A 72,089-nucleotide genomic window follows, 5' to 3' on the forward strand; every position below is an offset into this window, starting at 1 on the left:
AAATACTGTATGTGCTAATTTTCACTTTGGATCGTTTGATTCACATTTACTACATAGCATCAAAGTTAATGCACCTCCTGCGTCCACATTGTGCCAGAAGTGTGACCGTACTCTGTGTGTGTGTGTGTGTGTGTGTGTTACCTTTGCGGTGTAAAATTAGGTCATTTGATTATCAGTTGCAAAGGGCATTTGTTTCTCGCCAACTCTGTATGTGGGCACTTTCATCTACCCAGTCACAAGTGAATTTACACCTTTTTTGTTTTCTTTATGTGGGCAACTGCTCTCTGATCTGATGGTGAGAGAAAAAGAGTCTGTGAGGCTGAGTCGGGGGCTAGGATGGATCTGATTGGCTGATACATGTGCAAGTTGTTTAGTTGTTCCATGTGAACTTGTATGCATGTGTGGATTTAATTTTCTACTGAGATTGTCTAATTACCAGTACAAATATTCTTATAGTGCACAGTATTTCCTGTAGTTAAATCTGTCGGTGTGGAACTAAGCAAACCATTCCAGAGTTTGCTTAGTAACACACCGACACCACCATTTCCAATATTTCTTGTAGTTAGGTGGGTCTTATGTCGGATCACCTTCATACCTCATGTGAACCTGTCCAGAGTTTGCTTAGTGCCACACCAAGACCACCATTTCCATTTTTTTGTGTAGTTACATTGGTCATGTGTTGGATCACATTCATACCTCACACCAGCCAGTCCAGAGTTCCCCTGATACCTCACAGAGACCGCCATTTCCAATATTTCCTGTCGTTAGATTGGTCATGTGTTGGGTCACATTCATACAGTAACTCATGTGAACCACTCCAGAATTCATTTAGTACCACACCGAGGCCACTATTTCTAATATTTTTTGTAGTTAAACGGATCTCATGTCAGATCATGTTCATCACTCACGTGAACTGCTCCAGAGTCTGCTTAGTACCACACAGAGGCCACCATTTCCAATATTTCCTGTAGTTAGTTCAATCGTATGTTGGATCACATTTGTAATTCATGCGAACTACTCCAGAGTTCTCTTAGTACCACACAAAAGCCACCGTTCTCATTATTTCTGGTAGTTAGATGGGTCTCATGTCGGATCAGATTCATACCTCACACAAACCGCTAAAGAGTTCACTTAGTACCACACCAAGACCACCATTTCTAATATTTTTTGCAGTTAGATGGGTCTTATGTCGGCTCACATTCATAAATCATGTGAACTACTCCAGAGTTCTCTTAATACCACACCAAGACCACCATTTCTAATATTTGCTGTAGTCAGATAGGTCTTATGTCGGATCACCTTCATACCTCATGTGAACCTGTCCAGAGTTTGCTTAGTGCCACACCAAGACCACCATTTCCAATTTTTTGTGTAGTTACATTGGTCATGTGTTGGATCACATTCATACCTCACACCAGCCAGTCCAGAGTTCCCCTGATACCTCACAGTGACCGCCATTTTCAATATTTCCTGTAGTTAGATTGGTCATGTGTTGGGTCACATTCATAACTCATGTGAACCACTCCAGAATTCGTTTAGTACCACACCGAGACCACTATTTCTAATATTTTTTGTAGTTAAACGGATCTCATATCAGATCATGTTCATAACTCAGGTGAACTGCTCCAGAGTCTGCTTAGTACCACACAGAGGCCACCATTTCCAATATTTCCTGTAGTTAGTTCAATCGTATGTTGGATCACATTTGTAATTCATGTGAACTACTCCAGAGTTCTCTTAGTACCACACAAAAGCCACCGTTCCCATTATTTCCTGTAGTCAGATGTGTCTCATGTCGGATCACATTCATACCTCACATAAACCGCTCAAGAGTTCATTTAGTGCCACACCAAGACCACCATTTCTAATATTTTTTGTAGTTAGATGGGTCTTATGTTAGATCACATTCATAAATCATGTGAACTAATCCAGAGTTCTCTTAATACCACACCAAGACCACCATTTCTAATATTTCCTGTAGTCAGATGGGTCTTATGTCGGATCACATTCATACCTCATGTGAACCGCTCCAGAAATGACTTAGTACCACATAGATGCGACAATTTCCAATATTTATTAGATGGGTCTTGTGTTGGATCTCATTCATACTATGGAGATTTTGGAAAAAATGCACCAAATGACCTGGGTGTGAGAATACCTTAAGAAACATACCATACATGCCAAACATGTTTTCATTTTTACCATTTCTTTGCATCGTTGCCATTTTTTTGCATTGTAAGTTCAAATTGTTAATTGCTTTATGTGTCATTTTGTGAGCGTTCACATAGGAGCTATATGAAATGCAATGTTGCACGTATAGTATATTCAATTGTGTTAATGGCCCTGCTATTGTTAATTCTTAATTTTATGTATTTATTTACTTACTGACTTTCTTTTTTGGCTTTGTTTTTTATTTTTTGTCCCAGCTGCAGCTGCTGCTCAAGGTGTAGACCACGACTCGTGTGAAAAACACAAAGCTATGCTGAAACTGCACAAGGAAGTCCTGGCCCTTCAGAAAGAGAAACTTATTTTAGAAAATGAAAAACTTCAACTGCAAATTGAAAAGATAAAACTAAGAAAGGAAAAAATTTGCAGTTAAACTGACCTCGGGAGGTAACGGTCGCCTAGACAAAGCAAGCAACCAACCAACCAAAGTTCTTTTAGAGTAGCTGAATGCACAACTGCTGCTGAGCAAGTGAGACGAGACGAGACGAGGCAGTTCGGCCCGCCAGGGTCCACTGGCCAGCGGGCTTGGTGAGGTTTCCTTGTCCCTAATATCCAGCCTCAAGAGTTCCTCTTTCAGGTTAATTGTAAAGCTTCAACAGAAGGAAAGAGCCAATACTTTGATTAAGTTTACAAATCTATTTATTTTAAAAGAAATACTAATATGCAGTCAATGACACTTTTTGTCTGTTTATAGCACATAGTGAGTATATTCTTATGAATACGCTAAATACACATATGCTTATGGTTGTAAATCTGTTTATTATGTTTTATGGGTCAAATAGGGTGAAATTTAAGACAATGTTCAAAATGTACTGATATTATGTGGTATGTGAAATAAAGGTTTATGAAGGCTATTTTTCTGATTATCATTTTGATTTCAATGTACCACAAAGTCTGACTTAGCGTAAGCCACCATAATTCAGGGTGTTCTTAGGAAATCTAATAATTTACTTTGTGAGCTATAAGTACCTAAAAAACAACAATAGTTGTTTCATATATTTGAAATATTATAATTTGTGCCTCAGTTTAAATGTTTAAAGTCTAAATATTCTTGATTGTAACAGACATTTGTCATTTTTTTTACTCGCTGATGGAGGTCCATAGAGGGCAAGAGCCATGCTAAAGGATCAAAAATAACATGAAATAGATGAAACGATACCCCACATGCCTAGGGTTGAAATTTTAACCCTCTAGGAGTGTCTCTTAGAGAAGGGGTCACCAAGTCTGGTCCTGGAGGACCACCGTGGCTGCAGGTTTTCATTCTAACCCTTTTTTTAAATGAGTGCCCTGTTTGTGCTGCTAATTAACTTCTTGTGAATTCATTTTAATTGAATTGCTTTTTAAAGATTTGCTCCCCTAAATTTCTTTATCGTTCCTCTGAATTGCTTCATTTCTTTCCTTAAATGGCACCCAAACAGAAATGAAATGTGAGGTGATGAAGCCAACAGAAGACCAACTAAGTGAGGGCCTCAAACTCCAACCAATTTCATTCCAACCAGCTGCTTAATGCGGTGCTGGTTCTTGTTGTTAATAAAACCCGTTCTTTAATTTCATGGCTTGTTGCTGCTCTCGTGGTGCATTAGCAGACATTTTCAAAATTGTTGATTTTCTCTTTCTAAGAGCGCTGATCAAATGTTTTGGGGACCTGAGAAGATTGACATTCCTGAGACCTTCACTCTTTCTTTATTTTCAGATATTGTATGATGGACACCAGTTGTTTTGGCTCAATTTGTATGTCATTATTGTTTGGCTGCTAATTAAGGAAAAAGAAACAATTAAAAAGTCTGAGTCTTCAAGAGCAAGTCAATTAAAATTAGTTCAAAAGAAGTTAATTAGCAGCAAAAACAGGTCACTCATTAAGAAAAGGGTTAGAATGAAAACCTGTAGCAACGGTGGTCCTCCAGGACTGGAGTTGGCGACCCCTGTCTTAGAGGGCTATTATCACCAGTAACGAATTAAATATCAAAAATAAAATATTCATGATCAGCAACCTCCATGTAGCATAAAAAGACAGTCTACATGTCTGTATTACCGATTCTCATTTTTTTGAGTTTTTGTGAAAAGGAGTAACTTTGACCCCACATACTCTAATAGGGGGTCAGCTTCAAGGCCTTCTGATCATTTTTGCTGCAGATACCTATTGGTTTACTCTTTATTATAAGGGTGTAATTTCCTGCACAATATATGGTCCACAAATGGCCTAAAACAAGAATTTTACAGGTCTAGAGGGCCAAAAATACGGGGACACCCCCACCCCCCAAGCCCAAAGTCTTCCACAACTAAACATCAAGACAAGTGAAACGGTATGTCATATGTGGGAGTTTTCTCTTAATGGACAGTTGGGAGGTACCAGACATAAAACAACCAAATAAATGATTTCAAAGCGTTCATAAGTAATTGTTTTGGACACAATACACCAATTCTGCTAGGTGACTGGAGGACACATTATGTGAGTGAAAAGAAAAACTGTCTTTTAAAAGGTATATAAACAGAATTTGGTGAAAGTAGTTCTGTATTTAACCCATGAGCATAAAAGGTGCCTACAGAGATGGTGATGGAATGTTCATAATCTTATCATGCAATCCTATACATCATACAGATAAAAATTGGATTAGGGTCTCTGAAACTAACTGATTATCCAATATAATAATACAATTCATTGAAACCAAAGTACAATAATTATCTTTAAACTTCTGCCCATGATTCATGTTTAGTGTTTTCTTGACAACATATGCAAATAATGCAATATCACCAGCCAATCAGTACACAGTGCCAGAACTTTTTTTCAGCAATTGGCCAGTTTTGGAGAACTTTTCTAGTGTGCCAGAAGAGTGAAGTCTATCATAAGTCATAGATGGTGCAGAACAGTGGAGGATGTTGTGTTGTGGAATTTTAACACAAGGTTTACCGCAAGCCCATTTGAGAGAAGTTTACTGTATACTTTAATTTAAATCCGCCTTTTGCAATGCAGTCCAAGCCTAGACCTGCAGTTCTGTTTCCCTGTTGATCGTTTCAGTTTATTTTCCCACATCTGTGTTTCTTATGATATGCCACTTTGATAATAAATATTGCTGTTGTTATTATTGCTAGATTACCCTCTGTGTTGTAGCTTATAATTTTTGCCCCCACAAAATGTTTTATGACGAGACACCACCAATGTCTGAATGTATACTTTCTAACTTTTACGAATATCTTAATTTATAAAATGCTAGTGTTCGGACTTTACCAGAGTGAGGCATGTCAGAGGCATTGTTTTACATTGTTTGAGCTCACAAGCTCATTCCCCCTTTACAAAAGCCTGGGCTTGAAGACAGGTTTGGGAAGGCAGTTTTATGACTTAATTACCCACATATCCTTTCTTTCCCATTTGTCTGAAACTACATTTTGTGCATCGTATGAAACTGGAGAAGATGACAGACAGGTAACAGAGTATGAGCTGGACTGGGTGGTTTGCATGAGTCTACATAAGGCCAAATCATTGCAAACCCCCTCGACTCTGCAAGAAGCATTTCAAGGACCATTAGAGTTGGATAATTGAGGCCTACAACACCATGTATGTCTCTTTCTCTCTCTTGACTGCTGCCTCTTTCTGCCATTTACAGTCCTCAGGAGACTGACTGTCTCTCATGGTGGCCATATTAATGCAGACCCTGCTGCCTGTTTCTGATGCTAATCAACATAATAAGACAGACAGCCACCTGGTAGCTTATTATCAGGTTGTACTACATTAACCAACACTCACTGCACTCTACTATTTTGGGCATATTATCTATAATGCATGAATAAACATGTAAATTTCCCTCCTGCCTGTTCTTGTGCTCTGTCTAATTGTATTTTTTCCAATGTGCTGAACAAATGATAGAGTGAATAGCTATGGATGCTACGATAGATGTATTGTTGATATTTTCAAATATGGAACTATGCTTGCAAAATTTAAAACAAGTTGTTTTGAAACTTTTCCTGCAAAACAGCAACAATAATCACAGATGTGTACTAAATCCTTTTTTAGAAAACTCCATAAAATTGGCCAACATTGTAACAACTGTGAAGGAAAAACTTCCTGAAACATCTGCAGATGGAGTGATGAAAATTGTAGACCAATTTTTGATTAAAACAGAGGCTATAAAACCATTTGCAACATTGTATTTATGTGAGCGACATTTTTCATCTACTGTATGGCTGCAATTAAAACAAAATTATTTGAATTTGGAAATCATTTCATCAAATACAGAGGATAGATTTGAGAAGAAGGTCCCCAAAAAACAAGCACATACATCACACTGGCATGTAGTAGTTTTTTTTTTTGTATTGTTATTTCTTTAAATAATCAAATATTTTTACCTTATATTGAAAGCCCTCTTGAATCCCTCTAGAACACTATAATGACCCGGGTTGGGGGCTACAATGAAACTTTGGTAAACACTGGTCTATATAATAAAGAGTATAGAAGGGAATAAGGTCACCATAAGACCTTACCGCGACACAACAAGGGGGACAACTAATCACATGGTATAGCCAGCAGCCGTACCACCTGCAGCTTGCATGTTTGGGCCTGGCCAGTCCATGGACAAGAGACCACCTAGTAAAAGCTTGGTTTGCAACTGGTAGAGGTGTTGGTGAGGCCATCAGGGGGTGCTTAAACTAAGTGGTCTGTGTCTGGCTCCCAATGCCCCAGTGCAGTGAAAGGGAGACCGTGTTGTAAAAATAGTGCTGTCCTTCAAATGAGATGTGAAGCCAAGGTCCTGATTCTCTGTGGCCATAAAAGATCCCTGGGTATCGTTTGAAAAAAGAAGGGCGTACCCTGATGTCCTGACCAAATTTCCCACCACGTCCTGGTCATTCTAGCCCGATAGTCATACTCTGTCCTTTACTAGTTAACCAGCTCTCTCTTGTCCTTCACCTTGTGTGGTGGGAGTACTAGAGCAAAAATGGTTGCCGTCGCAACATCCAGGTGGGTGCTGCACTTAGTGGTGGTTAAAGTGGCTCCCTGCTGTCACGAAAAACACTTTGAGTAGCTGGAAAAGCTCTATATAAGTGTAATTAATTATTAATATCATTATCACTGAACAGACAGAATAAATTCTTAAAAACTGTACAGCTGACAATTCAAGCTTTAACACTTAATTTTCTAAATGTTTATAACTGTATTTTTTGGGTGGCAGCACAGTAACAAAGAGTGTTTAATTTACAAATAAAAATTCCTAGTCAAGCTGATAAAAATTCCAGGTTATGACAAGGTTAGGAAATGATTAGTTTTTCAAAGCACTATATTTATATTTATCTCTCTATATATAAAGTCCAAAGTCTGTCTGTCTGTCTGTCCACGTTTCACACGAGAACTACTTAACGAATTTAGACCGGGTTTTTTTCTATAATTTGCTTGAACATTCCGGTTGATTTTCCGACTTCTCTCGTTTCGCTATGTATCATAGGTCACTTGCAGGACTGATTTATTTGTGCTAATCCGAGACAGAGGCTGCGGGCCGAGGTGAAGGGGAAGCGTGACGTCACAAGTGGGGAGCCGGGTGGGGCCATCCTCACTCATGCGCCATCCTCCGTTCAAGTCGCTCTACCTCTCGCCACGTGTTGGAGTGCACCTTGCCTATATATAGTCATGCAGAGGGACAGAGGGGACAGCTTAAGGACTCTGATGACTGTAATTCCCCGCCACTCCAGGGGTTGGTGCTATGTCCTAATGCCTTTGTCATCATCACTCGGCCGACTGGGTGATTGACAGCTATAACACCATTGATGGCATTTCCCGTGTCCATCCACCTGGACCTGCCTCTTCCTGCCAGATGGACTTAAGACCGGAAGATCTGCTATCAGAGTCCGTTCAATTGAGAATTTGCATCCGGACAGAAGTCTCTGCAATTGTTGCATTTTTTCTTTGTTTTTTTCAACTGCCATTGCCCCAGCTGTTTATCATGGTTCCTCTGATCTCTTATATATATATACATATATACAGTATATGGGCAAGCGTAAGGATCTGAGCAACTTTGACAAATTGTGATGGTTAGACAACTGGGTCAGAGCATCTCCAAAAATAGCAGATCTTGTGGGATGTTCCTGTTAATGCAGTGGTCAGTAACTTCCAAAAGTGGTCCAAGGAAGGACAACTGGTGAACTGGTGACAAGGTAATGGGGGATCAAGGCTCATTGATGTGCCATCTCACAAAAGAGCTACTGTAGACTGGTCAGAGAGCCCATGCTGATCCTATTGACCTGCCAAATGAGCCTACAATGGGTATGTGAGTGTCAGAACTGGACAATGAAGCACTAGAAGAAGGTGGCCTAGTTTGATAAGTCACATTTTCTTTTTAGATCCTGTGGACAGCCAGGTGTGCATGTGTCATTTACCTGGGGAAGAGAGGCAGTGTGATGCTCTGAAGGTAGACAACATTCTGCTGGGAAAACCTGGTTCCTGGCCTTCATGTAGATGTTACTTTCACACGTATCACCTACCTTAATATTGTTTCAGACCATACACATCCCTTTCGTATTTTTTTGGCGTACACATACTTTCACACTTGAATCTACTCAAAGTTTTATAAATGATTCCCCTAGTGTCTGAGTTTGAATCCCAGGCCTGGGACACTGTCTGTGTGGAGTCTATGTCATCCCACTGTGTTTACATGGACTTTACTCCAGTGTTCCCACCAAATGCATACACGTTAGGCAAATTGGCCCCTCACTTTCAGACCCAAGCAAGTGTGTGTGTGAGTGTGCCAGTCAATGAGATGGACGAGCAGAAATAACAGTTGTGGAGCTATTATTTTAAACGGGGTGGGACAAACTTGTTAGTGGGTCCCCAGGGGGCTTGCTCATGACTTTAAGTGTTTCAAGTTTGTGTGGCCTTTATGTCGACATGGATCCCCCTTCATTTTTTTTATACAGTGGATTCAGTAAGTCTTCAGACACCTTCACTTTTTTCACATTTTCTTATGTTGCAGCCTTGTGCTCAAATCGTTTAAATTCATTTTCCCCCCATTAAACAACACTCAACATCCCAGAATAACAAAGCAACTTTTAGAAGGTTTTTACAAATTTACCAAAAATAAAAAACTGAAATATGACACTGACACAAGTATTCAGACCCTTTGCTATGACACTTGATATCTGACTCAGGGGCATCCCATTCTGTTGATCATCAGTGAGATGTTTCTACACCTTGTGTGGAGTCCACCTATGGTTAATGGGATTGATTTGGACAGATTAGGAAGGGCACACACCTGTCTAAAGAAGGTTCTACAGTTGAGTAAAAACCAAGCCTTGAGGTCCAAGAAACTGCTTTCAGAGTTTAGAGACAGGATTGTGTCCTCAGGAGGCAACAAAACAATGTCCACAGCTTTAAAGATCACCTAGAGCACAGCTTCCTTAGTAAGTCTTAAATGAAAGAAGTATGGAACATTCAAGACTCTTTCTAGAGTTGGCCACCTTGCCAAATTGAGCAAATGGCTATGAAGGGCCTTGGTAAGAGAGGTGGCTAGGAATCCAATGGTCTCTCTGGATGAGTTCCAGAGAACTTATCTGGTGCTGGGAGAACCTTCCAGAAGGACAACCATCACTACAACACTCCATCAATCTGGGCTTGACAGAGTGGCCAGACAAAAACCTCTCCTCGGTAAAAGACACATGAAAGTTCACTTGGAGTTTGCAAAAAGGCACCTAAAGGGGTCTCAGACTGTGAGAAATAATATTCTCTGGTCTGACGAAACCAAAATTAGCGTCACATCTGGAAGAAACCAGGAATCAATCATCACCTGTGCAATACCATTCCAGTGATGAAGTATGGTGGTGACAACATCATGCTTTGGGATTGGTTGTCTTTAAGTGGCAAGAACGGTGGGACTACTCAGGGGTGTGGTTAAGCTCAACAGAGCAATGGAAGGAGATATCCCGCTCTGCACTACTCTGGACCTCAGAGTTGGTTCAAAATTCACCCTCCAGCAGGACAAAGACCCTCAGCACAAAGCAAAGACAACATGGGAATAGCTTAGGGAGAACTCTGAGTGTTCTTGAGCAGCCTAAACAAGAGCCTGGACTTGACACTACATGAACATCTCTGGAGAAGCCTGAGCATAGTTGTCCATCAATGGTCTCCATCCAACCTGACAGAGCTTGAGAGGATCTGCAAAGAACAATGGCAGGTAATCCTCAAATCACGAAATGTAATGGCTTGTTATGTAATATGCAAGGAGACTCCAGGCTGGACATGTCTCCCAAAGGGGCTTCAACTAAGGACCGAGGAAAGAGTTTGGATACTTGCGTCAATGGGATATTTCAGCTTTTTAATTTTAATAAATCTGCATAAATTTCCATGGTCCTGTTTTCACTTTATCATTCTGGGCAACTGAGTGTTGCTTGATGTGGTGTGAAAATAAATTCTAATGATTTTAGCGCAAGGCACCAACACAGCAAAATGTGAATAACATGAAGGGGTCTCAATACTTTCTGAATCCCTGTGTCCATTTTGTGTGCCCCTCAAGCATGTGAGGGACTTTTTCTTGGTGATGGCTGTGGGCCTCTCACTCAGATAGGGGCTAAGACAAAGTCACCAACCCCGCCCTACCCCCAAATCAGGTTACGGATCTGCACTGCTTCAAATCCCTATAACTGCCAAAGGGGATCCTACTCTGCTGGGCCCTTGAGCAAGGCTCTTAACCTGCAATTGCTCCAGGGGTGCCGTATAATGGCTGGCCATGCACTCTGACCCCAAGGGGTACACAATAACTACCCAATTCCTAATACAAGAAATTGTATAAAGTGAAATAAGGACCAAAAATCCCTGCTGGCTCTACCTCTAAGTAAGGATTGATTAGTAAATTGAGTTATTGATCAGGTCTGCTTAGAGGTAGGAAGCCACATGTTTACTCATTTCTAGTGTGTTAAACAGCTAGACTCACTTATTACAAAGTAATATGAAAAGCACCTTGCTGTTTGTTCTTCATCTCAGACAGCAACATTCTGGTAGTTCAAGATGAAAGAGTGTCAAAATGTTAGAAGTTGCAGCATTTTGAAAGTGTTGCAGTAGATAAAGGCAGGCACTATGTGACATAAAGACTGATTCGTTACTTGGACTGACTTCTTTAATCTAGACAGCATTACTCACATATCTGTTCTCCATGGGGTGCTACCCAAATGAACATCTGATGTCTAAATTTGAATTAAACGCTATTTTTGTAACTGGTTAGTATGGGTCAGAATTAATCACTTAATGAATTAAAACTGAACACTTCTTTCAGTTTCTGATTGGGGTGAGTGATGTCCTTATTCTACCCCCCATGGTCCTCTTGAGCTCTTATTCCACCTTAATTAAAGCATAAGCAGCTGCCTGTCATTCTCCGTCATTCCAACAGACGGCACATCACAAACATGAACCCTGCTTTTACAAATCCCATACTAAATGGCATATAACAGAGATATATGCATTGCATTCGTCATTCCAGCAGATGGCGCATCACAAACATTTGTAGTAAATCATTTTACTATTACAAATGTTTGCGATGTGGCATCGGTTGGAATGACAAATGCAAAGCATTTTATTACTACATGCATTATAAAATACATTCCATTAGATGGTGCACTGCAAACTTTAACGCTGAGCTCCACGTTGATTATTTAAATTTCAAGCTGTCTTCGACGGGTAGTTCAGCGTGTTGTGGCATAAAAACAAAGGGAGGGACAGAAAACGGGAATAAATAAAGCAACCAAGCAAATATGCGAAACGCCAGAAAAGTAAGCTACAAAGGCAGAGGATTTGTTGATTTGGATCCCCTATACGATGAAGTCTTGTAAATTAAAAACATGGAATTGAGCTTTGCTGTCGCCGCCTCACGCCGTGCTCAAGTCTGGAGAAAGAAATACGAGACGCGTAGCTTGGTCCTCCTGCAAGGCCGGCGCGAGCGGGGCTCCCTCGGGGCGGCGGAGTGGAGAAGCGAGGGGGTGTTAATGGGTGAGTGAAAATAAATAAATAAATAAATAAATAACAGAGTTCAACTAAGATCGACTTCTGCCAAAGAGCAAACAAGCTGTGGATAGCGAGGAGCTGCCACCCTTACCTGACTCGTGAGTTCTGACTGGTCAATGATCGTGATGGTGATCCTGGGCTCTCTTTCGGCTGCTGTGGAGGTGGCTGATACTGGACCATCGTAACCGCACTGACGACCGTCTACTGCAGATTGCTTGTACCTTTGCTAGGTGATCCGAAAACCGATCTGAATTGTCCTTGGCAGCTGCGATCCAGACCTCGAGGCTCGGAAGCACAGTCTTCACCTTTGGAATAAAAGAGACGTACAGCATCAAGTATGAATCAGGTTCACGTCCACCCGGCGTCTTTCGCAGACACTGTGAAATGATGAATGAACCGAGTCTTGCAGTTTCTACTACTGACAAGGTCTCCATGACAACGGCACAGGGCGCGCGCCAACACGTGACAGAGAGGACTGCGGCGCAGAAACTGTCATGCAAGTCGCGTCTTCTCCAGACTGCCCGATAGGACCGTCTCCTTAAAATGACACTTGAGTCAATAAGATATCGCTTAACAGCCTGACATTTCCGAATAGTGTACTAAAATGTCCAGACATGATCGAATTTAATTAAGTCATGCAAATAATCCGCGGCTTGTAAGGCGCAGATGTCACTACATGTAGTCCATCTTATTGATCTTTTTAATATACACACAATTACATGCATTATCTATCTATCTATCTATCTATCTATCTATCTATCTATCTATCTATCTATCTATCTATCTATCTATCTATCTATCTATACATGTAGTCCATCTTATTGATCTTTTTAATATACACACAATTACATGCATTATCTATCTATCTATCTATCTATCTATCTATCTATCTATCTATCTATCTATCTATCTATCTATCTATCTATCTATCTATCTATACATGTAGTCCATCTTATTGATCTTTTTAATATACACACAATTACATGCATTATCTATCTATCTATCTATCTATCTATCTATCTATCTATCTATCTATCTATCTATCTATCTATCTAGACAGACAGACAGACAGACAGACAGACAGACAGACAGACAGACAGATAGATAGATAGATAGATAGATTATGAAAGGCACTATATAACATAGAGATAGATAGATAGATAGATAGATAGATAGATAGATAGATAGATAGATAGATAGATAGATAGATAGATAGATAGATAGATAGATAGAGTGCCATAGTGGGGGGGCGATGTAGAAAAAGTGTTTTGTGCTTCTTTATGAAATGTATATAAATAGCCTTAAATGAAAGTCTGCAATGTGCCCTTTATTCATAACTGAATTGTCTGATTTGTCATTTTTAAACTGTGGAGCAAGAAAATCAAGAAAAATGTGTCTTTCTTCCAAAAATTAGCGGGGGAATTGTTTAAAGACGTGGCCAAATGTGTTAAGATCCTTACAGCTCATTCATTGAAAAGTGCTCTATGCCTCCTGAAAAGTGACGAAATAAGAAGTGATTGTCCCCTGTGTACCTGCACACCCTTGATATGTCATTGAGTAAAGCAAACCAAGTGGCACAAGAGATCAATTGTTGCATTTTCTACAAAGAGATTCTGAAATGGCCTGGACACATTTGTTATTACCCCTAGAAAAGATCCTAAATAACTGGATTTGAGTGATTTTTCAAACTCGCTGTTTTCTTTAATTCATATCACATATGTCTCCAGTCATCCAATCAGTCATTCAGCTGATTTAAACAGAGACACAATGTGACTTTGCTAATTGGTGTCATTGTGTGTCCCACTCTGAACATGGACCAGAGAAAGCAAAGCAGAGAGTTGTCTTAGGAGATTAGAAAGGAAATTCTAAATAAGCATGTTAAAGGCCAAGGCTAGAAGACCATCTCCAAGATGCTTGATGTTCCTGTGACAACAATTGCAAATATTATTAAAAAGTTTAAAGTCCTTGGGATTGTAACCAGCCTACCTGGATGTGGCTCAAAGAGGAAAATCAACTCCAGAATTGGCAGGAGGACAGTGAGAATGGTAGACAAAAAGCCACAGACAACTTCCAAAGAGATATAAGCTGAGCTCCAATGTCAAGCTCCAGCAGTGTCTGAATGCACCATCCATCACTTTTTGAGTGACAGTGGGCTCCATGGAGGAAGACCCAGGAGGACTGCACTGTTGAAAGAAAAACATAAAAAAAACCCAGACTGGAATTTACAGAAATGCATATTGACAAGCCACAGTGCTAAAGCTTTTTGTCAAGTCACATCAGCTCTTTGTCTACAGTCAATAAAATGAAGCTTTGAAAGAAACAACACCAGACTTACTGTGAAACATGGAGGAGGCTTGGTGATGTTTTGGGGCTGCTTTATTGTATCTGGCACAGGGTGCCTTGAGTCTGTGCAGGGAACAATGAAATCTCAAGACCATCAAGACATTCTGGAGCTAAAAGTCCTGCCCAGAGTCAGAAAGCTCTGTGTCAGTTGCTGGTCATGGATCTTCTAACAGGATAAGGAGCCAAAACACACAGCAAAAAGCACCCAAGAACAAAACATCAGATTTTTCTGAAGTGGCCTTCTATGATCTGAATCCTATCAAACATCTATGGAAAGAACTGAAAGATGCAGTCCGGAGAAGAGCCCCTTCAGACCTGACACAGCTGGAGCAGTTTACTCAGGACGAGTGGGCTGAACGACCTGTGGACAGGAGCAGACACCTCATGGAGAGCTCTGGGAATCGCTGATTTGCAGTGATTGAAAACTCCAAAGGTTGTGCAACAAAATATTACATTAAAGGTCCCATCATTTCTGTCCATGCCATTTTCATTTGTGTTGTTATGTGAAATATTCTGTTGAATCAAAACTCTAAAGCAAAGTCTGATTTTGTTAAAAAACTGAGTAAACAATGTTGAGGGCCAGTTACATTTGTCAGTTTCAATCTTTAATGTGATGCCTCTAAATCATCACTGGTGCAGCCAGTTGGCTCTAGATGTCCCATAATTAGTTCAATGGGGATCTTCCACCTGTCGGGGGTTCCAGCTAAATGTCTAAATACACCTGAATGGCAAAGGGCCAACATGTGGTGGACAAACCTACATAATGAAAACAAAAAAACACAATGAGCAACTCCATGAAAGCGCAAATCATGGAATGGAGACAAAAAAATGTCCACGTTTTTCAATTGAAATTCATGGGACCATAAAAATATTTTGTTTTAACGGAAATTTCATTATAACAGATACAGGGAAAATACATATAGTATTGTGACCGGCATGCCGGCGATTCAGCATCTCTAATGACAGTGGAACAAGGATAGCTCCGTAGCTGCTCTTCTGTATCCGGTAAACAGTAAGCCAAGGGCACAATAACTGGCTGTGCTCTGCTGGATCAGGCTTACCACGTAACAAGCTTATCACGCGATGTTTAGAACATTTACCACCAGGATTTGACCCGCTCTAGCTCGCACTCTCCTAATCTGCCACAGCAGTGATTCTGAGTCGCCAGTGTTCTTCTAATCTGAAGATGGAAGCTAAAGCAGGACGATTGCCCCCGTGTCACAGGTCCTATCTTTGGTGCTGAAGTAGCAGCTCCTATTTTGAGTGAAGTCTTGAGACTGTACCTGCCTTCTCTGTACAGTAATAAAGTACTTGTATTTTCCTTGAAAACCTGGACTCACAGTCCTGTCTCTTTTTCAACTCTGTGACCTCAGCTTGACAATACCTGTATAAAAAAGCAGAGCTTTTCAACTCCAAAAAATATTTTATTTGAAAATGAGACATTAGATGTAACATTTTTTTTGTAGAAATGTAGGTATGAATAGAGAATGAAAATGTTAGATGTAACGTTTTTAATTCAGCGTAAACTGATGCCATTTCTCACCTTTTTTGTTCATTGCAAGGAAAACTTTGAGAAGCACTATGAAACTTGAACAGTACAGTAACTGCACACAATATAACTACCTATGCGGTTGCTCTGTGGAGCACTGACTCTGAATTTGGCTACATGTATGATGTCGCACCTACACGCTTGCCAAGACTGCCCGAGGCTGGAAATTTTGCAACAGACTGTCACTTTCTTTTGGTCTAACAAAAAGGGAACGGCCTGTTGCTGAGTTTCCCAGACTTTCATTATACTGAAATGTGCATTTCATTAAAACAAAATCTGTTAAAAATGATGTTTCATGAACATTTGTCCGTGCCAACAAAAAGTATTTGTTATTTGTCCAGGCCAACAAAAAGTATTAGTTATTCTGAAAATTTTGTTACTTCAGTATTCGCAATAATGGTATTTGAACTGTATATATGCTGTCACAGCATGTCGGTTCATGACCTCAGTGGACATGCCCCCTAGCAATGCAGGTGGTGCCCTAACAATGGGAGTTCAAAATAGTGCTGTTGGTAAATTAATAAAATGCCAGTGGAAAAAGTACAAAAAATCTATAAAAACAAAACTAGGCCTAAAGCTGAAAAACAAATGTAACCACCAGAATCCTAGGAGTTGAAAATCCCTAAATATAGAAGGAAAATCAAAACAGGGTCTACTAGAATTTCCATAAAAAACTAACGAATAGGATCCTGACAGCAGGAGAAAGTTACAGATTTAATTATTTATCATAGATAATAGGCCCAAAAGAATACAATGAGTTTTGCTTAAATTAAAAAACAACCCGACAGGTTGTGGCTCACTGTTGGATTAGTCTTTGGTCTGGTCTGATCCTGCGTGGCTCTTGATTGGAGTAAGCAATGACTTGGCCTCCTCCATGGATGGAAAATGGCAGAGAAAGAGAGAGAGGCAGAGAGACCAAGCTTCTTAGAACATTAGATATGGAGCCTAAATCACTATGCCCTACACATTCACCTCGTAGCTGGGCGTCTTAATCCTCAATCATTAGCTGATAAGCACTGTACAGAATTTATATCCAAGCAAATTGATTGTTTTCTGGAGACAAGTGCATCCTCAGAGGTCTCTTCAGAAATACTCAGGCATTTTAAGAGGACGGATTATTTCATATCTCTTCCACAAAAATAAGTTAGGAACTAATAAGGTGTCTCAGTTAATCTATCTATCTATCTAAATTACCAGAATAGATCTACAATATGCCAGATCTCCAAATGAGGCACTTTATAGGAACCTCTTCACTATGACGGAAACAGAACAACTCATTTTTAAATCATCACATCATTACAATGAACATGGAGAGAAGATCAATACAATCTTAGCTCAACAAATCCACAAACAGGAAGTCTGCAATGCAATAACAGCAATTACCAACAGAGATGCAGATAAAATCACTGATCATAAAAATATAACCCACACATTTAGAGAGTACTGTAAGTCCTTATATTCCACTCAGTTTAAAGAAGATAAGACACAATCTAATGAGTTCTTGGACTCATTACAGCTAGATACTCTTAGTGCTGTGGATCTTAATAAACCTCTGGCACTCTCAGAATTACTAGATTCTATAAACACACTTCAAAGTGGGAAATCAGGTGGCCCTGATGGTTACCCAGAGGATATTAAAAAAAAAATTCAAATAATTTTTCTCCATTATTAATAGTAATGTTTGTAGAAGCTAGAGACAACATACAGTAATTCTATCTCAAACTTCTCGCCAAGCATTAATTACCAGTTTTCCTAAGAAAAATAAGGACTTACTACAATATGCATCATATAGACCAATCTCACTCCTGAATAATGACATTAAGATACTCTCCAAGGATCTAGCTAGAAGGGCTGAGAAAGTGCTTCCTTCTGTAATATCACAACACCAAACCAGATTTATTGAAGACAGACACTAAACTTCTAATCTTCTATGTTTTTTTTAAATATAATATATTCACCCATTAAATCTAACTATCTTTGGATGCAGGAAAGCACTTGACATGGTTGAATGGAACTACCTATACACCATATTGCACAAATTTAGGTTCAGCCCAAACATATGTGTATGGATCAAACTACTCTATACTAGTCCCGAAGCCTCAGTTTGTATTAACATTATTTCAGACTACTTCAAACTAGAATGTGGTACTTGACAAGAATATCCCATATCACCATTGCTCTTTCCAATCACCATTGAACCATTGGCTGTTCACTTTCAAAATGCATCAGCGATAAAGGGGATTTTTAGAGAAGAACTTGAACAGAAAATATCACTATATGCAGATGATATGGTACTGTATATATTTGACCCACAAAATTCCATGCCAGCAGTCCAAAAAGTATTAGCAGATTTTCAAAAGATATCTGGACTCAAAATCAATTTGAATAAAAGTGTGCTTTTTCCAATGAACTCTCTAACACATAATATTATCTTAGCAGATCAGTTTAAATAACTAGAGGTAAATATCACAGTAAATATAAAGCTCTTTTTAAACAACATTTTGCTGTCTGCATGGAAATAATTAAACAAGATAGATAGTTCACGCTACATCTTACATTAGCAGGGACAATCAACATTGTTAAGATGATCATCCCTCCCAAGCTTCTTTTCCTATTTCAAAGCATCCCCATATATATTAACATATCATTTAAAAAAATGACTCAACCATAACCTCCTTTATTTGGAATTCAAAACATACACACATCCAACAGGCAACTCTACAACAACCTAAAGCAAAAGGGGGCATGGCACTACCTTTCAGTTTTATTACTGGGCGGGAAATATGCAAGCCATAAAGACCTGGGGCCTCATGCATAACGTCATGCATAGAATTCACACTAAAACATTGCGTACGGGCAAAAGCGGAAATGTGTGTATGCACAAAAAAATTCAGATGCATAAATCTGTGCGTACGCCAACTTCCACGTTCTTCTGCTCCATAAATCCCGGTCAGTGTGAAAAGTAACACACGTGCATGCGCCTGCCACCACTCCCCAACTCCTCCCAGAATTATGCCTCTTTGAATATGCACATCAGTATAAATAGCCCTTAAGCTCAGCGTTCTGTGAAAAGACAATGGCAAAAGCATAGGGGAAAATAGAAGAATTTCAGTGAATACCAAGTGGAGGCAAGGAAAAATGTACTATTTGTTGGTCTAAACAGTGGTATAAACAACAAAAGGAAATTGATCGAGTGACATAGAGTGTTGGAGAAACTCGAAAGTTCAAGTTCACAAAGTCACACAGTGCCTGAAATAAAAAAGAAATTGTCAGATATCAAAGTCACCTTGAAAAGGCGAGTTGTAGCCCAACGTCTGAGTGTCATATGACAGCTTATTAGGGTACAGAGAAAAGAAAAAAAAATAGGGACACAGTGGGAAAAAAACTTGAAATGTCAACTTTAGTCTCGAAATTTCCACTGTAATCATCCATCCATCCATTTTCCAACCCGCTGAATCCGAACACAGGGTCACGGGGGTCTGCTGGAGCCAATCCCAGCCAACACAGGGCACAAGGCAGGAAACCAATCCCGGGCAGGGTGCCAACCCACCGCAGGACACACACACACAAACACACCCACACACCAAGCACACACTAGGGCCAATTTAGAAACACCAATCCACCTAACCTGCATGTCTTTGGACTGTGGGAGGAAACCGGAGCGCCCGGAGGAAACCCACGCAGACACGGGGAGAACATGCAAACTCCACGCAGGGTGGACCCGGGAAGCGAACCCGGGTCTCCTACCTGCGAAGCAGCAGCGCTACCACTGCGCCACCGTGCCGCCCCTCCACTGTAATCACATAGTTTATTTTGTCATTAAAGTAGAACGTCATAAACTTCATCTTAAAAACGTTTAATTTACTAGTTTCTCAAATCCCATCGTAACTAAAGTAGCACGTTAATTGCTTTGCATTTTATGTGTTCTTCTATGTGCTCTATGTGTGTGAATCACTACGTGCTTCTTAAATGGGCTTTCTCTTCCTCCGACAGGACACAGAATCCATTACCTTCGTGACATTACAGCTCGCTGAAAAATTTAAATACTGAGATGTGTACTTGATATTATTTTCATGATAATAGGAATTAAAGCATGTTCTTAAACAGCCATAGTGACGAACTGGCGTCCCCGTCGAGAGTTTATTCCTGCCTCACGCAAGATGCTTGCTGCACCGTGCACGACCTTTGATTAAATAATTTATTGCAGCAGTACTGTCTCTTTCAAACGTACTAACCTCCAATTCCTGTCCTTCCATTTCTTTCTCCAAATCAACCATCACACAATCAGCTCTGTAATAGGTGTAAAGCCATCTGTAGGCTGAGAACGCCGATTCTTCAAACCTTTTAAGGAACATTGTAATATCTTCATAGTACATGTTTAATTATTCTATCCATCTATCCATCCAGGGTCGCTCCAGTCCCAGCAAGTATACAGAACGAGACAGGAACAATCCATGAACGGAGGAAAAGATCGTCGCTAGCGCTGCAACACCGTGTCCTCACATCTTTAATTATTAACAATAGAGATAATTTAAATAATTTTAAAATTTTATCTGTATAATATAATAAACATATTTTGCTGCATTTCATCTTAAAAATGGTATCGTCATCATATGTAAATATGCGCCTTATAAAGTGTCTCAGGTTGTGCAATATTATAACTGTATCGCAAGTTTACAGTAAGGTAATTGTACTTAGAAGTACAAACAGTTCTACAAGGAGCACTTGATGGACTGATTGAGTGCGTTTATAGTTCTTGGGATGAAACAGTTTCTGAACCGCGAGGTCCGTACAGGAAAGGCTCTGAAGTGTTTGTTGTATTAGAGCATGTGGCAGACGGCCAGGGACCTTGCCCCACCGGGACGCCTGGATCAGGGAAGGACCAGGAAAGGGGCAATATCTTCCCTGGACGCAAGAGGGCAGCCCCCCTGGTTTCCATCAAGGGCCACAGATATGGAGCTTGGAAGCTCAACCCAGTGTGGGTCCTTGGCACAGACAAGGGGCTGCCTGGATGGTTCCTGAGCCCTGGAGGACAGCACTTTCACCACACCAGGAAGTGCTGCCACTCCAGGAACTGTGTAGGCCCGGAGTGCTTCTGGGTGCAAGGGCAGCACTTCTGCCACACCAGGAAGTGCTGCTGGAAGACCATCACCAAGCACCTGGAGCACATCTGGGGCATGATTAAAGGGGCCACCTCACTCCCTTCAAAGAGCCGGAGTTGGGAGGAGGAAGACGGAGCTTGCGAGGGAGAAGTGGAGGTGGACGAAGAGAGATGAAGGACTGAGCAATAGTGTGTGAGTCACTGGAACCTATTATAAATATTCCTGTAAATAAACCCATGTGTTTTGGACATTGGTGTCATGTCTGTCTGTGGCCGGGCTAGCTTTTACAAGCAGTCCAAATAGGCAGCATGTGCTTGATGCTGTATACCGATAATTCTCTTTCCGATCAGCTGCTGTAGAGCTGTGATTCCACACTCAGATACAATAGGATAAATACAGTGTAGGGCCATTAAGCCACAGGCCAGTAATCCGCAAATTCGCTTAAGCCGTGCATAAAGCTTGGATCCCAATTTTTTGACACTATGGATCGTATGGACGTAAACATGGCCTCTCAAACACTCGAGACAGGTGTTGACAGCTGTCATTTTGGCATTTCGAATGTCCGTGATTGACATGCTATGCACTATCGTGGATTAAATATTTAAATGCTGGCTTATAACTTCAAAGAGGTATTTATAGAAGATTAGTCTTTTATTTATCAATAAACAATAAAATAACTTACAATGAAATTCAAATATTAATCTGTTATATCCACGCTGAGTGTCAGCGTTATGGAGGCCGCCATTGTAACCGATTTACACCTTACAATGCTACAAAGTTAATCCGCGGTAAATCCGCAAAAAATCGACTCGTATTTAAAGTATTATTTTTAATTCGATAATCTGATAAAACTTGAAATTGTATAAATATGAGTCACAAACCCAAAATAAATCACTTCAGTTTCTGAATCTATAGCGAGCACATCATATTTGCTTTAAAAATTTTTACGCCATGAGTAATAAACGTAAACATGCTTCATATGATGTTCAGCAAAAGCTGGATTTCATCGAAAGAATACGAAACGGCGAAACTCGCATTAAAGTAAGCAGAGAGTTAGGGGTACCTGAGTCAACACTACGCGGATGAATCAAAGATGAAAACAAATTAAGAACATTTCTTGATGAGCTTGATGAAGGTGGTTTAAGATGCAAGAGAGCCAGAACAGTAAAAGATCCAGAATTAGACAAAGCAACTTTTAATGCATTTTGTGAGGCTAGAAACAATGGTATCCCTATTTCTGGTCCAGTCATCCAAGCGCAGGCAGAAAAATTATACAAGGAAATTTTTGGTCCCGATGCAGATCCTGAGTTTACAGTTTCAAGTGGCTGGTTGAAAAGGTGGAAACAGCGACATGGCATTTCACAAGTAAAGATCAATGACGAGATTAAGTCAGCAGACACTGTAACAGCAGAAGAGTTCATTCCCAAATTTCAACAATTCATTGAAGAACAGCAGCTAACAGAAGAGATGATTTACAGCGCTGATGAAACAGGCCTTTACTACAAAATACTGCCTGATAGGACTTTAGCCATGAAGAAAGACAAGACCTGCAAAGAAAGTTATAAACAGATCAAAGACAAGGTGACAATGTTATTTTGCTGTAACTGGACGGGTCATCACAAGCTAACACCTCTTTGTATTGGCAAGTTTGGATCCCCAAGATGTTTCCACAACATCAACATGTCATCATTACCACTGGACTACGATCACAGCAAGAATGCCTGGATGACAGCAGCAATTTTTGAGAAGTGGTTTCACCAGACGTTCATCCCTGATGTCCGTAGGCACCTTAGAAGCAAAGGAATGGAACCACGAGCATGCCTACTTCTAGACAACTGTCCAGCCCACCCCCCTGCAGAGACGTTGAAGTCCAGAGATGGCAAGAGTTTCGTTTATTGCCTTCCAAAGAATACAATGTCCAAGATTCAGCCCCTAGATCAAGGCATCATTTCTGTGTTCAAGGCCAATTATAGACGGGAGATGATAAAGTCCATGGTTGAAGAAGATAAGAGTGTCCCTATGTTCCTGAAGACTGTAAGAATTAAAGAAGCACTGTATTTGTCTGAGTCAGCCTGGGGAGCAATCAAGCCTGAAACAATTCAAAATTGTTGGACTAAAGCCCTTGGAGGTCCCATCACAGAGAACCCCACTACTGTTGAAGAAGACAAAGATGAAGACTTCCTAGGTTTCAGTCCAGAAGAAGTATGGGAGGCAGAACAGAAGTTGATGTCGGCTGTCCACTCAAATGTACCAGTACAAGAAATCCTTGCAGCATGGTCCACCTAGATGATGATGTCCCAATAGCATCCTCCATTTTAGCTGAAGAAAACCACAATGAAGATGAAGAAGAAGAAGAAGATCCTGTCCCAGTACCTTCAACTAGAACCGCTGATGATGCAGTTAAAGGACTTGAAGTGGCCTTTGAGTACTATGAGCGTGTGGGGGATAAAGTAAAGACACTACAGCTGAAGTCTCTCATAAGAGATGCCAAGATGTGAGCTTCTAGGAACAAGAGGAACATCACCTCGTATTTTACTAAAAAATAAAGACTGTTTGTAACTTGTTATTGTGTAATAACAACTATTATATTACTGTATGTTTAATTTTATATTGGAAATAAAAAAAATTAAAATTTTATTAAAATGTTTATAACATTGTTAATGTATTAATGCGTGATGGTAATAAAAGTGCTTGCGTGTGATTTCGTTTACAGTAATCCCTCCTCCATCGCGGGGGTTGCGTTCCAGACTCAACCCCCCCGCGAAAGGTGAAAATCCACGAAGTAGAAACCATATGTTTATATGGTTATTTTTATATTGTCATGCTTGGGTCACAGATTTGCACAGAAACACAGGAGGTTGTAGAGAGACAGGAATGTTATTCAAACACTGCAAACAAACATTTGTCTCTTTTTCAAAAGTTTAAACTGTGCTCCATGACAAGACAGAGATGACAGTTCCGTCTCACAATTAAAAGAATGCAAACATATCTTCCTCTTCAAAGGAGTGCGCATCAGGAGCAGATAATGTCAGAGAGATAGAGAAAAGCAAACAAATCAATAGGGCTGTTTGGCTTTTAAGTATGCGAAGCACCACGGCACAAAGCTGTTGAAGGTGGCAGCTCACACCCCCTCCGTCAGGAGCAGAGAAAGAGAGAGAGAGAGAGAAACAGAGAAAAACAAACAACCAAAAATCAATACGTGCCCTTCGTGCTTTTAAGTATGCGAAGCACCGTGCAGCATGTCACTTCATGAAGCAGCTGCACAGAAGGGAGCAAAGTGAAGATAATCTTTCAGCATTTTTTGACGAGTGTCCATATCGTCTAGGCCAGTGTGCGAACAGCCCCCCTGCTCAACCCCCCTACGTCAGGATCAGAGAAAGTCAGCGCAAGAGAGAGAGAGAGAAAAGTAAGTTGGGTAGCTTCTCAGCCATCTGCCAATAGCGTCCCTTGTATGAAATCAACTGGGCAAACCAACTGAGGAAGCATGTACCAGAAATTAAAAGACCCATTGTCCGCAGAAATCCGCGAACCAGCAAAAAATCCGCGATATATATTTAAATATGCTTACATATAAAATCCGCGATGGAGTGAAGCCGCGAAAGGCGAAGCGCGATATAGCGAGGGATTACTGTATATGTCAAATAATTACTATTTTAATACTGTATTGTACCATGCAATGTTACAAATAAATATTTAGTAATTTTTATGAAAAGATGTGAAATAAAATGTTTTAACTGTATTTGATATGTTTTGTTATTCTTAAATAATAATTTATTATTAATTTCAAGACCGTTAATCACGATTTAATATGTAGCACGCAATATCGCGATCGTGAGACTACGGCGCTACTTTCAAAATGGCGACTCGCAGGTCAACACGTGAGAAAGGATTGTGATCAAAAAACATTTTTTTTTCATTATTTATTGTAATTTATGCATTATCAAAAAATATTTAAGCTGCGGACCACCTAAGCCGCGGTTAAGCAGTTTGGACCCCAATCACCACGGCTTAATGGCCCTACACTGTATTCTGAGTGATGCAGTGAAAGGAACAACGCTAAAGCAGCTATGGTATTTGGAATAGTTTGGCCATTCTGTGGACCATTATATTGTTACAGGTTAATTACAATCAGATGCCTTAAACTAATAAACAATATGCTGTTAATCTCAGTGTATATGATAAAGCCGCGTCAGGGATGTGGATCTAAAAAAGAAATGGAAACCACACTGGAACAGTAGCACTGCTTTGATGCTGGGTGTCACCAGTCTGCGAAACCGAGCGGAGAACTTGCACCAAGGATTTAGCTAGTGTGAAAATGTGTGTGGCTTTATGCCAAGTTTAGGTTTTATACATCGCGATGTGAGCATGGAAACGGGCTTACACAACATTTTTGTGCATACACACCTGACATCGACACAAATCAATGAATTTACACTACTATGGTCTGCAATAGAAATAAAATCTTGCAGTACTTCTTTATATTCCCTGCTCTGTGCTCCAGTAAGTGAAAACTATCATCAATACACTAATAATCCAATTGCCCTTCATTCACTTAGAATATGGAGTCAATGTAGGAAGAACATTAAGACAGAGAAGCTCTTATCTGCATTAAGAAGAAGGATGCCTCACGCCTGGACAAACTGGTGAGGAAGGCAGGCTCTATTGTTGGCATAGAGCTGGACGGTTTGACATCCGTAGCAGAGCAACGGGCACTCAGCAGGCTCCTATCAATTATGGTGAATCCACTACATCCATTAAACAGTGTCATCTCCAGACAGAGGAGCAGTTTCAGCGACAGACTGCTGTCACTGTCCTGCTCCACTGACAGACTGAGAAGATCATTCCTCCCCCAAACTATGCGACTCTTCAATTCCACCAGAGGGGGTAAACGTTGAACATTATTCAAGTTATTGTCTGTTTTTTACCTGCATTTTTATTACTCTTTAATTTAATTTTTTTTGCTGCTGGAGTATGTGAATTTCCCCCTGGGATTAATAAAGTATCTATCTATCTATCTATCTATCTATCTATCTATCTATCTATCTATCTATCTATCTATCTATCTATCTATCTATCTATCTATCTATCTATCTATCTATCTATCTATCTATCTATCTATCTATCTATCTATCTATCTATCTATCTATCTGTTGCACATCTGCATGACAACCACTGCTTACCACCCTCTCAAACATACACAGTATTTAATGCTTGGAAAATGTCTGGGACATTTAGAGAACTGTATATAGATGATGTTTTTGCATAATACAAGCAATTAAACCTCAAATTTCACTTTTCATTAACACAATTTTTCCACTACTTTCAAACTAGAAACTTTGCTAAATGGAACCTACCCAATTTTCCTCACCTTCCACCTGTGTCTATTCAGGAAGAAATATTAATCAGTCTTGACGACACAGATAGCATCTTTACAATTTATAAAAATGTGTAAAAGACCCTTCCTTTTCAAAGATCCCAGGGCACAATGGGGAAAGGATCTTTCACTTAATATTTCAGAAAAGGACCAGAAGGCAGCCATGCACAGAATACATTCAACTTCCACATGTGCAAAGCACTTAATTTTTCAACTTAAAATCTTCTATTGTCCACATTTATCTTGATTAAAACTATCCAAAATGTTTCCAGGGGGAGATTCAACCTGTGAACGTTACAATCGAGCTCCAGCCTCACTGGGCCACATGTTTTGGGCCTGCACCAAATTAACATCACTTTGGACAAAAATCTTGGGAGTGCCCAGCAGGTAGCCTTGGTGTCACAATCACTCCTAACCCATTAACAGCTGTGTTTGGTGGGCTCACAGATGGGCTTATAGTGGAGAAGGACAAATTGATTGTAATTGGTGACACCACACTACTAGCATGTAGACTTATCTTGCTCATTTGGAAGAATCCCACCGCACCTCTTTAATTCAGTGGGTAACTGTTATTATATACTATTTGAAATTAGAAAAAAAAATCATCTTCTCACTCAGACAATCTGTTCAAAACGTTTCAAAAATATGGCAGGATCTAATTAATAACATTTTAGAATAAGCTTCTAAATCAGGGAAAAGGATACTCTTCCTTCCTAGCTGCTTCAAAGATTTCCTATATTGGCTGGCTCTCCTCTCTTTATTTTGGGCGGGGGTAGAATTTTGGTTTGTTAAGTTTGACTTGATTGTATGGATTCTTATTTGTTTTTAATTACAATTAATAAAAAAAGAAAGAAAAATTTAGACAAGAACAGGTGATTCAGCCGAACAAAGTTTGACAGTCCTTTCCACTTAATTCCTCCAAAATAACATCAAGTTGAGTTCTGAAAGTCCCTAAAGTGTCCAAGTGTCTGTGGTTCTCTGTGTGAAGAAAAACTTCCTAATGTTTGTGTGAAATTTACCCTTAACAAATTACCAACTGTGTCCCCGTGTTCTTGATGAACTCATTTTAAAGTCACCGTCTCGATCCACTGCACTAATTCCCTTCATAATTTTAAACACCTCAGTCAGGTTTCCTCTTAATCTCCTTCTGCTTAAACTGTAAAGGCTCAGCTCTTTTAATCTTTCCTCATAATTCAACCCCTGTAGCCCTGGACTCAGCCTAGTCACTCTCCTCTGGACTTTTTCTAGTGCTGCTGTGTCCTTTTTGTAGCCTGGAGACCAAAACTGCACCCAGTACTCCAGATGAGGCCTCACCAGTGTGTTATAAAGCTTGAGCAGGACCTCCTGTGACTTGTACTCCACACATCAAGGCGCTATATAACCTGACATTCTGTTAGCCTTCTTAATGACTTCTGAACACTGTCTGGCAGTAGTTAGCTTAGAGTCCACTATGACTCCTAAATCCTTCTCATCAGGTGTACACTCGATTTTCAGACCTCCCATTGTATATTCAAATGTTACATTTTTACTTCTTACTTGTAACACTTTATATTTACTGACATTAAATTTAATCATCCACAAATCTGCCAAAGCCTGTATGCTGTCCAAGTTTCTGTGTAATGATTCAATGGATTCTCAATTATCTGCTAATCCACCTAGGTCGGTATCATCTGCAAACTTAACCAGCTTGTTACTTATATTTCTAGCCAAATCATTTACAGTGTATATTAAATATAGCAGCGGTCCCAGCACTGACCCCTACTGGACACCACTCTTAACATCACCCAATTCTGAAAGGGTCCCTTGCATCATCACCCCCTTCTTCCTGTCTTTTACTTCTGCACCCATCTACACACCACACCTTGAACTCCCATTTCTTTAAGTTTGATGTCCAACCTCTTATGTGGCCCCTTATCAAATGTTTCCTGAAAGTATTCCAATTCATGTCACATGCCATGAATCATTATGGTGTCATAGTATAGGGTATCTCTCCTGTTTCAATGATCAATCCTAATCACCTCAGTCCCCTAGACCCTAATTCATACCAATTCAAGTTTTGCCAAAATCCATAGCTGAATACCCCACCCTTCTATCCAGACTAGCTGGCCAGTTTATGGCCCACCTGGAAGGATGGCTCATAGAATGTTTTGCACAGATTTATAACAAAGAACCTTTACAAAACCAACTTACAAGTAAATACTGTAGATGAATTCTCCGAACACCACCACCAGAAACAACACTCCCAAAGCAGCACTTCACCAAAAGTTTTAATGTCTCGTTTGTTCATTTATGATTGTTTGATTTATGTTGTTTATGTACATAATTCTTTATTTTTGGTTTTGTCCATTGTAAACAGGAGATAACACAACATCAAAGTGCTGAGGCACCACCGTGGTGACCCTGTATAACTGAAATAAGGCAACAATGAAAAAAAAACACACGGCAGGTTGTGGATAACATTCTTTCAGAGGGGAGCTTGGAATTGAACTGACTTAAAATGGCCAAATATCCGGTCATAAGGGTTCCAGGCAGGAAGGGGCGGATCCAGGAGGGCAGATAACGGAAGTGATGTCAGGTGGTGGAACAGCTTTCTGCAGAGGGAGGAAGAGAGAAGGCGTTAGAACACAGTGCCAACTCTACTATCACCAGAGCCCATAAGTTGTCACGTACAGTGCATCCGCGTGACACGACGTAAATAAGCTGCATTTGTTATGTTCCATGTGCTTTATGGGTGGTCCCTCAGGAGGGACCTTTGAATTTTATAAGGATTGAGTGCTTGCCAGTATTACTAGCCAGGGTTTGGCGGTATATCCCCCTCTGTTTGGCATTATTGGAGATGTATGGGACTACATGTTTTTGAACTTATTGAGCTTTATATGTTTTAGGACTCTTACGTTCACAACAAAAGATTCTTATCAGTAATCCAATTCCTAAAACTTTGGGGAGTTCTCAATGACTTGCTTATAGAAAGCTGTTTCTTTCTTTGCATCACTAAATAATTCTTGGCAATTTACAAACAATTATCAAAATGCTATAAATGAATCTACATCACAGGTTATCATGACAATGGCAGTTTGTGCTCTTGTTTTGTAGCTGAGTTTTGTTTTCTTTTCCGGCATTCAGACTCTCTCTGTTGTGATCACACATGGTGGAAAGGGCCTCCAGAAATAACCACAAAGCAGGCCAGGAGCCTGACTAGACAGCTCTCCAGACCACCTTACCCCCCAGAAATCTACCTGCAGGCTTCAACCTGGATGGCCCAAAGTGGGGGAAAATGGCTTAACAGTTCAAATATGGAAAAACGTCCCAAAATATAACAAAAGCATAACCAGAGGAGGGGTGACCATAACCACTTGTCTTGTGTACAAAAGAGCAAACAAAGAATCTTTATAAAAGTAGGATTTATTAGAAATTTAAAAAAAAAAATATAGGCAAACTGAGCAAAAGAAAGCAAAAAATCGGGAGTGGTTTCCATTAGACTTTCTCGTATACTCAGATATGGGGATAGATATTTGAGGAGTAAACCAGAAGATAATGATTATATATTTATATTATATGCATTAAAGAACAAGTCAAGTCAAGTCAAGTTGGGAAGCATGCACTGGTACAATGCGTTGCCGCACCCACTATACAACGAAACAACTCAAGATCCCGGTTGGCAAACCCCCAGGCAGACACGTGGTCCAGTCCCTCCCTTTGGAAATGACCCTCTATCTGCCGCAGCCAGGTGTTACGTGGGCGACCCCTTGGCCTGGTCCAGCCACACGGGTCCCCAATAATGAGGATCTTACGAGCTGGATCACTCTCGGGGAAACACAGCACATGGCCATAGTGCCGTAACTGGCGCTCCTTCACAATGAAGGTAATGTGCCTCATGCGGGACTCCGTGAGCAACGCAAAGTCAAACCAACAGTACCCAAGGATTTTCTGGACAGACGCAGTACCAAAGGAGTCCAGTCTTCATCTCAAGTCACTGGATAGCGTCCATGTGTTGCAACCATATAGCAAGACAGGAAGCACCAGGATTCTAAAGACTTGGACCTTCATCCTTTTGCATAGATATCGAGTGCGCCCCATGCCCTTCCAATCCGTCTACTGACTTCATAGGAAGAGTCACAAGAAGAACCATCAACAACAAATCAAATCAAATTAATAATATATTGAACAATTATTATAAAAGTAAAGTTGAATAAACCGGACTCTGCAGCTGCATGAATAAAAAATTTGCAATGATAATTTTATTTTGGCAAACAATTCAGATAAATGACCACTTTCAGTAAGCGGAAGTGGGTCAAAAGTTGCAAGAGAATTTAGTAATGTGTGTAATGTAATACTTGTACACAAAATTTCATTTACATAAAGCAAAAACATTCTCAAATATGTATGTATTACCATTTGAAATGGAAAATTGTGATTATCTCAAAAACCGGTCATTTTTCGAAAAAATGCAAAACGATAAAAAATGCTTAGAATGTGGTGCTTTACCATAATATAATGGGAAATTATCAATTTTTTAATATTTTAGGGGAAACGTTTCAGGTAAAGTACCACTTCCGATTAGCAGAAAGAGCTCAAAAGATGATAGACATCTATGTTTTGTACCTAATACTTGTAAGCATAATTTGGTTGACCTAACTGAAAGTGCACTCAAGTTATCGTGTTTACATACATACACACACACACACACACACACACACACACACACACACACACACACACACACACACACAGGCACATACACCCACAGACACACAGACATAATTCCAAAAATTGTATTTTCAGACTCAGGGAGGTCTAAATCATTGAAATTCATCAAAATCTCGAAATCAAATTTTTGGACGATTCCAATACTTTCCCTGTACTTCATATACGAGGATTCAGAGAGGTCTAAAACGTCGAGATTAATTAAAATCTGGACATTGAAGTTTTGGATGATTCCAATACTTTCCCAATACTTTGTATAGGAGAAAGTAAAAAGGAATTGCCTGAAAGGAAATCAACTCACTTCAGCTTATTTTTGTATCACACTCTTCACTCTTCAGTGCAAACCAGAGTGTTGTGACAAGTTCTTAGGTAAAATGCAAGTACAGGTTTTACAAATTACTAATAACAGAATTAGTACACATAAATATACAAAATTATTAAAACACAGAAAAGAAACTAGAAACTAATTAACATAAATGGAAACCAACAATATCTATCCATTAATTAATTGTTAAACTGTGGGCAGTAGTACAATCCTAATCAAACATGAAAACACTGAACAGGATCATCTCCAGAGAGAAGAGCAGCTTCAGCGACAGACTGCTGTCACTGTCCTGCTCCACTGACAGATTGAGGAGATCGTTCCTCCCTCAAACTATGCGACTCTTCAATTTCAACATTGGGGGGGGGGTAAACATTAACATTATACAAAGTTATTGTCTGTTTTTTACCTGCATTATTATCAATCTTTAATTTAATATTGTTTATTGTATCAGTATGCTGCTGCTGGAGAATGTGAATTTCCCCTTGGGATTAATGAAGTATCTATCTATCTATCTATCTATCTATCTATCTATCTATCTATCTATCTATCTATCTATCTATCTATCTATCTATCTATCTATCTATCTATCTATCTATCTATCTATCTATCTATCTATCTATCTATCTATCTATCTATCTATCCAGAAGGTGTAATCCTTAAACAGAAGCAAGAAAGTGACAAAAACTAGTAAATCCCCCCAAAAAATACTAATACTCAAAAACAGCTACAAACACAAGTGCAATGACCTAAATAGGTAGAGGGAGGGCTCAGAAGTAGTGATGTCAGAGTGGTCCCGCCTCCTGGGGCTCCACCCACACACAGAAGAAATGGAAGCACAGTTAAAGAGACAATAGAAAATTATGAACTTAACAGAAAATACAAAAAAAAAAGAAAAAGAAGAATTCATAAATGACAATAAATGACTGTATATAATACACATAAATACAGATCCTTTCTCTTGTGGACTAGGACTTCCAAAGCACACAATTCCCAATGAGTTCCAAAAGCAATTCCACAAATGCCCACTAGAAGGGAATATCACCTTCAAACCCTGACTAGTAATAAGGGCAATCACAGAGTCTTTCTAAATTAAAAGATTTATTATTACAAAAATGCTGTGTCTCACTAAGAAGTTCAGAAGAGCACAAAATGTATAAACGAGGTTCCAGCAAGGCAAACCCAGGCAGACAATGTTCTGAAAAACACAATCCAAAAGTGAAGTCAAAACCAGAGCAAGAAGTCAAAAGACCCATAATCACAATACGCACAGCAAAACTCAAGTAAACTCTGCACTCTGCTATGTGCTGGGATGCCTCTAAGCTGGAAGGACTGGGGAGGGAGCGCGGCCAGAGCATTATTTCCCCTGGAGCACTAGGTGGTAGCCCACCTGGGTTGGTTGTAGCAGTGCCTTGGACCCCCACAGGGCTCCATGGGAACTGGAGTTGGGTGCAGCCCTGTTGGGTTCTGTGGGTGCTGCCAGGAGGTGCTCCAGCTGCTACTGAGCCTTTGATTTAGCACTTCCACCACACCTGGAAGTTGACCAACAAGCACCTAGAGCACTCCTGGGTGCCTTATAAAAGGAACCAGCAGCCACTACTCTGTAAGCCAGAGTCGGGTGGGAGAAGACGAAGCTTGCCAGAAGGACTAGAGGTGAAGAGAGAGAAGAAAAGAGAGAAGGAAGAGTATTTGGTGTGGGACTGTACATGTGCTGTGACTGTGACTGTGCTGTACATGTGGAAAACAAGGGAAGGTGTTACCCATGGGAAAAGAAAGAAAAATAAAAAAAGTGTGTGCTGAACTTGTGTCCCACGTCTGACTGTGTCGCGTGGGAGACCCTCTATATTTATAGGGTGGAGGGCAGTTCTTGATTAGCAAGTGGCCCCGTCTCTTGGGGGACCACCCACAAAAACAAATGGAACATATCACAGGCAGCTTACATACCTAACCAAATCAATGAACAAAAAATAATGCACATAATCAACAAAAGGAACATAATCAACGGAAATCAAAGAATAAGGATCAAATATGAACAAGAGAGGCATAAAACATGAGGGGAGGAACCCTGACTGAGACCTGAGCCTTATGTAACATTTACTTGTTTATTGACCTTGTGTTTGTTTTTCCCCTAACAGTGCTTTTCAATGATTTTTCAATTGTAGCTTGCATTAACATAATCATAATCACACATCAGAGACCGACAATCACATTGTGTGACATCATCTGCAATTCAGTCATTGCACTCTGGGACTAGTGACAAATTCAGAAGAACCCAATAAAATCATCAAGAAAAAAAAAAGAAACAGAGAAAAACAAATGCAGCCTCAAGAAACGAAGGAAAATGCACAAAGTGAGGAGGGGGCTGTGGAGGTTTGGAGGGAGCACAAATGTCCGTTCAGTGTTTCAGGTTTGCACTTACCACAACAGTTAGCAGAGAGAGAACAATGATGCCCCACAGTGATTGGCTACCATGGTGTGTTGGCACTCAGTAAGCCTCATCAAGACTGTGAAAGGGATGCAATTACGTCATCCATCATCCCTTTCGGACTTCAGTGGTGGGCTTAAAATAAATGCTCCTGCAAAGTTTGGGATAAAACAGAGCTTCATTGATTCCTCTTTCTGGATTTAAGGCATTTGGCTGGTTGTTATCAATGGGGACTATTCATTTTCTTCTCATGTTTCTGTGGGCTTCCGTCCCACATCTCAAAGATTGACTGACCACTCGGAACCTACTTTTGATAGTCGTATGGGTCCTGGTCAAAGCTCAGGGACATGCGGTCAAGGGAGGCAGGTCATCATGAAAGGTAAAAAAACTAATAATGATAACATAAAATAAATTTGTCCACTGGTCTTTGCTAAACATGTGTTTTCTGTATGATTCCAATAATTTTGATCATTTTTATAATCAAAATTGCTGAATTTGTGCATTTCCTGTTTCAACACATGGGAGAAATGTGAGGTGCGGCAGCGACGGGCCTCACCTCACCTTGGACTGCGCTCTCCCTCACACATGGGGCAGGGACGTGCGGGCAGGGGAGGCAAGTGAAGCAGAGCCTCACCTGTCATCATGAAAAGTAAAAACAAAACTAATAATGATAACATAAAACAAATGGGGCGACACGGTGGCGCAGTGGTAGCGCTGCTGCCTCGCAGTTAGGAGACCTGGGTTAGCTTCCCGGGTCATTCCCTGTGCGGAGTTTGCATGTTCTCCCCGTGTCTGCATGGGTTTCCTACCACAGTCCAAAGACATGCAGGTTAGGTGGATTGGCGATTCTAAATTGTCCCTAGTGTGTGCTTGGTGTGTGGGTGTGTTTGTGTTTGTCCTGCGGTGGGTTGGCACCCTGCCCGGGATTGGTTCCTACCTTGTGCCCTGTGTTGGCTGGGATTGGCTCCAGCAGACCCCCGTAACCCTGTGTTTGGATTCAGCGGGTTGGAAAATGGATGGATGGATAAAACAAATGTGTCCATTAGTCTGTGCTATAAATTTGTTTTCTGTGTGATTCCAATAATTTTGATAATTTTTATAGTCAAAATCGTTGAATCTGCACATTTCCTGCTCAAATACAGGGGAGAAATGCGAGGTGCAGCAGCAATGAGCCTCACCTCACCTCGGACTGCGCTCTCCCTCCCACACTGACGGGGTTAATGTGTGCGATTGGTGCGTGTCTGTTGCTGTCTCTCTGTATGTTGCCAATATAATGTTTGCTGACACGTTTATTATACACCCTGACGTTCCACAGTTTGGCTAATATCTTTAATGAAAATGATCTTGCTGATCGGACATAAAACTGCAGAGAAAAGGCACAAGGTGAGGCAGACAGTACCGTGCCGCCCTAAAGAGGGTGCATGTGGGCCAAACAGGCGCTCATTGCTGCTGTTCTTCTACGCAGAGGCACCAAGAAGTTAGCGAGATCAGAAAGTCAAGTGCACTGCAGCGGTCCGTTTATTTTTACTTTTTGTTCCGATTTTAATGCTAAAATGGAAGATTAAGAGTTTTAAAACTAAAGGAAAATAAGGAGGACTTTTACAAGAAAGTGACGGAGATTTTCGTGGAGAAGGATAGGCGCATGGACTTCATTTACAAATAAAGGTAAGACCATAAACGGTTTTCAAATTTATAAAAAATTGGATCAGACTGAGTAAAAAAATAATCCAATATTTAAAAACTAAATTTTGACCTTAACCTGGGTTTGCTTCCCGGGTCCTCCCTGCGTGGAGTTTGCATGTTCTCCCCGTGTCTGCGTGGATTTCCTCTGGGCGCTCCGGTTTCCTCCCACAGTCCAAAGACATGCAGGTTAGGTGGATTGGCGATTCTAAATTGGCCCTAGTGTGTGCTTGGTGTGTGGGTGTGTTTGTGTGTGTCCTGCGGTGGGTTGGTACCCTGCCCAGGATTGGTTCCTGCCTTGTGCCCTGTGTTGGCTGGGATTAGCTCCAGCAGACCCCCGTGACCCTGTGTTCGGATTCAGCGGGTTGGAAACTGGATGGATGGATGGATTTTGACCTTAAATAAACTATTCTTTTGTTTTTCTTGTTATCCTTTTGTTGAACAGTTTGTAATAAAATTGATTAAAGCATCAGAATTAAAAGCTTCTAAAAACAACTAAATATTTCAATTAAGGTCAAAATTGAAATTATTTTTTGTACACCACTCTATATTTTCATTTGTATTGAATGAGTATGAATTGTAGAATTGCAACAGCAAACATGGAGGGTGAGGAAAAAAATGCGCTCTCTCCGCTCTCTGTCGCCACTATAAATGTAACGTTCTTTCTTAGCCAAATATGCACCTTACCGATGTGTGTGTGTAAAGAATGCTGATGAGATATGAAACACAAACAGGAGTAAATGTGCAAGCTGCCAGTTGAATAGTTAATATTTGTAAATCTGATTCTGAAGGAGTCAATGCCTCACAAGTCATGAACCTCACCACATGTCACTGCCAAAGCTGGTTGCTGTCCGATGCTGAATTTGATTAAGTGGATTAGAGAAGGTTGATCTGATAGTATTAAAGTTAACATCTGATATTATAAAAAAAGTTTTATTTAGGAATTTAAATAACAGGATGTTATTTTTCAACTAAGTGCAGAGGGTTTAACATGTTGTCATGGATGGACTCGCATGCTGGCTGAGATTGACTTTGTTCCCTTGCCTGGCCAATGAGCCAGTATAATGGGTGGTCTCTGCCAGAAGGCTGGCATTGAGGGCACGTGTGAAAGAACATGCAGGAGTACTTGGAGACCAGGAGATCAGTGCAGCAGGTGGACAACATACCAGCATCCTGACCTGGATGATTGGCATTGCCATCCCAGTTAGGAGGCCAATATAAATGATGAACTGTGGGAGGCTGCCACCCATGTCTTCTGAGGTCTTCACATGAGAGGAAGTGGATAACTTCCCAGCAGTAAAAGGACTACTAAGGAGGTACTTGGAAATGGTAGAGGGAGAAGTGCAGCTCAGATAAAACAAGCTGAAATCAAACAAATCACCAGGACAAGAAAACATTTATCCTTGAGTGCTTAAGGATATTAGTGAGTACATATATAAACCCTTTACACATATTTGTAGGAAGTCACTACACACTGGGAACATTCCAAAGGACTGGAAAATGGCAAATATTATCACATTATATTAAAAGGGTGAATGGGCAGAGGGCGGCACGGTGGCGCTGCTGCCTCGCAGTTAGGAGACCCGGGTTCGCTTCCCGGGTCTTCCCTGCGTGGAGTTTGCATGTTCTCCCCATGTCTACGTGGGTTTCCTCCGGGCGCTCCGGTTTCCTCCCACAGTCCAAAGACATGCAGGTTAGGTGGATTGTTGATTCTAAATTGGCTTGGTGTGTGGGTGTGTATGTATGTGTCCTGCGGTGGGTTGGCACCCTGCCCGGGATTGGTTCCTGCCTTGTACCCTGTGTTGGCTGGGATTGACTCCAGCAGACCCCCATAACCCTGTGTTTGGATTCAGTGGGTTAGAAAATGGATGGATGGATGGATGAATGGGCAGATTCAAGTAGCTATAAAAAATGTAATGTGTATCAAAGGTAAATTAATGGAAGGAATTATAAAGGATAAGATTAAGCAACACAGGGCAAGAACAGAAGTTTTACTGAACAGTCAGCATGGGTTCAGATGAGGGAGATTATGTTTTACTAACGTGCTGGATTTCTATGAGGATTGCGGGCGTTCCCTTCCCAGTTAGGAGGCCAATATGAATGATGGACTGTGAGAGATTGCCTCTTGTGCTCATATTGTCCCCCAGCACACTGTGTGACAACCTCCCTTTTTGTGAGTTTCTGTGATGCCCCCTAGTGACCGCAATGTATTAGTGACGGAGAAAAGAAGGTTTTTCTGTTTTCCTATAAACATTTGGTTTTTGAATTCTTGTCCATCCACTTGCAGGTTTATGATGTCAGAAACTGAGTTTTGGTCTCCAGGCTACAAAAAGGACACAGCAGCACTTGAAAAGGTCCAGAGAAGAGTAACTAGGCTGAGTCCAGGGCTACAGGGGATGAGTTATGAGGAAAGATTAAAAGAGCTGAGCCTTTTCACAACGTCTGTCAGTCTCATCTTGACATCACAGATGACTTGTGCATTAAAATGGAATGTGACTGCATTCAATAAAAAAAATCAGCTTCATTCTCACTAAGTGTCTTTATTGCAATATGAGTGCAGTCATAGGTTATATAGCACCTTGATGTGTGGAGTACAAGTCACAGGAGGTTCTGCTCAAGATTTATAACACACTGGTGAGGCCTCATCTGGAGTAATGGGTGCAGTTTTGGTCTCCAGGATACAAAAAGGACACAGCAGCACTAGAAAAAGTCCAGAGAAGAGCGACTAGGCTGAGTCCAGGGCTACATGGGATGAGTTAGGAGGAAAGATTAAAAGAGCTGAGCCTGTACAGTTTAAGCAAAAGAAGATTAAGAGGAGACCTGACTGAAGTGTTTAATTATAAAGGGAATTAGTCCAGTGGATCGAGACGGTGACTTTAAAATGAATTCATCAAGAACATTGGAACACAGTTGGAAACTTGTTAAAGGTAAATTTTGCACAAACATTAGGAAGTTTTTCTTTACACAAAGAACGACAGACACTTAGAATAAGCTACCAAATAGTGTGGTAGACAGTAAGACTTTAGGAACTTTCAAAACTCGACTTGGTGTTTTCTTGGAAGAAATAAGTGGATAGGACTGGATTGTTCTAATGTTCTAATGAGTTGAAGTTGAGTGGTCGAAGGTGAATAATTTTAATGGAACAACACAAACTTGACAATATCAGATTTATTTTTAAGGTTGCATTTCTAAGGTAAATGTCCATTCAACCATTAATGCATGTTCTGAACCTGATATGTTTTATAGTCTATTAATTTTAAGCAAGGCATGTAGGCACAGTTCACTTATTTCAGCAGGTCTTTTTTGCATTGCAGTGCTCATATAAATATGCACATTTCCTCCTTCTTAGTCATTCTCGAGTCATATCTTAGAGTAAATTAGCTGTGTGATATGTGTGCAATGTATACAGTCAAATGTACATAAGGAACATTAACGCTGGAGCTTTCAGCAGCTGTGCATAAAACATGACAGGCCACAGGAGAAATCCCACTACACCGCTCTGACCCATAATGAATAAGAATCCCATTGCATCACATTCACAGCACCGCTTACTCTAATTCAGGGGCAGAGAATGAATGCGTATGTTTAGGCAGCATTTCATATGTGGCTTTCTCTGTGTCCTCATGTCTGCTGGGGGTTTTTCTGGAGACTCCCACACCTTTCTAGCAACATCTCAAAGATGTCAAAAAAGAACAGTCGAGGAGGCGAAATATATCAGGAATAATGAAGGAGAATTAAAATATACAGACAGTGAAGTAGAAGCTCTAAACTTAAATATTTCTGAGGTCTTCACATATGAGGAAATAGATGACTTCCCAGCGGTAAAAGAGACGACAGTAGGAGGTACAGAGTGATTTGGAAATTATAGAGGGAGAAGAGCTGCTCAGATTAAACAGGCTGAAATTAAACAAATCACCAGGAACAGATAATATTTATCCTCGCGTTCTTAAGGAGGTTAATGAGTACAGATAAAAACCCTTGACACATATTCTTAGGATGTCCCTGCACACTTGGAAAATTCCGAAGGACTGGAAAATGGCAAAAATCATCCTGTTATATAAAAAGGGTGACAGGGCAGACTATAGGCCAGTAAACCTAATGTGAATCACAGGAAAATTAATGGAAGGAATTATTAAGGATAAGACTGAGCAACACATAGCAAGAACAGGAGTTATTAGGAACAGTCAGCATGGGTTCAGAAGAGGGAGGTCAGGTTTTGCCATAATGCTGCAGTTCTATGAGGAAGCAACAAAAGCTTTTGACCAGAGAGCTGCATATGATATTATTTATCTTGATATTCAGAAAGCATTTCATAAGGTGCCACATGACAGGTTGGGCATCAAATTAAAAGAGGTGGGAGTTCAGGGTGATGTTTTTAGATGGGTGCAGAATTGGCTCAGACACAGGAAGCAGAGTGTGATGGTGTGAGGAGCCTCATCAGAATTGGCTGATGTTAAGAGTGGTGACCAGCACGGGTCAGTGGCGCGACCACTGGTATGTTTAATATATATAAATGATTTAGAAAGGAATATAAGTAACAAGCTGGTTAAGTTTGCAGATGATACCAAGAGAGGTGGAGTGTCAGATAATCTCGAATCAACTGAATCATTGCAGAGGGACTTGAATAGCATACAGACTTGGGCAGATGAAAGTTAATGTCAGTAAATGTAAAGTACTACATGTAGGTAGTAAAAATGTGAGGCCTGAATATGCAATGGGACATCTGAAAATTGAGGACTGAAGAGTCGTAGTGGACTCTACGCTATCAACTACCAGACAGTGTTCAGAAGCCATTAAGAAGTCTAACACAATGTGAGGTTATATAGCGCCTTGATGTGTGGAGTACAAGTCACAGGAGGTTCTGCTCAAGCTTAATAACACACTGGTGAGGCCTCATCTGGAGTCCTGTGTGCAGTTTTGGTCTCCAGGGCACAAAAAGGAAAAAGTCCAGAGATGAGCGACTAGGCTAGGGCTACAGGGGACGAGTTATGAGGAAAAATGAAAAGAGCTGAGCCTTTACAGTTTAAGTAAAACAAGATTAAAAGGTGACCAGATTGAAGTGTTTAAAATTATAAAGGGAATTAGTCCAGTGGATCAAGATGATGACTTTAAAATGAGTTCATCAAGAACACGGGGACACAGTTAAAAACTTGTTAAGGGTAAATTTCACACAAACATAAGGAAGTTTTTCTTTACACAAAGAACCACAGAAACTTGCAATAAGTGACCAAGTAGCGTGGTTGGCAGAAGGACTTTGGGGACTTTCAAAACTCTACTTGATGTTATTTTATAATGTTCAAATGTACAGTACTGTACAAATGTTTTACCACATGTAAAAAAAAACCCAATAAACTCAATCAAATCAGTATTTGGTGTGACCACCTTTTATTTTACTTTTAAAGTCACATTAGTTCTTTTAAGTCCACTGTTGTGCAATGTCACAAATGTATAGCTGGTTGTTTATTCCAACCTACTTGTTCCAACTCACTGAGTTCTTTAGTAGACTTTGGCTCTCATTTTGCTTGTTTCTGCCTCACCAGGGGCCTCATGTATAAACGGTGCGTATGCGCAGAAATGTTGCGTAAGAACGTTTCCATGTTCAAATCGCAATGTATAAAACCTACACTTGGCGTAAAGCCATGCACTTTTCCACGGTACCTCATATCCTGTCGTACGCAAGTTCTCCGTTAGGTTTTGCAGACTGGCGGCACCCAGCGTCAAAGCAGTGCTACTGTTCCTGTGTGGTTACCCTTTCTTAGATCCACATCCACGACGGCGGCTCAAGTGCTCCTTGTAGAACTGTTTGTACTTGCAAGTTACCGTTAGGTAATTGTACTTATGATACAGTTATAATATTGCACATCCTGAGCTACTTTATAAAGCGCATATTTACGTGTGATGACGATATCATTTTTAAGATGAAATGCAGCAAAATATGTTGATTATATTATACAGATGAAACTTTAACTTTAACTACACGGTGCCGCAGTCCTAGCGACCTTGAGCTTCGTTCATGGTTTGTTCCTGCCTCGCGCTGTTTTCATGCTGTGGCTGGCGCGACACTGGAAGGATAGATGGATAGAATAATTAAACATTACGAAGATATTTCGATGTTCCTTAAACGTTTTGAAGAATCGGCGTTCTAAGCTTACAGATGGCTTAACGTCTATTACAGAGCTGATTGTGTGGCGATTGGGTATTTGGAGAAAGAAAAGTAAGGACAGGAATTGGGGGTTAGTATGTTTGAAAAAGACACTAGTTCTGTAATAAAGCATTTCATTGAAGGTCGCGCATGGAGCAGCAAGCATCTTGCTTTAAGACATGAACAATCACTGCGCCACCGTGTTCCCATGTTTAATAACATGCTTTAACTCATATCATCATGAAAATGATATCACGTATACTTCTCAGTATTTTAATTACTCAGAGAGCTGTAATATTACGAACGTAATGGATTCTGTGTCCTGTCGGAGGAAGAGCACGTAGTGATTCAGGCACATAGAGCAAATATAATATCAAATACAAAACAAAGCATTTAATGTGCTACTTTAGTTACGATGGGATTTGAGAAACTAGTAAATTAAACGATTTTAAGATGAAGTTTATGATGTTCTACTTTAATGACAAAATAAACTATGTGATTAAAGTGGAAATTTCGAGATTAATGTTGACATTTCGTGCTTTTTTCACACTGTGTGCCTTTTTTTTCACTGTACCCTAATAAAATTTCATATGACACTCAGACGGTGGGCTACGAGTTGCCTTTTCATGCCGACTTTGATATGTGACTTCTTTTTTATTTCGGGCACTGTGCGACTTTGTGAACTTGTAACTGTTTAAACCAACAAATAGTATGTTTTTCTTTGCCTCCATTTGGTATTCGCTGAAATTCTTCTATTTTTCCTCGTACTTTTGCCATTGCCTTTTCACAGAACGCTGGGCTTAAGGGCTATTTATATTGATTTGCATATTCAAAGAGGTGTAATTCTGGGAGGAGTTGGACGGGACAGCAAGTGCGTGCACGAGCGTTTATTTCCACGCTGAGCGGGATTTATGTAGCGGAAGTTGGCGAACGCACAGATTCCTGCATCTGGATTTTTCTGTGCGTAAGCACATTTCAGCTTTTGTGCTTACGTCATGTTATAGTGTGAATTCTACGCACGGCGTTATGCATGAGGCCTCAGGTATTCTTAGATAATCTCGAAGATGTTGAGACCAAGCTCTGTGGAGGCCATATCACCTGTTGCAGAACACCTTGTTTTTCTTTTTGTTTAAGAGAGTTCTTTTTGAGCTTGGCTGTGTGTTCGGGGTCATCATCCTACTACACAATCAAACTGAGGCCAATCGGATGCCTCCCTGATCATCAATCACACACTTAAAGAAATATTCTACCCAAAAAATTATACTTCTTTTTTTTTAGATAGTGTAAGTGCCACATGGTACGGACAGGCATCCCAAGCAGGAAAGGGGATGGTTCCTTACCCTGACGGGAGGCTCCAAGAGGACAGACAGGTAACCCTGACAAAGAAGAGAAAGGTGCCATACCTGAATGGAACTTCCCAGGTAGATGGATGGATGTCCCAAACAGAGGAGAAGATTCGTTACCCAGACGGGAGGGCCCCAGGCAAATGGACAGGTGTCCAGATCAGACATGTTTCTAGTACCTTCCCTGACCGGGATAAAAGAAGAGAAGGAGAGGGCAGGACCGTCTTTGTAGGGTGTTTATTCACCCAGGCGGTAGATGGCAGCGGCCCTCAATATTACCGCCCATTTGGGAATCAGATGGGGGATGCCGGGAGATGTAGTCCAGCAGCACATCCCCATTGGGGTCCTTGAGTGCCAAAAGATGGCGCTGCAGAGAAATGTACTCCTTATTATGTGGGACTTCCATGCGACCTGGAAGTGCTTCCAATGGGCAGTAACCCTGTCACCAGAAGTACTCTCAGGTCCTCAATTAAAGGTACTGCACTCCCTTGTCCAGGTAATTCAGAGCTGGGAGGAAGGAAGGCAAAACTCGACGGCAGAAGGGCACTGAGGTGCAGAAAGGAGAGGTGATTGTGGAAGAGAGAACTTGTGTTTTGGTATTTTCTGGGGGTATTTATATAATAAACAACCCTTTGTTTGGGGTTTTGGGCTCACAGATGCCCTGATTAATCATGATAGATAGATAGATAGATAGATAGATAGATAGATAGATAGATAGATAGATAGATAGATAGATAGATAGATAGATAGATAGATAGATAGATAGATAGATAGATAGACAGACAGATAGATAGATAGATAGATAGATAGATAGATAGATAGATAGATAGATAGATAGATAGATAGATAGATAGATAGATAGATAGACATGAACTTTAATGACATCCCATTCTTAATACATAGGCTTTAATATGGAGTTGGCCCACCCTTTGCAACCATAACAGGTTCAACTCTTCTGGGAAGGCTTTCCACAAGATGTAGGAGTGTGTTTATGGGAATTTTTGACAATTCTTCCATGAGAGGATTTGTGAGGTCAGGCACTGATGTTGGACGAGAAGGCCTGGCTCGCTTGCAGTCTCCGTTCTAAATCATCCCAAAGGTGTTTGTTCTATCAGGTTGAGGTCAGGGCTCTGTCTCTGTGCAGGCCAGTCAAGTTCCTCCACACCAAACTCGCTCATTCATTTCTTTATAGACCTTGCTTTGTGTACTGGTGCGCAGGTGTTGTTATCGCCAAACTGTTCCCACTAAGATGGGAGCATGAAAGTGTCCAAAGTGGCTTTGCATGCTGAAGCATTAAGAGTTCCTTTCACTGGAAGTAAAAGACTAAGCCCAACCCCTGAAAAACAACCCCACACCATAATCCCCCTTCACCAAACTTTACAGTTGGCACAATGCAGTCAGGCAAGTCCCGTTCTCCTGGCAGCCGCCAAACCCAGACTCGTCCATTGGACTGCCAGACAGAGAATTATGATCGTCACTCCAGAGGACACTGCTCCAGAGTCCAGTGGCGGTGGGCCTTACACCACTGCATCTGACGCTTTGCATTGCACTTGGTGATGTAAGGCTTGGCTGCAGCTGCTCGGCCATGGAGACCAAACCCATGAAGCTCTCTCTCTACGCTGCACTGTTCTTGAGCTTTTGGAGGTCTGTAGCTATTGACACTGCAGAAGGTTGGTGACTTCTGCACACCTCAGCATGCGCTGTCCCCGCTCTGTGATTTTATGTGGCCTACCACTTTGTGGCTGAGTTGCTGTTGTTCCCAATGGCTTCCACTTTGTTATAATACCACTAACAGCTAATCGTGGAATATTTAGCAGCGAGGAAATTTCACAAATGGACTTGTTGCACAGGTGGCATCCTATCACGGTGCCACACTGGAATTCACTGAGCTCCTGAGAGTGACCCATTCTTTTAGAAATGTTTGTAGAAGCCGTCTGCATGCTGAGGTGCTTGAGTTTATACACCTGTGGCCATGGAAATGATTGGAACACCTGAATTCAATGAATTTGGAGGGGAGTCTCAATACTTTTGGGAATATAGATAGATAGATAGATAGATAGATAGATAGATAGATAGATAGATAGATAGATAGATAGATAGATAGATAGATAGATAGATAGATAGATAGATAGATAGATAGATAGATACTTCTTTGATCACTTACCTCAAAGATTCTGATATAATAAGTGTCTATGGAGACCAATGCTGGACCACAGCAAACATTATCAAATCATCTATGAAGAAATCTCACACTTTACATTACTTGTGTCAAATAATCCACATGTCAAGTCATCCAGTCACCTTCTTACAAAGGGCAAAATGCATGTTTTCTTTATTCAAATATCATCTAATAAATACTTCCAGAAAATCAGAGTCATTCATGCAGAAGACATGCGTTTTACATGAAATCGAGTTTTTGAATCAAAGACCCACTGCTTTCCCTCATTCATTGGTTAAGAGTCTTCTCTTCGGGTCAAGGATGAATGAGGCCAAATATAGAGAAAGAGAGGTTCTTGAAGAAAAATCTCAGACTTGGGCAATTGTTCACCATTCAGCATTACAAAGACCTGAAGCATACAGCCAAGACATAACTGGAATGGCTTCAGAACAAGACTCTGAGTGTCCTTAAGTGGTCCAGCCGAATGCCCAGACTTAAACATAAAACATCTGTTGGGAGTTCTGAAAATGGCAGTTTAAAGACACTTCCCGTCCAATCTAATGAGACTTGAAGGGATCTGCTAGGAGGACTTGGATCAACTGGCCAAATCCAAGTGTTCAAAGCTTGTAGAGACTTACCAAGAAGACATGAAGGTGGAATTGCTGCCAAAGGGGCTTCCACAAAGTACCGAATTATAAGTCTGACTACTTCTGTGAATGAATGATTTCAGTTTTTAGTTTTAATTAAATTTGTGAACATTTCTGAAAGCATGTTTTCATACTGTCCTTATTGATTATTGAGTGTGGAATAATGAACAAGAATGTCAAATTTATCCATTTAAAGTTAAATCTACAACGCAATAAAGTATGTCAAAAGTGAAGTGAAAAGCTTTCTGAAGCCACTGTACATGTAACCTGCCTGCTTAAGTGATTCTTTATTGAATTAAATTACTTTTAAGCAGAAAAGACTTCCTTTTCTAATGTATAAAGCTCAAAGTGTGTGCTTGCTCTTTACAAAATTACACACCCTTGGTCCAATTGCAACAAAATTTGGGGCACATGTTCCATTTTGTCAGGAAGAGACCATAGACTTCTTTGAAACCCAAAGTTTTGACCCCGGGGGTACCTTTGTTTTTTTATTTATTTATTCTTTTTTTTACTACATTGAATTTTATGGACAGTGCCAGCTGGTGGCTGAAAGCAAGTAAAATATCTGAACAGAATGTAAACAGTAGGGATAGGTGATAATCAACACAGGAGATCAAAATAAGGGGGTACCCGAAAAATACCTGAGTCAACCTTTGTGTTGTTGCTCTAATGATGTCACATGCATTGCACACTCTGAGGAATTCTGGGTAGCATTACCATAGTTTGACCACAAGGCACAAAGCCCCAAACTACAGACACAATAACTGCATAAGCACAATTCTGTTTTCAAAATAAAATTTATTTGTCTTCAACACCTTCATTATACAAATACAAATTCTCTCCTTCTACCTCCCTAACTCTGATTCAGTCAAGTGAAGCTGCAGGCTCTCTTTTGAATCCAACCCAGGAACTGCTTTTGGCGTCATGGCCAGGTCATCTGGAGCATCTGGGTCATGTTTCAAACCAGGACAGTCCTTACCCAGCTACACCCTCTGGCAGTGCCCAAAGACCCAGACAGGGCTGTGTCTCCGGACTCCAATTCCCATGCCACCCTGTGGGTGTCCCGATTGGGTTCAGCCCATGGGAACACTGCCACCTGTGGACTGAGGGCATGAACTGCTTCCAGTATTCCCATTCGCCCAATATAACCTCCTGTCCGGGCAAGAATTTATCCTCCATCCTAGCCAGAATGCCTGTCCTTCCTCCATGGCACCTACACATGGATACAACTGATACAAATGGTCTAAAATGGCGGAACCCACAGATAGACAGATAGTGTCATGGCAACATTTTAAGAACTTACCATCATTGCCAGTATACGTTACATACAAAAATTAACATAGAATACAAAATGCTTGAATTTGAAACCCTTAAAAAAGACATATATTGAAGGATTCCATGCAAAAATATAAACACCATCAATCTTAACAGTAATACGACTATAAACACACACATCTGCATCAGCCTTAAAATCTTCATTCTTTGTGCAGTTTGTTCAAATGTGGGTTTCTTTTTCTTCTTCTTCTTCTTCTTCTTCTTCTTCTTCTTCTTCTTCTTCTTCTTCTTCTTCTTCTTCTTCTTCTTCCCAAAGGTGTCAGTGAGGTGCTAAATGACCACAAGGATGCCCCCGAATTACATGGAGAAGCACTTTCATGCAAGACCTGAAGGCACTGAACACCACATGGGATGATGTCAACGCACTCGCTCAAGACTGGCACCACTGGAGAACCCTTGCTGCCCAATATGCCACGTAGCATGGGAGGATCTAAGGCTAAGTCTAAGTAGGTAAGGTCAGTACTTATTATTATGTACATATCAGGGACGTGCGGTCAGGGGAGGCATGAAAGGCAAAAAAAAAAAAAAACTAATAATGATAACATAAAATAAATTTGTCAATTGGTCTGCTGTACATGTGTTTTCTGTGTGATTCCAATAATTTTGATCATTTTTATAGTCAAAATTGCTGAATTTGTGCATTTCCTGGTCAAATACATAAGAGAAATGCGAGGTGTGGCAGTGACGAGCCTCACCTCCCCTCAGACTGCGCTCTCCCTCACATGCAATTGGCACGTGCCTGTTGCTGTCTCTCTGTATGTCGCCAATATAAGGTTTGCAGACATGTTTACTATACACCCTGACTTTCCACACTCTGGCTAATATCTTTAATGAATGGGTGTGACATATTTAGTCTTGCTGATCGCTCATAAAACCACAGTGAGAAGGCCCAAGGTGAGGCAGACAGCACCGTGCCGCCCTGAAGGGGGCGCATGTGAGCCCAGCAAGTGCTCATTACTGCTGTTCTTCTATTTTTTGTTCCGACTGACTGCTATAATGGAAGATTAAGATTTTTAAAAAAAAGGAAAACAAGGAGGACTTTTACAAGAAAGTGACTTGTGAGATTTTCATGGAGAAGGATGGGTGCATGGACTTCATTTACAAATAAAGGTTAGACAATAAATGGTTTTCAATTTTATAAAAAAATGGGATCAGACTAAGAAAAAACAATCCAATATTTAAAAACTAAATTTTGACCATAAATAAAATATTCTTTTGTTTTTCTTGTTATCCTTTTTTGAACAGTCTGTAATAAAATTGATTAAAGCATCAGAATTAAACGCTTTTAAAAACAAGTAAATGTTTCAATTAAGGTCAAAATTGAAATTACGTTTTTTTTGTACACCACTCTATACTTTCATTTGTATTGAATGAGTATGAACTGTGGAATTCCATCCATCCATTTTCCAACCCACTGAATCCGAACACAGGGTCACGGGGGTCTGCTGGAGCCAATCCCAGCCAACACAGGGCACAAGGCAGGAACCAATCCCGGGCAGGGTGCCAACCCACCGCAGAACTGTGGAATTGCAACGCCAAATTTAGAACACATGGAGGGTGAGGAGCAAATGTGCTCTCTCTGCTCTCTGTAACCGCAATAAATGTAACGTTTCTTCCACCCATTTTTCTGAGAAGACTCCCAAGAATGACGCCTTGCCCCGCCCACAGAACCCCAAGTTGACTCCACTCCTTCTACCTCTGATGCCATAAAACGTGCAGTCCCCGGATGGTGGTGTCTCAGTTTGAACCGTGCACTCAATAAGGATAGAGCCCCCGATGACAGAATCTTACTCTAGTAACCCTATTTTTTGCCAAGAGCACTACTTCGTTTGTTGCTTTTTTGGTGCCAGTTACACATGGTTGCCTGGCTGCTGCCTAAACATTCCTCCTGGCTTGTATTGGTCTGTTCACCCTATCACTACATACTGTATACTGTACAGTGCCTTTCATAATGCTTGGGATAAAGACACATTTTTCCTTGATTTACCCCTCTGCTCCACAGCTTAAAATTACAAATCAAACAGTCCAGATGTGGTCCTGAAAAGTACTTGGGAGTCCACATTAGTGACAACTTGGCCTGGTCTCAGAACACAGAGGAGCTATATAAGAAAGGGCAGAGCAGGTTCTTTCACCTTTCTTAGGAGACTGTGCTCCTTTAATGTGGGAAATGACATCCTTCACATCATCTATAACTCTGTGATGGCCAGTGGGATTGTGGGGTGCTGGGCTGCTAACATCACTTCAAGTAATTCCCCCTGAATCAACAAGCTAATTAAAAGGGCAGGCTCAGTTATAGGATACACTCTGGACTCATTTGGAGGTAAAAGATAAGATAAACTTTACTAATCCTGTGGGGAAACTCAAATGCATACAGCAGCAGGAATATAAAAACAAGAACACAGACTCACTGGACAGAAAATACATCCAATCAATCAATCAATAAATTAATAGATATATAAATAAATACAAATAAAAAGGCAGTAGCAAAGAAGAGAATTAAAATAGCAGGAGCTAAAGATGGCTGCATTAGAGGATTGGCTGAGCATCCCCAGAGAAGACCCTCAGCACATGCTGATCTATATAAACAGCAGACTTCAAGCAGTCATTGCATGGCAGGGATATGCAACAAAGAACTAAATATGACAACTGCTTTAATAAACCTGCCATTGCTGTGTCCCAAACATTATGGTGGCCTGAAATGGTGGGCCACATAGAAAAAGTGTTGTCGTTTCAATATGCTGTGGCCAAAATGCATGCAAATCCCCTTAAATGAAAGTCTGCAATGTGCACTTTAATCACAATGTATGAATTGTTTGATTTGTATTTTTAAATTGTGGACCAGAGGAGGAAATCAAGGAAAAATGGGTCTTTGTCCCAAGCATTATGAAAGGCACTGTATATGTAGTGATAGGGTGAATAGACCAAAACATTATTCAAGTCAAGTCAAGTTGAGGAGCATGCAGTGGTACAGTGCGTTGCTGCACCCACTACACGACGAAACAACTCGGGGTCCCGGTTGGCAACCCCCAAGGCAGACACGCGGTCCAGTCCCACCATCCGGAAATGACCCTCTAATTGCCACAGCCAGGTGTTACGTGGGTGACCCCTTGGCCTGGTCCAGCTACTCTGGTCCTCAACAAGTTGGATCACCCTCAGGGAAACACGTCACATGGTCGTAGTGCCATAACTGATGCTCCCTCACAATGCAGGTAATGTGCCTCATTCGGGACTCTGTGAGCAACACAAAGTCAAACCAATGGTACCCAAGGATTCTCAGAAGAGACACAGCACTGAAGGAGTCCAGTCTTCATCTCAGGTCACTGGATAGCGTCCATGTCTCACAACCATATAGCAAGACAGGAAGCACCAGGACGCTAAAGACTTGGACCTTCATCCTTTTGCAGGGATATCAGGAGCACAAGGCATCCCTTTCCAGCAACCTTTTGACACCCCCCATGCTCTCCCAATCCATCTACTGACTTCATAGGAAGAGTCACCAGAGACATGAATGTCACATTATTGAGGTCATACATATATACACACATATATATATTTACATATATACAAATATATATATACTGTATACAGTATATATATATATACATACATATATATATTAATTTCTTTTCATTGATCATTTACATTCTGTTGGGCATTAACATTTGTGATTCACCGTCTATTGGAATTGTTTTGTTGTGCATAGTGCAATGCCTTTTTCATTCCATTAGAGGGCGCATCACAAATGTTAGCAGCACTGCTCAGAATCCTAAAACAAATGCTATATGCTAATAATTGTGGCAACAGGCAAACTGAAATGTCTTCTTCTTCTGTGACTTAACAATAGAACCCCTGAAGCCTATGAAAAAAACTTGTAATCCTGGCCCACCTTAAATCTGTTTGCACCTCTCCATCAGCGTCTTTTGTTTTATAAATGTATGGATCAGGAAGCAGCCTGCTATTCCCCCCCCCCCCCCCCCCCCCCCCCCCCCCCCCCCACCTCTAGAGCTCATCTCCAGCATAAAGTTCTCCCACCTCAAGTCTTATTTGTCTGCATGTGAGGTCCTGTGAGTTGCATAGGGTAAATAATATATTGTTATTTGGAACACATGCATTTTATGTGTGTTCCGTGTCTACAATGATCGGATGACAGGAAATGTGAGAAATGCAAGAAATGTTGAACAAATACCTAAAACAGAGACTTTTTTCATGTTATAGTACTAACGACAAAATTTTGACATGGAGTGTATAATGTGTGAAGACTGAAGTGCAAATAACAAATAAACACTTTCACAAAAGGTACACATATAAAAAACAAGTGTGCTTTTATTCAAGGATATAACCGAAGAAAAAGAAATCGGGTTAGTGTACGACATAGATACGACTTCGTGAGTGGTGCAGCAATAAGTACTGCTGACTCATAATCAGAACTACCATTTTGGAAGCTGCTCTTATTGTTACTATTGTATAATAAAAACATTCATTTGATTTGAGTCTGTAAATTTATTGTACTTGTAAACGTTAACTTTTTACTTTTCATTCAGTTTTATTCTCTCAGTCACATTCATGCTTGCCCTGACCTGACACTGCTGTTTTCAAATAAAGATGTGCTATAACAGAGGTGACGAGGACGAGGGTTCTACATCAGAGAAAGAGAACAGAAGCCCTCCCCGCAAGAAACATTCACTCACTTGTAAGAACAATGCAGCTGCACCCGGCGTAAAGGCTTAAGATGGCACAGTTTCGATGCAGGACGAGGTCGGGCATCATCCTGCCAGTCAGTCTGCCCCACACGTGTCCTTCAATGAAACAGCACAGCTTACAGAGCTCGCCAAGGTATCGTGCAAAGTCCAGTTTGTGATTATGTTTTGTGATGTATTTATATAAAAACATTTATATGTTACTTATATAAAAGCCAGATCGAATGTGATTTACCTTGATTATTTACTTATCTTCCTACAGTGTAAAGTCACAAGTAGACTGCAAAGCCTCCTGTGTTTGATCGACACGGGCATGCTCACAAAGTACATGTGCACTGAAGTGACTTTAGCTGCAGGTGGAAGCTCCATCCAAGCAAACTATGATACTTAGCGCAATGAGAGACGTTGAAAAATCAACCGGAATGTTCAAGCAAATTCTAGAAAAAATCTCGATCTAAATCTGTTAAGTAGTTCGCTCGTGAAAAGCAGACAGACATACAGACAGACAGATGTGTGACGCTAATCTATTTATAGCACGGATAGATACGGGTCAAGACTTTCAATAAGTGTTACGTATTAACTACAATGAGCAAAGTATTAGCGGGTTTGCAATGAGGGGAAAAAAAGGGAATATTTTTTTTTCTAACTTTTGTAAGATATTTGGTCTTACCATCTGGTTGTTTGTTAAGGTTTTTTTTCAGAGGTTTCGCCGTATGTTTCGAGCGCAAAACTCGCGCGTAACCTATCATTTAGTGATGGGCCGCTCGATACTCAGGTTTCGACACTGTGTCGAGCTTTCGAAGCACTGGAGATCGAAGCGCCGCTTCGAGGCTTGCTTCAAATGCGCCCGTCACGTGATTTTGAGTCACGCTTGCGTAATGACGTCATTGATATCTGCGCAGTCAGCAGTCGATTTGGTAATTCACTAGTCTGTTAAAGTGCTTTGGCTCAAAGCGTAAAAGCAGTTGTTCTTGCTACAGCGATAAGGTTTACTAACCCGAGATCAAATCCTAATTTAGGCTCGCATATGTTGAAATAAGGATTTTGTATAAAACAGTTAAGTAGTACTTGTCTGAAAGTTAACAAATATATTTTGGAGACATTATGAACGATTTACATGGGGCACCTTTTTCCTTGGTGTGGAATCGTGTCCACCTAGAATCTGTAACAAATTAATGAGCATATTTTGCGTAAGGTAGCACGTATTATAACAATCCAGAATCTACTCTACGCCATGTCGATCATATCAGAGAGGCTAAGAAACGCTTCACTAAAGCCGACGTGGTCATTACACCAGTATATGCGCAAGACACTATCATTAAACGTTTTTACTATTCAGTGATTCCCAGATCTGTAGCTGATTTGTATTACTGATTTCCAAAAAACAATGTGTGTAAAAGCGTGTGCTGCATAACTAATCACAACTGTCTTCTGCAATTTTAGGAAAGTTTCGGGAGTTCTGCGTTAATGAGACAAAAACGTTGTAAAGAAACTTTGCGAATTCATCCAGAGGTGAACATAAAGATCACTCAAGTACTGACAAGAAGGAGCAGCTGGATAAGCACATCTGGAGCCAAACTTTCAAAAAAGCACCTGACTTTGTCAGTAACATCCTTTCCTTCTGAATGCATCTTATCAAAGGCTGCGCCGGGGGGTAAATAAGTAATCTTCCGAACTGCAGCACAACGGAGTAAGTCATTGATGTAAATAAAAATATTGAAAGACTAAGCTTTTGTCGTTTCTGTATTCTTAAACCATCTTCCAGTCCCACAATCCCCCGCAGTCACTGTCACATTTAACGTTCCCTGCTCCTCACCTGTCGTGTCACCCAAAGCATCAACACTCAGTTTCATTCAAGGCTTTACCGTCCTTCCTTTCATAGACATAAAATAAGACACACATTCCCTCTACATACGTGTCCAATAATAATAGTAAACTGGCAGGAACGAGAAAAAGCACAAGATGGGAATATTCATGACAAGAGCCTCGGCATCAGGGTGAGGATGTGCCTTGTCACTCATTACGTAAGCTCGTCTGCCACCCTTCAGTTGCACTGGCACACCTTACACTCTGGGGCAATTGCAATGGAGAATACCGACAATGTACACCTTCAGAAGTGGAATAAATCAACTGTATAAGTAGAACATTTCAGATAAACTATGAATTTTGTTAATCATAAACAATGCAACATAACTATTATATGTGTTGTTACTTTTTATTTATTCTCACCAAACGTTACATATCTACATGGGAAATGAACGTGGGTAATATGTTTATAATCATTCTCACTAAAATACACTGTCAAAATATATTAATGAGCAAACTGAGACACATTGGCCTTTAGGAAATATAAAAAAGCGTATGCGCTGCCATTTAGGACAGAATGCATTGTTAACATCACGCACTCTCTACTGATGCGATGTCACAAAAAAAAAGAAACAGCACAGTCCGTGCAAACTCATCGCCTCCTTGGTTTTTGACCTTATGATTGTCAACATCAAATCAATAAAGTCATTTTAAGAAGATGACAAGTCTGCTATAGTCAGTTCAATTAACGCTCCTTTTAAAAAAATTGCTTATACCGAATATAAATCAGAATCTCAATGATGCGGGACTCGCGAGTAGTAACGAATAATATATGACACTGAGAAATTGTAATCCCTAATAACGGGAACAAGTAAAAACTACGACTTCCTAAAATGGACACTGTAAATGTAGGCATTTCAATAAATAATTTAGGAGACTTGTGTGTGCATTTCAATATCAATTTAAGAACTACGTAGGCTGCCTGTTGTACTATAAACGCTACCTCAAGCAGCACTTAACAGTAAATAGTCTAACAGGACAATGACTGACTGAAACGAAGATGCTGCGCCGCTACAATAAAGGTTCACACTGTCATTCTGCATGTTTAGAAGGCGCTGATTGGCTGAAACTGTTTATAGCGAATTGTCTTAAATTGGTAGTGCCGTATAGCGATCAGAAACGAAAAGACACATTTAGGCATGCTGCACAGTAGTTTGTTTTTCTACAATACAAATTCAGTACGACACCAGGGTCTCCAAACACACAAATATGAAGCTTATTACGTTTTACAGTGAAACTCTTTACATACACAATATAATTAGGGACGTGTGCCCCCTGCCCGTCTATGGCGGCCCAATCTTCCCTTGACAGCTCGATTCGCTCGCTATCCGTCCAAGCTGAAAATATTGTTAAATGGAGGAATTGAAAAAAACCTTTATCAAGTGCAGGATCGACGACGCGAACCGCTGGTGTTTTTACCGAGAAACAGTTGCGATACCATTGAGCCACCTAATCAGGATAATTAACGAGCTTCGCACAACTGAACTACTACTACTGTTCTTACTGCGGCGGATGTGGAAATATGTTGCTTGACATATGCACGTTAAATTGGTTTAATTGACACGAGAGTATCATTGTTGTATTCTCCTAATGAAGACAAAAAAATTATATTTATAGATGTATACTATATGACGTACGGTTTTGAACAAAATTAAGTGTTCCATAAAAAGGTTGCACGATTTACCTAATCTTTTTATATATATAAAGTTGATATATGACAATATATCTTTGACACTATGTATCAGACAAAGGAAATCACAGCAATCCACAAGAACAATAATTACTTCTCAGCAACTACCTGAATTGTAGTTTAACTATATTAAGTGAAGTGTGTAATGTCAATACGAATTACAAAATATAACTAGAGAGTTAAGTGTCAGATAGACTCTCAGAATATAGAGGTCAATGCCTTTGAGTGTGCTGAGGCTTCACAAAGATTCAGTAACCAGTGACCATGTCTGCTCCAGACTTTGAAGCCCTATCATGATCCAATCTCAGTACTACGCATGTCTGAAGCTTCAGAGCTCCGTCATGAGCTCAGTACTACGCATGTCTGAAGCTTCAGAGCTCCGTCATGAGCTCAGTACTACGCATGTCTGAGGCTTCAAATCCCCGTTTGAAGCCCGTCATTACGCAATCTCAGTAGTACTACGCATGTCTGAGGCTTCAAATCTGCTCGACGCTTCGAAGCCTCAGTTACCCCAGTGCGCATGTCTGAGGCTTCAAATCTGCTCGACGCTTCGAAGCCTCAGTTACCCCAGTGCGCATGTCTGAGGCTTCAAATCTGCTCGACGCTTCGAAGCCTCAGTTACCCCAGTGCGCATGTCTGAGGCTTCAAATCTGCTCGACGCTTCGAAGCCTCAGTTACCCCAGTGCGCATGTCTGAGGCTTCAAATCTGCTCGACGCTTCGAAGCCTCAGTTACCCCAGTGCGCATGTCTGAGGCTTCAAATCTGCTCGACGCTTCGAAGCCTCAGTTAACCTAGTGCGCATGGCAGAGGCTTCGGAGTCGCGTCACGATCTCAGTACTCAGCATTTCTGAGGCTTCAGCACCCCATCAGGATGCAATCTCAGTACTACGCATGTCTGCTCAGTGTATCGAACCGCAATGCATGGGGGCGGGACATTTCCACTCCTCATGTCAGCTTACTGCTTCGACCCGAGAGTTAGGAAGTTATATTAATTACATTACACTGCATATTCCACCACCAGGTTACAAAATTTCAACAGAGTTGTGATTGGTGAAACAAATCTTTCTGGATCATCAACACAACTGAAATTATTGTGCAGTAGATTACTTAGTGTCAAAATATAAAATGACAAATTTTGCATATTAAAATGCTGACTATTAGAATGCATAAGAACAGCTGTACTAATATGGTTCAAAACACTTCCTTCACCATAATACTCTGGCTGTTCTCATAAATATTCCAGTCTCTGTGTTGCACTGCCTCACTTCTATAGTGAACAGTGTTATGCGTGTATTCACTGAATATAGAAATCAACATATATATGATTGTACCGCTACTTCGCGGTTCACTTTTCGCGGATTCACGACTTCGCGGGTTTTTAAATACAAGTGATTGCCCGCCTATCGCGGAAGTTATGTTCCAGACCCATCAGCAACAGGAGAAAATCCGCGATATAGAAAGACCATATAAATAAACATTTTTATAGTTTAAGCCTTAAAATACCCATCCCACATGCTTTAAACACATGTAAACTTATAAAACACACTTTGTTAACACATATGATATGTGAATGTCGGGCTAAGGATATGAGTAACATCTCACTATTATAAAACATTTTAACTTCACGCAAGACAAGACAGTGAGAGAGGAAAATAGGTGCTGTACAGGCATTTAAATTATTGACACGCAGAGCGACAAGCAGCACAAAGCCAGCACAAAGTCCACTTCTCCTTAGCGTTCATTCTGCTCCCCACCCCCTTGACAATGCGAAGTGGCAGGAGCGTGCGGCTCCTCCGGGGAGGGGGGTTTGAGCGAAGGTGCGTTCAGCTCTCTCACACACACACACACACACACACACACGCACACACACACACTCCTCGCGCAGAGCGACAAGCAGTCATTTTGGCAGAAGCAGCACAAAGTCCATTTCTGCTCAGCGTGAGTTCAGCTGCCCCCCTTAACAAAGCGAGTGCAGACACATCGACGTCTGATCGCTGCGTGCAGTGTTGGTCTGAGGTGTTTAAGAATGTAGAAAGTGTTTAAGAGCATAGGAAGTGTTTATAAGAGCGTGGGAAAGGTTAACAAGAGAGTGAGAAAGGTTTGTAAGAGTGTGGGAAGGGTTTATAAAGCCTTAAAATATGTATAAATAATAAAATAAATATAGGTCGCTACTTCGCGGAACGTAACCCCCGCGATAGGTGAGGGATTACTGTATATATATATATATATATATATATATATATATATATATATATATATATAGATTTGCAGCTGGAGATCCACAAAGGGAGAAAAAATGTATCATAAAGTAGTTTTTATTCCTGAGCTTTCAACCCCTGCCAGGGGTCTTCATCAGAGGATAATGCTTAGACTTGCAAGAATCAAAGGCAATATATAGCAAAACATTATGTGGATGGGGGTGTGGCTAAATCAGTGTGATTTGGGGGGGGGGGGGGGGATTGGGTGTACAGTTTATTTATTATGAACGTGTTCTTCTTGTGTGTCCTTACAGGTGGCGCAATAGTAGTGCTTCTGCTTTGCAGTAAGGAGACTGTGGAAGATTGTGGGTTCGCTTCCCGGTTCCTCCCTGTGTGGATAGCACTTTGAGTACTGAGAAAAGCGCTATATAAATGTAATGAATTATTATTAAGTTTACATATGCTGGATTTACGTCCAAGTATCTGTTGATTGCGTTCTCATTTGATAACCAAGATTCGGCCAGCTCTCTGCCTCTTTTAGTACTGGCCTTAAATTTGACTTGTCCCAGTTAAATGTATGTCCTGTTGATTTAGTATGCGTGTAGATCAATGAAAGTGAGTCCTTTCTTCTGATGGCGTTGCGATGTTCCTGTATACGTGTTGCGATTCTTTTTGAAGTTTGTCCTATGTATACTGCTGAGCAAGAACTGCGTGGAATACTATAAACTGCGTTTCGTGTTTCTGCTATCGATTTCTTGTTTTTAGCATTAAAGAGGACCGTGCGCAGATTGTTTGTGGGTTTGTGTGCTATTCTGACGCCTGACTTGGCCAGGATGCCCGCTGTACCTTCTGACACATTGTGGTGATAAGGGAGTGAGTGCCAGGTGGGGTGGGGGTTCTGATTCAGTTCAATTGTTTGCTGAGTTTTTTGGCGTCTTCTGTGTAAGCTCCGATTAATGAATGTTTTTGAGTATCCGTTTGAAGTTATTCATTCATTTTTGTTTCCTTCGTATTACAGTGGGTGTGGACTCTTCTGAATAGAGTTTTAACACAGCTCCGTTTATGAGATACCGGGTGGTTGCTGGTGAAGTGTAATATCTTGTTTGATATTCTATATGTTCTATTTACTGTGTTATATGTTGTTTTTATACTGTTTGCTACGATATCACTGTTTCTGTCCCTTCTCATAAATATTCCTTTTCTTCCTCAGGTTCATTATTACTGCTATAATTACTGCATTAATGTTCAATATGTCTGTCAGTCAGTCAGTCATTGTCCAACCTGCTATATCTAAACACAGGGTCACGGGGGTCTGCTGGAGCCAATCCCAGCCAGCACAGAGCGCAAGGCAGGAACAAATCCCCGGCAGCATGCCAGCCCACCGCAGGACACACACATACACCAAGCACACACTAGGGACATGTTAGGATCTCCAATGCACCTAACCTGCATGTCTTTGGACTGTGGGAAGAAACCGGAGCACCCGAAGGAAACCCACGCAAACACGAGGAAAACATGCAAACACCACGCAGGGAGGAGCCGGGAAATTAACCCGGGTCTCCTTATTGTGAGGCAGCAGTGTGATAAAGATGTATCTAATGAAAATATGTGTCTTGTTTCATGTGTATGATGAAATTGTAGATCTAGCTAACGTAGAGGGTTTCATTAGTTGTATTAGCTATATTATGTTACAATATGTAAACTGCAGGTCTTGTACTTTGAACGTTAAGGTGATATACGTGTATCAGTGCTTATTTGCGCATGCTTCGAGATAAATGATTAGTATGGGCTGCTCTTACGGTAAACAAGAATAAATGTTTCTGGCAAAGACAGATTTTTTTTGAAATTACTATAAATATGGATAGCTGCCTGCTCTTTGTTTCCAGTGCATTAGTAGATCTTCATGTCGGCGTCTGTATCAGTCGATGAAGAGTCTACAGCGTCGTCATTAACAAGGCTAACATGGGGTGAAGTAATTGACAGTGCTGATAAAAGTAACACACGACATATCTCAGTGACATTTGGCTTTACCTCCCCTTCATCATCTCACGTGCACTTTTAAACAAGCTTCAAGGTGTCGTTTTGAAACATTTGTGCGTTAAAAGCTCAGCGTCTCATTTCCAATGCACGTGATGATGTGGATGTGTAGCGCCAGTTCGTATCAGTATAGTTATTGCAAAATTTAGTGACAGTTAGTGATGGACCAATCGCATTTCCACGAGGTGTAGTCTAGTTTGGTTGAAGAGTTTAATTCAAATACTGATATATGCTGGTTTTACATTGGAATTAGAATATGAATGTACATTATACAGATTAAATTCCCGATTAGAAGTCTAACACCAACCAGGTTTTCAAGGAGCATTGCCGCATAATCGGAACTATCAATCAAACGCATCAGGCAACGGCAATGTGCAATCCCCAGACAGATGCTGACCAGGTTTGTTATTGAACACGAGACCTGGCGCTGTCCGACTGGCGTAATTGTTCGAGCCACCGTTACGCATACATTTACTTCTAAACAACGGTAATCCGTGCTGGCGCCTAACGTAACTAGTCAACGTTGATCCGATTACTGCAGAATAATTACTTGCTAAGCGTATGTCGATTTACAATTGCCAATTATAATTTTTGACTTCAAAGGTGTATATCACAACTTCATAGAGATTCGGTATTCATCCACAATGCTCTAAGAGTTTACTGTTAAAATGTGCTGTTAATACAAATGGCCAGGAGGTGTCCCTAGAGAGGTGAGTGTCAAATGCTTCGAAGCTTCGATACGATTTCCGACACAATTGCTTCAAACGTGTTGATGCTTCATGAGGCTTCACTCCGCCCATCACTACTATCATTTTTACCGACTGGTGTTTTAAAGGTGGTGCAGATGCTAAACGCAGTCACAGGTGCCTGGGAAGGTCAAACGATAGCTGTAGGAGAAGTCCAAATAGTATTAGTAGCGTACGTGTACCATAATGTTTAAGTTTGTATATTAATAACCTCGAGGTTAGGTATAAATGTTTTTGTTGTTTTGTTGTTTATTGTTTTATTAGGTATATGTTGTTGTCGGATATTTTGATTTGTACCTGGAGAGTACGATTTCCCCGGCAGGTCTTAAATGGTATCTCCCTATGATCAGGTAAGCCGGTCCTGGTAATGGAAAAGGCTTTATAAGCACAGTTGTGGCCGCAAGAGGGGGAAGGACGATCGTTTGGTAGAGAATGAATAGGAGTTAGGTAGTGCGAGGAACACCAGACAAGAGGTGCCTGGAGGCTGAGCTGTTGGTTGCTGTGAAGGAGTGTGTTTGGCTCCTGAGGACCAAAAACGACTCCTGAGATTATTTTTTTTTGAGGAGTTGTACTTGTGACCTGGACTGAAACAGAGTCCAGTTTTGTATTATTTTAAGGCTGCTGATGCCCTTGCATGGACTGGAATTGAGTATATATATATATTAGGGTAAGAGCCTTTGTGTTTTACAATTTTTATTTTTTTTTTGTCCTATTTTTTTTGTTTTCCCTTCTTCATGATTTGATTTTGCCGTGTCACTGGATTATTTATATATTTTTGTGCATCCTTTTTTACATCAAAATTAAAATTACCTTTGGTTTTGAACATCTGCCTCTCTCGTGCCTCTTTTATTACCCCTCAGTCCTGGTCGGTTCCAAACTACTAGCAGGCCATCTGTTTTAGTAGACGGCTTGTGACAAGATGTATTTATATATATATATATATATATATATATATATATGGTTGAAATAGTTTACTGTCAAATAAATGCAAAGAGTATGCGACACGTGTTTCGCCCTCATTCTGGGCTCATCAGGCGTACAAACTCCACTGCACTCCCTCTCGGGAATCGAACCTCGGACGTCAGCGCCAGAGGCGATGCCCCTAACGTTGCGCCACGGCGTGTGGTTCGTTTATTTGACAGCATGTAGATCGGGGTAATTACATTCACGGCATTCGAAGTCTGTGTCACAATCTGATTGTATGGGTGGTTACCTACCAGGTAACGCTTGTGGTTGGCCAGCAATCTGCTAACATCCGCCACGGTGCCCTCAGTTTGTGAGTAGCAGATCATAGAATGGTTGAAATAGTTTACTGTCAAATATCTTAATACATAATTCGCCTGCCTCCTCACTCACTCACTCGCGTCCGTCCAAAGCCAAATGCGCATTCGCCTTCTGCGCATGTCCGAAGCTGAATATGCAGTCGCCTTCTGCGCAGCTGCCCGAATAACCTTATGAGACCGACATCCAACCCCAACATCGCACAGGCAGCAGATTTACGGCCGCAAAAATTCAAAGAGAAAGGCGACTTTGATTAAAGCTCTAGAGGCCTGAAAGGCGATTTCGACTACAGCTCGAGGCCTAATTATGCATTCTGATTCAATTACACATTCATTCAATACACCTATATCAGGTTTGTGGTGTTATACTTATTACTATTTCATATTGTACTGGAACATTCATCATTCAATATTATACTATAGGCCTGGAAAATTCATCAACTAACAGTACAAGCCTGTACAGTAATGAGTAAAGCGGACTACAATCATTACAAAACAACTTCTTCGTTACTTATCATTTGTTCTTCATACACTGCTGACACAAACTCATGCCCGTTTCATCTTACGTTGTCGAAACGGGCTCTTTGTCTAGTATATATATATATATTTATATATATATATATATATAGAATAGATACTGTATACCTTAATTATGTAAATATTTTGTGTAATTTATTTATTATCATTCTTATCTAATTTAATGTGTTTTTCTTTACCTGGAAGTATATCTTTGACATCTCGTGAAGCTCTTGAAGCTACATCCTGTGTATGAAAATCTGAAATCTATGGTGTCATCCATAAGCTGTACGCATAAAGAAGTAAGCTGTCCATGTATGATTTTAACATCATTTGCATTCATTAAATAGTAAGTTTTTTAAAGTGACATCTCTTTGTTTACATAGGTAATGCAAATAGGAGTAGAGAGTAAAATGAGGAAAACAATGAAAGCTACTATGAAAGGTACACTACTATCACCTCAATGGTCAGCCCTTGAACAGAGTGCAGTCCTTTTGTTTATAGGGTAGTCATGATCTTCCTCTCAAGGTAATCAGCATTAAGTATTAAGAAAGTCACAAATCACTTTTTGGCAGTATAGTCATAAAAGATAAATCATTTAATGCATATTAATTATTGTAGGCCAGGCATCAGCTTGGTGGTTTGATTGTTGCGAAAAAAACACTTAATCATTTTCACCAGTAGATGGCAGTAATGACCCACATAATCAGACGTTTCTTAACATGTGATGGATTTTAGTTTAACTGCTTGCATCATTTTGGACTCGTGCGTGTTACACTATCAAGAAAGAGTGAGTGAAAAATATAGTTACAATTCTAATACAATAAGGCAAGGGTAGGATGTTAAACAATCCCCTTTGGGAGAAAAAAACAGAAGTTATAATTATAATTGTAATTCGAATATAAAAGTAGCCGTGAAGGGAACAGAGCATTTAATTATGGCAAAAGTGTGAATGGACCAAATTGCCGGTAAAATCTTCTTTGCCTTGCCAGGATACAAAAGTGTCCAGATTAATTTTTTTTTAGCTCTTTTTCTACTTCATCTGGAGAACTAAAAATGCAGACCTTGCTTTGAATAGCCAATCTCAGTTTAGGCGTATACATGAGGCTGTATCTGATTTCGGCTTTGCATATGCGCTGTTTAATCAGGGAAAATACGAATGTGTCAGTTTCCAAATCTAATCTCTTGTTTGAGTCTGAGAAGCGACATCAAATTTACTTGAGATTGTGATTTGTTGAAATAACAGCAAGACTTCTAGATTTTGAGGCATTCGATCCACGTATGGCGGTAAGCTGCTGATATCTCAGTGTCTGATTTAAAGTCCTCTCCGATTATTTCAGAGAATAATTCAGCCATCAATTTCACTGGGTTTGGACTTTCACTGTATTGTGGTGTGCAAAATCGGTAAATTTTGGTCTATATTTTCTTTTCATTACGCTCAAGACAAAAACATGGTGAACTTAAATACAGAACACTTGTATGGGCAGTTAACATCAAGGCAATCTGTTTTCCTAAACTGTACCAGTATCAGTTACAGGAATGATCTGTTTGAACTGAGCAGGAATTCAGGGGATGCTTCAAACTGATGACTTTATCACCTGTAAAGAGAAGGCACCAGGACTAAACTGGTTTACAACTTGAGACAGGAGATTAAAACATCAAAAACTTTATTGCTTAGGAAACTTAACGTATTCAAATAGATTAAAGAGTCTGAGCTAATTCATTCATCATATTGACAACCAGCCAATCAGAATATCTAACAATCACGTGTTGCAAAACCCATGCATAGAAAATCATAATAAAAATGCCTTGTCTGAACAGAAACATCAGAAGAAGAAGAAGAACAGCAATGTCCAAAGAAAGCACCAGCAACGTGTGGCCGTCTTTTCATCTGATTGTCAGAAAAGCATTTCATGAACAACTTCGATTGCCAGATCACAAGACGCCTGGGACATTCATCTTTGATATCTTCTCTTTTTCATAAGTTCTTCCTAAAGAATATATCCAGACTTTACTATCAATCTTATTTTCTATTATTCCTTGTTCTATTTGATATTATTATTCATGTAGTAAATACCATGCTGCTTTTAACTTTCTATACTTTGTCTTCATATTTAGAGTGATTGAGGTAATAAGGTAATTTTTATTAAGAGCACCTGGAGCACTCGGATGTTTGCCATATGCTTTAATCTGCAAGGTTTATTAAGGCTGAAGGTGAGGGCTCCACCTAATAGTAGGGAACAGTATGTAAAGTAAGGCATTATTGGTTGATAAATGGCCTATAAGCCAAGGATGTTGAGCCTTTGTATGTTCAAATATATTCCTAGAGACTGTAGTAATATTTAGGACTGAGATATATTTAAAACATCGTATCTTGTTTGTGCCGATAATAATTAAGTCTCTTGAAGTGCTAAGAGAGTGACAAGTTGTGCTATTCATACGGCACTTGTGTGGTTTGAAGTGCTAGAGATTAACCAGCTGTTTGTAGGTCACTCATAGGACACTGTTGAGGGCCTGTGTGTATGCGTATATCTATGTGTGTGTGTTAATCTTAAGGTGTGACAGTAGAATGACCTGGTAACGAACCTGATGAGTACACTTCTCCTTGAAAAAAATCGGTAAAGGATAAGTAGAGGGAAATATCACGGTTAACACGCACGGTTTTCAGGGAGACCTTTAATTCTGATATTATTTCTTCTATATCCATCTTCCAGTGCAGCTAGTCTGCCTCCAAGCACTTTATATTCAGATTTTGTAGCCATTGCTTTTTCGTCACCGGCGGAGGAGTATGAGTCGTGAACATTTGCTTAACGTCTTGAAACTGAGCACCAAGCACTTCAAATTTATTCTCAGACTTACTCGCATTTTCCTGTATTTTTTCCTCAATTTTTTGTAGCATACCTTTAAATGTTGCCTCAAACATTTATAAACTGTCCCTGATAGTCAGTCTCCCCCCATCCATCTCTTATATGATTATCCTGACTGGAATAAGAACCTCGAGTTATACCAGCTGGGTTGCACCTCCATTTATATACCCCATTAGCTATGGCCTCCCATCCAGATAAGATTTCACTCTCCATCTCGGTCGGGATGCCAATCCATCTGTTCAGACATTTACATCATGAATACATGATAACAGATTTGGGTTTCTGATTTTGAGAGGACTCTCACTGCATACAATCACAACGGATAAGTTCAGGATTTCTTGATCTGTTGTATCCTGCTAGGTCACCTACATTAAAGATTTCTGTTTTCTTCATGTATCAGGAAACCTTTCGAAGCCCAAAGAATGAGTTTCATATATAAAAAAGACCTTCTTGGAACGAAATGATTCTTTGTCAAGCAACGAGAAAGCACACAACCCAGTAAAACTCCATTTTAGTACCTGTGTTTTTAAAAGTGTAGCTGGAATTTAGCCCGAGGTATTGCTGTTTGCCTCTGGATTGAGTATCCTGAATTCAAATCCCACACGTTTTTGCCATTTCTGTGATCACTTCCTGAAAGGCTTTATTATCTGGTATTGAGCCACACCATTTTAAAATGGCTTGTTTGTTGACTCCTTCTTTGCATCAGCATGAGAAAACACATCAAGAGTTGAATGCTGACTGATCAATGTTGTAAATATCCATCCATCCATCCATTTTCCAACCCGCTGAATCCGAACACTGGGTCACGGGGGTCTGCTGGAGCCAATCCCAGCCAACACAGGGCACAAGGCAGGTACCAATCCCAGGCAGGGTGCCAACCCACCGCAGGACACACACAAAGACACCCACACACCAAGGCCAATTTAGAATCGCCAATCCACCTAACCTGCATGTCTTTGGACTGTGGGAGGAAACCGGAACACCCGGAGGAAACCCACGCAGACACGGGGAGAACATGCAAACTCCACGCAGGGAGGACCCGGGAAGTGAACCCGGGGTCTCCTAACTGCGAGGCAGCAGCGCTACCACTGCGCCACCGTGCCGCCCATGTTGTAAATATCCAATACATTTTTCACTATTACACCTGAAATGTGCACACTGTATAAATGTTTAACACAAGTATTAGTAAATGTTCAAAAACACACCCACAATAAAGTTGGAAATGAACAGAATCATGTAGACACAAATGTTTCAAACGACAAACAAAGAAAACATTTATGATAAAGTTCATTGGTGCGCCCAGACCAGTGCATGTGATTACAGATATAAAGCCTTGGCACATATACAGTATTATGAAAAGCTCTACATGCTGGGGAAATTACTAAAGACCGGGGGGCTAGCAAATATTATCCCATTGTATACAAAAGGGGCTACAAAAGCATTGTATAATCGGGCTGATCCAGTAAGCTTCACATACATCACAAGTAATTTGAAGTAATTGTTAAGGAAAAGACTGAGCAGCACACGGACAAGTACAGAAGTTTTTGGTAAACAGTTGTGGCCTGTAGAGGGCACTCCTGCCGCCCAAATCCGACACAGGCAGACGCAGAGGCACAAGTACAGGCACACACAATTTTTATTTTTATTTTCCCTCGAGGGAAACACCTTTCCCATTTTCCACAAGTACAGCACGGTTCAAAGCACAGCACAAAACTCTTCTTCTTCCTCTCTTTCTCTTCCTCATTCCTCCACTCCTCCTGGCAAGGTTCTTCTTCTCCCACCCGACTCTGGCTCCCAGAGTAGTGGCTGCTGGCTCCTTTTATAAGGCACCCAGAAGTTCTCCAGGAGCTTGTTGGTCTACTTCTGGGTGTGGTGAAAGAGCTGCCCATAAGGGCTCAGCAGCAGCTTCAGCACCCCCTGGTAGCGCCAACGGATCCCAACAGGGTTCTATCAAACTCAAACTCCCATGGAGCACTGAGGGAGTCTGAGGCACTGCTGCAATCCAGGGGCGCTGCCACCTAATGCTCAGAGGGAGGTAACGCTCTGGATATGTGCCCTCTCCCAGTCCTTCCAGCATGGGGGTGTCCTGGCCGGGCAAGGGCCCTGGCCATATGCCACACAGTCTGCATGGGTTTAGATGGTGTTGTCTACAGGTGCCACTCCAGCTCGACCCGATACAGACAACACAGGTACAACTTCAGCAACACACAGAGGCTTTTATTTTGTAGTTAGAAACTCTTCCCTAAGCATTTCCCACCATCAAACCACAGTTTGCGAATAACACTCAGCAATGCCCCTTTTTCTGCCTCCACTCTTCCCAGCAAGCTTAGTCTCCTTCCTCCTGATTCTAGCTCCTGGAAGAAAGGCAGTGAGCTTTTCTTATGCTGAACCCCGTAGTACTTCTGGTTACCCGTAATCATGGTCCAAAAACATTTCTGGGTGAGGTGGGAGCCTGGCTTGGTACCTGTCGCACCCCCTGGCGGCACCCTTGGAACCCAACAGGGCTGAGTCCACAAACTCCAAGTCCCAGTGTGAGCGGCTGCCATCTAGTAATCCGGGGGAGATAATGCCCTGCACATGCTCTCTCCCCCAGTTGTTTCATCACCAAGGCGTCCCGGCAAGGTAAGGGCACCGGCCAGCCATCACAACAGGTAGATCATGTTTAACTAATATACTGGAATTCTATGAGGAAGCAATAAAAGCATACCATAAGGGAGGTGCATATGTATTACTGATCTTGATTTTCAGAAGGAATTTGATAAAAATTTTGATAAAAATGCGACATGAAAGGTTAGTGATCAAACTGAAAGAAGTGGGAATTCAGGATGCCTGCCATCTTTAATAGGCGGGTACAAAATTGGCATAAACACAGGAAGAAAAGGGTGAAGGTGAGGGGAACTTTTTCAAAGAAGTCACCGTCGTGAGGGGCTTTCTGTTTGTCCTGGTCAATAGTGTTATTTCAAAGTGGTCATCGTAAGTTTTATGCACAATATCTGTCATGTTCTGTCTCAATTTTTACTAAACCTTTTTCCAAACGTATCAAAAACATCAGGACTGTTCACACAATGACTTGAGGCCATAATATGAATTAACGGTACAACAAAAAAACTCAGCACTGATGATTTCCAGCTGCACTGATCAGCTGACCAAGCCCCACCGAAGTAAAGTGAAGTGAGAAGGACAGCACAGGCCAGACAGAATAACGGCTGCCCACTGCGAGGATACATCGCCAGCTTCAGTCCCGCTACATTCTGACCTTATCGGCAAATAAAAGAACTGCTGTACTCTAAACGAAGATCTTGATATTAGAAAATATTGAATTCAAAGAAATTATCATTAAAATAAAATACTGATATTTAATTAATTACAGTGAATAAACAAAAGATAAACTATGATTGACAGCTAAAAATGTGTTTTGTGAAAAAAAAGTGGCTTTCATCTTTGAATTCAGCACCCAAAATGATATACATCCATCCATTTTCCAACCCGCTGAATCCGAACACAGGGTCACGGGGGTCCGCTGGAGCCAATCCCAGCCAACACAAGGCACAAGGCAGGGAACCAATCCCGGGCAGGGTGCCAACCCACCGCAGGACACACACAAACACACCCACACACACCAAGCACACACTAGGGCCAATTTAGAATCGCCAATCCACCTAACCTGCATGTCTTTGGACTGTGGGAGGAAACCGGAGCGCCCGGAGGAAACCCACGCAGACACGGGGAGAACATGCAAACTCCACGCAGGGAGGACCCGGGAAGCAAACCCAGGTCCCCAGGTCTCCCAACTGCGAGGCAGCAGCGCTACCCACTGCGCCACCATGCCGCAAATGATATACAAATTACATGAAATAATCAACGTAACTTTCTAATGTGTACTTGTGTGATCTTTTTCACTGTTTCACATTTTTTCATAAATATTTATTTTTATGCCTGATGTTCAGAGAATGCTTTGTATCATTAAGCCTGTATAGCAATACATATTGTATGTAAACTAAGTGTATTGTCTCATGGCTAGTAAAGGTAAAGCTTGGATTGGGCAAAAATGTACTTTGTCTCAGGTGACATCAAATAACATGCTGGACCGGGCTTTGTCACTCCTCTCTGGACTTTCTCCTGTGCTGTTGTGTCCTTTTTGTAGCCTGGAGACCCAAACCGCACACAGTACTCCAGATGAGGCCTCACCAGTGTGTTATAAAGCTTGAGCAGAACCTCCTGTGACTTGTACTCCACATGTCAAGGCGCTATATAACCTGATATTCTGTTAGCCTTCTGTACACTGCACGAAGAGAGTGTGGAGTCCACCATGACTCCTAAATCCTTCTCATAAGGGGTACTTGCCAATTTCAGACCTCACATTTTTACTTCCTATGTGTAATGTTTTACATTTACTGGCATTAAATTTCATCTGCTACAAATCTATACAAGTCCCTCTGTAATGAATCAATGGATTTGAAATTATCTGCCAATCCACCAAGCTTAGTATTTTTTTGGTATTTGTGTTTTTCTGCAATATATTATTTTTGTCTATATCTACTCTCTATATATAAAATCCTAAGCCTAAAAGTGCAACGATTTTATGTGACATTTTTATGTCACGTTTTATGTCACGCTTTAAAGCGGGCTTATTTTAAAACCTACATACACATGTTTGGTATCATTCTTTTCAGAATTTATCAAACTTTAATTTGATGTTGTTAGATTTTCAGATTCTCATTCCATTTTTAAATTATAAACTAAAAATATCAAGAACTCATGTCCCGTGAGACAAGGCTTTGTGCCAACAGATTTAACCACACCCAGGGCCGGAAATAAAAGACAAAGAGTAGATGACAAAGACAGCTACTGTTCAGGCTTTTAAGTGTTCGAAGCGGCGTGTGAGATGCAGATCACACAGCATGGCAGCAGTAGCAATCCAGCAGCTGATCGAGCAAAGAGGAGGTAAAAAAAATTATTTGTTTCCCATTTTATCACTATTTAAGACGGGGTTTCAGAGGAGCGACCGCGTCTCCCTGGGGTGCGTTCAGCCCCCCTCTTCACAACACGAGCGGCAGAGACGCAAAGTGGCTGGCGTATAGCGCATGCAAGGGGGGTTGGTGAGTGAAGTGAGCAGGGGGTAAGCCCCCTAGTTTGTATATAATGTTCAGGTGATGTCATGTATATTTTACTGTTAATTGTTTTTACTTTTGTTGTGCCTATGGACGTAACACCAAGAAAATTTCTAGCAACTGTGTTGCCTGGCAATAAAGTTCACTTCTACTGTTATTGTATTCTACAGCATTTATTTATCTGGTGCATGTGAGACACATAATAATAGTAGTAACAACAAGAGCAATCATTATCAGCATTATTCAAGAGCTCAAAAGGAAAACATGAACAATGCTGACAAAACCCAAACTACACCACCCCAAAGCAGCCATAGACATTAACTCTCCCATGTGCTGAGGGAGGAAGAAAGGGGTCTCATAAATATGATTACACTTGTAAGTGTTGGAATGGATGGACTAGTATCTCGATGGGGATTGAAGTGAATTCCCTCTAAGACCGGGAAGTTATAACCAAAGGATGTCGATGGAGAACAATGCTAGCCCCTTTCCTGGTTAGGAGGTCATAATGGAAGGACAGTGGGAGGCTGCTTCCTGGAGTCAGGTATTCCCCTTGTACACAGGGTGGCAGCATCCCTCTGGCAGATCTCCCATTTGGCATATTGGGGGCGCTTGAGTGCAGGCAGGGAGTGCTGCTGGGGAACGCTATCTCTACTCTGTGGGACTTCCTTCTGGCCCAGAAGAACTTCCAATGTGTAATGCTTTGACCCTAGAAAAGCTACTGACTCCTACAGAGAAGACACCAGGGAGTCAGAGTCAGGAGGAGGTGGATGACACTCATGGAAGGAGGAAGAAAGTGACTAATTGTGTGTGTCATTATTGTGCTGGACTCATTTCACCTCATCAGGTAATTATTGTATATCAAGCATCTTTTTATTTTAACGGAAACTGTGTTTGGCCAAGTTGTGTCTGGTGTTTGGGGCTCTGATGCGCCCCCTAGTGCCCATAGCTTGCACAACATGCAGATTAATAATTTAAGATTTGTTTTTTCCATACAGAACAGCATACATCAAGATTACAGAAAGCAATAGTTCAAGTGAACACAAACTACACCCCACTTAACCTGCACACCACAGACAACATCACAGAGGGCATAACAACCACACATCTTAAAACACGGGCACAGACCCAAAAAACACCGCATGGCAGACAGCCGCATGGTCTTAATTACATCAAATTGCTGAGTAAATCATGGCGATCTGTTTGGGGGGCCAGAAGCATTTATGCTAGCCATACAAGATCAAGTTATAAACTCGGGAAACTACAGAAAATATATTATTAAGGATGCTAACATTACAGACAGTGCATACAGATACGGCCACAAGGAACAAGAAACGATTCAACACACCCCATCAGCTTGTAGACTATGGACGGAGACGGGCGACACGCTCAGATGACACAATCAGGTGGCAAAAATCAGGAACTGGCAGTGGAACACAAAGTAGCAGACACATACACAGCAAACTAGAAGAACTAATAAAGGCCGGGCATAAACTAAACCTCTACCAGACTATACTGACAGACAAAACTATCCACCATGACAGACCAGACAGAATCCTGGAAGACAAACAAAATAAAACAACATCTGTTATTGACATCGCCATATCAAACACAAACAGCTTACAAAATACACACCTAAATAAAACAGAAGTACGCAGAACTGACAGAAGAAATACACTGCCTGTGGAGAATGGACATGGTGACCATCATGTCAACTGCTGTATCCACTACTGGTGTCATCCCACATACACTGCACAAAAGCCT

General features: G+C 40.8%; 1 protein-coding gene across 1 annotated transcript; it reads left to right on the forward strand.

The window, feature by feature from the left end:
- Positions 1 to 22,141: 22,141 nt before the first annotated feature.
- On the forward strand, positions 22,142 to 23,688 carry LOC127526662 (jerky protein homolog-like). Its single transcript, XM_051922617.1, has 3 exons — positions 22,142 to 22,231; positions 22,316 to 23,375; positions 23,477 to 23,688. The coding sequence occupies exons 1-3, from the start codon at positions 22,142 to 22,144 to the stop codon at positions 23,686 to 23,688; spliced, it is 1,362 nt and encodes a 453-aa protein (XP_051778577.1).
- The last annotated feature ends 48,401 nt before the right edge of the window (positions 23,689 to 72,089 follow it).

The sequence above is a fragment of the Erpetoichthys calabaricus genome, chromosome 2 (assembly GCF_900747795.2).
Source record: "Erpetoichthys calabaricus chromosome 2, fErpCal1.3, whole genome shotgun sequence".
Lineage (NCBI taxonomy): Eukaryota > Metazoa > Chordata > Cladistia > Polypteriformes > Polypteridae > Erpetoichthys > Erpetoichthys calabaricus.

Excerpts from the sequence above, each read along its gene's own strand:
- LOC127526662 (XM_051922617.1), top strand. The coding sequence starts at position 22,142 with ATGAGTAATAAACGTAAACATGCTTCATATGATGTTCAGCAAAAGCTG. Across the intron at positions 22,232-22,315 it reads ACGGCGAAACTCGCATTAAA|CTTGATGAAGGTGGTTTAAG; the intron begins GTAAGCAGAGAG and ends TTTCTTGATGAG. Across the intron at positions 23,376-23,476 it reads CAAAGATGAAGACTTCCTAG|ATGATGATGTCCCAATAGCA; the intron begins GTTTCAGTCCAG and ends TGGTCCACCTAG.